Source organism: Pelmatolapia mariae, linkage group LG23 (genome assembly GCF_036321145.2).
Source record: "Pelmatolapia mariae isolate MD_Pm_ZW linkage group LG23, Pm_UMD_F_2, whole genome shotgun sequence".
NCBI lineage: Eukaryota > Metazoa > Chordata > Actinopteri > Cichliformes > Cichlidae > Pelmatolapia > Pelmatolapia mariae.
The window spans coordinates 25,092,472-25,164,560 of NC_086246.1; the positions used below are offsets into that span (position 1 = coordinate 25,092,472).

Below are 72,089 nucleotides of genomic sequence, written 5' to 3' on the forward strand. Positions count from 1 at the left end.
ATTAAGACTCGACTGTACACTGTGTTCGTGTTTTCCTCTGAAACAATAAGTTCTGTTGAAGCAGCCTTTCAACGCCTCTCTCTGTCTCTCGCTAGCAAAGTTGACCCAGACAACAAAGTAAAGCTAGTTTTCAGCTACGAGCCCGACATGGAACCCGACGTATTAGCCAGAGGTCCCTTTACTACGGTTCGGAGCTGCGGACCTGTTTTATATACGCGCAAAATAGTTTTCTATACGAGATTGCTGCAAAAAGTGCAGCCTTACCTAATGTCCACCCTACTGTTACTCATGTTATATTAAGATTTAAAAATCTAGTTGATATTGGTATAGTAAGTAACCTTCAGTAATAGTAATAAATCACACAGCAATAGTACATTCATGTAGTTGTAAGCAGCATGATAATATATTAAGTAATCCAAAGTATTCAGAATACGTTACTCTCATTGAGTAACGTAACGGAATACGTTACAAAATACATTTTGGGGCATGTATTCTGTAATCTGTAGTGGAATACATTTTAAAAGTAACCTTCCCAACCCTGAATATACATTAGACACTGCCTCCAACTTCAGCTGATCTGTGGGTTACTCTTGTTCATGCTGTTGTTGGTTCATCAGTCAGCAAAGCCAGAGAAGAGCTGAAGTGAAACACTGTTAGAGAGTGAAAAGTGTTATATTTTTTCACCATTCTTCCATTCCTGTTGAACGCCGCTTTTGCTCACGAGTCAACCAATTGACAGCAAGTCTACGTACTTGCTGTTGGGCTTTTGTATGCCAGCATGGGAGTGTGCTTGCATATATTAAAAACCATTCTCAGTAGGCTCTCTGCAGGCTAAATACCTACGTAAATGGATATAACCCCATTACAATAAAATGATAAAAATGGTAAATGGCCTGTGTTTGTATAGCGCTTTACTTAGTCCCTAAGGACCCCAAAGCGCTTTACACTACATTCAGTCATCCACCCATTCACACACACATTCACACACTGGTGATGGCAAGCTACATTGTAGCCACTAGTGGCGGTTGATCACGGTTGATCCGAAATCCGAACCGACCCCACTCCACGGTTCGGTACGCACGTGATCCGAAGATTCGAAAAAGAAAAAAAAGTATGTGTATGGTGCGCGTGGTCAGTCTGTCAAGCGGTAGTTATGACCCGCGCTAGCGGTCCAAGTGGAGGAGCAGAGGAGTTTGCGGCATTTAAGCAGCCTTTTGCTGCCCAGTCCGACCAGGCTAAAGCTATTACAAAAGCTATTGGGGTGTTCAGCTGCAGACGTGAGGCCGTATTCCCTTGTGCAAAACAAGGGGTTTAAACTGTGATGAACGTGCTTGAGCCACGCTATGATATTTCGTTGCGCGTCCACTTCAGTGTGACAAGATCATTCCAAGCATGTATGAGCAGGAAAAGTTTAAAGTTATGCCTGAACTGTCCCAGGCATCTGCTGTTGCCCTAAGTACTACAAATGGGTGGACCTCCAGGGCAACGGAAAGCTACGTGACCATGACCGCTCGTTATATCACAGCGGAGTGGTAGATACAAAGCCCTGCACTGCCCTATAGATTACATTAGATTAGATGAAACTTTATTTATCCCTCGGGTGGGTTCCTCCGGGAAATTCGGTTTCCAGTAGCACAGCACCGACAGAAGTTGCAGAATGTGAGCAGAAATATACCATATTTACACATATATGAATACAGAGAATACAAAAGGGATAAATAGAATAAATAGGAATAAGAATACAAGGGAACGGCACATTTCAAGTATTGTGAGTCTATTACACTGTTGGATATTAACAAAAACTATTGCACAGTGAAAAGGCACTGCAGCTTACTTGTTCCCCCCTCCTTTGTCCCCGTTTCCCCTCCCTCTCCCCTCCAGCGAGGAGTTAAACAGTTTGATGGCGTGTGGGACAAAGGACTTTTTAAGTCTGCTGGTCCTTGACTTTGGGAGAAGCAACCTGTCACTGAACAGACTCCTCTGGTTGTTTATGGCCGTGTGCAGAGGATGCAGAGGATGCCCAGCATGGTCCATAATGTCCATATTGCACCTTAATTTGTTTTTATATAAGTGTGTGGAATGAGTCTTCAGTTGAATGTTTTTTAATAGGCAAAAAATTCTTAAATAAGTAAATGGCGAGTCGAATTTTTGTCTTTTTTTTCTATTTTTGCTGATCCGAAAATTTATCCGATCTGTGACTTAAAACCGTGATCCGATCCGAACCGTGAGATTTTTGATCCGTTGCACCATTACTTGCCACAGCTGCTTAAGAAAAGCTTAAGTGCCATAAACATGTGTTTCTTCTAATGTCCTCTTTGGATTACTAAACGTCCATGAGAAAATGACCCCTCTTGCTTGATTTTTGAACTCAGTAAACACTTTTCTGCAGAGGTTGTGATATCACTAGTCTTTCTAATTACAATGTACCACATTAATTTAGCAAATTGTGACACCGTCAGAGTGAAACAGAAAATAAGGCAGGCTATGCTTTAGGGAAACCCCACCTTGTGACTGACATGTCTCTTGTCTTTGTCTGTGTCAGTCAAATTTAGTTTAAGGTTTCAAGATGAAATTTTACCAAACACTGCATGCAGTCTTGGTGGATATGTACAGCTTTTACATGCTGGAAAGAGTTTTTCCCTTACGACACAACCTTGGGCTCTGTGGATCATTGAAAATTAGTTACAGCAGTTGTATCCCCCAGTACAAGTAAATCTGAAAACCCCAGCAGAAAAGAGATTTTACCTCCATCTAATCAAAACTGTAAAGTGAATGGTACAATGAGTCTGTGAGAACAATGTTTTTGAATCTATTCTATAAACTCATAACTTCAAATATATCAAATTTCATGCAAAAGAAGCAAAGCACAACAATGCTGCATCCATTTTAGTCACAGCAGCGTAATGTGCCACGCTCTGAAGCTTCCCCAAAGCAGAACTATATCAGATACAGCCTTGTCCCAGTACAGGGATCTGTTTCATTATATTGATGTTTTCAGGGAAGTTTGAATAAAAACCTAAGAATTTAGAGAATAGCTAAAGGTCGAGAAGGTAGAAAACACTCATTAGAGAAATAACCACATGAGTTTCATGAGGTTGTTCTTTTTGACACAGTTGTCTGGGGTCAGAAACCTTGTCTGGAACTGAGACGGGAAAACCAGGCCGGGGAGGGCGAAGCTTTTCTCCAGACTGCGGCAGGACTTCCACCAGCTGTGTGATCTGATTCTGTTAATTAACTAACGAGCTAAAAATGGCTCTGATGACCCCGCCAGGGTTCGACAGAAATTCTTTTCTTTTACATCAGTTAAACCCATATCCTTCATCAGTTTGTTTATTTAAATGATATTCTTTTATTTGTCTTTGTAAAAAGGAAAGGTTTTCCAAAAATGCAAAACAAATTGTAGAACGTGCACGGTGCTTTTAAGTGGGGTGGGACTGGGGCCTGTGTGGCAACATTTTGCCCCCGGTCCTCAAAGTATGTTAGTCCAGCCATGTATCATTTTCTAAACAACAAATGACCAGTGATGAAAGAAAAAAATATCAACAGGACAGATTTAAAAAACAATCTTTGGCATCATTTTGTGCCTTTTTTTTTTTTGAAGGGTTGTGGGATGACTGGACTTCTTGGAGTTGGAGTTCTTGGAGCCATAGAATAAGTTACTAAAGACTGACTGGAGCCTACTAAGCAAAATGAAACAACACTTCATAAAATGTAGCTTAATTAACAAAAGTATTCAAGAAAAAAAGCCAGCGTTTAATTTAATTTAATTTAACAGCCTGACATCTCCATCTGTTCATCTATAGCCTTGAGCTCTGGCAAACTATTCTAGTTGAAGTAAACCAATTATATCAATCCTCCCCCTAAATAACTCTGATATACTATGATATATAGAGGTTTACCTGGCAATATAAGCATTAAAATTAAGGGGAGATTTAGCTTTAAATTAATGTCTATTTACCATGATGTCACCAACTGGTTTATTATTACCCGTTTGGAGGTTCATTGTTAGCATTTTGGCCACTGCTGTGTAAAGAAGAAGTTACGTTATACGAATCAAGTGGAGTGCAAATTATCACTTAATGCTAGCAACCCTGGTTAGCAAACTTAGTTCGTAAACTCTACAGGTACAATGCACAGATATAGAGAGCGGTGATTTAGTACAAAGTAATGGACTAATAAATAATCTGACGCCTGTTTGATTGCTCAGGGACTGCAGATAGAAATTAGCTAGTACCTAAATCTGGTACAGTGGATCTCCGCTCTTAGGAGATTAATGTTCTTGTACAGGTGATAAATAAATATGATAAAGTACAACAATGCCAAAGTCTGTAAGAAACTCCAAAATACCTCCTTATATGTGATTTAGCGTCAGATATTTAGTACAAACAAATTGAACAGCACTCATTCGAAATATATTAGACGCTCCACGCTTGCAATGCAAGGCATCTGTTGTGTTTCTACACCTATTTTATCTAATTAAAAATTCAAATTGCAATAAAAAGTAACCACAATTTCTCTGAAATGTTCTACATTTTTAAACCAGAACACTTTATGTTACACTATCAGGCTTTTTTTAAGCTTTTTTGGACTTAGTAATGAAGATATGATCTTGGGGATGATGACAGTGCTTCCTTTCGTCAGATTTTCTGAGAAAAATACGATTTAACGGATCAGTGTGAGACTAAACAGCTTACAATGGATGTGCTGCTGCTCCCAACTGCACTTCTATTCAGTCCACAGTCTGCCATGTTCGGCTTGGAAGCCTGTTTATTGTTGTCAACTGCTCAATTATCCCAAACGGGAAGGAAGTAAATATGTAGGCCATCAGGTAGGTGTGTGTGTGTGTGTGTGTGTGTGTGTGTGTGTGTGTGTGTGTGTGTGTGTGTGTGTGTGTGTGTGTGTGTTGGATACACCACTCTGATCCAGGAGCCTCTAATCCGATCGGGGTTTGGGGGGGGAGGGGATTATGGGATTAGAGAGGAGAAGATGCGACATGAGATGGCCACTCTGCAGCTGCACCCCAGCAGGCTGGCACGTTTGAAGTCACCATGGTGGCAAAAAGGTCCTGCATATTGTCTCCCAGCAAAGAAAAAAATGACCTTCAGTCAGCTGAGGTGATTCTAATGAACTACAAATGTGTGTTTTTCACTTATGTGTAATATAATCAATTGTGGCGATCATGGCTCAAGAGTTGGCAGTTTGTCTTGTAATCAAAAGGTTGCCGGTTGGAGCCCCGGCTCCGACAGTCTCGGTCGTTGTGTCCTTGGGCAACACACTTCACCCGTTGCCTACTGGTGGTGGTCAGAGGGCGCCAGTGTCCGGCAGCCTCGCCTCGGTCAGTGCGCCCAGGGCAGCTGTGGCTAAAATGTAGCTTGCCATCACCAGTGTGTGAATGTGTGGATGACTGAATGTAGTGTAAAGCGCTTTGGGGTCCATAGGGACTAAGTAAAGCGCTATACAAATACAGGCCTTTTACCATAATGTCATCTGTAAAGCCTTTTACATCCTTTTCATAATCTCACACAAGCAAATACATGTAATAAAAAAACAGTACATCCATACTTTATTAGAAAAAAAAAGATGGACAATGAGAATAATTCACCCAGTTTGCTTTTAACAGTTTGGGATCTGAAAGATGAAGCTACTGCCAGTCAAATTCTTTCTAGATTATATAGCATGGTGGAAACTTGTCCAGTTTCCTCAAAGCTAGCTGTACACCATTATAATATCTGACAAGTTCTTTCCGAATCACCTTGTTGGTGCAAAAATACAATTTTTTGTCTCTAAAATGGTGTTATCTTTGGTATTTTTCATAGATTCAAGTAAAGATACAGGAACAAATAATGTGTTTTTGTGGCAGGCTGCTAGTAACAAAGTACCTAAAGATACAATTAAAATTTGGTTCTTTGCTAAATTGTCTGTTATGTGTTGTTGTCTGGCTCATTCTTTGAGGAAAGGAGAAAGGAGAGTTCGGCTGCTAGTCGAACCTCGGATACAGGAGGAACAATGCGGTTTTTGTCCTGGTCGTGGAACACTGGACCAGCTCTTTATCCTCTCAAGGATACTTGAGGGCGCATGGGAGTTTGCCCAACCAGTCTACATGTGTTTTGTGGACTTGGAGAAGGCATTCGACCGTGTCCCTCGCGGTGTCCTGTGGGAGGTGCTGCGGGAGTATGGGGTGTCTGGCCCATTGCTACGGGCCATTCGATCCCTGTACAACCGTTGCAAGAGCTTGGTTCGCATTGCCGGCAATAAGTCGGACTCATTCCTGGTGGGTGGTGGGCTCCACCAGGGCTGCCCTTTGTCACCGATTCTGTTCATAATTTTTATGGACAGGATTTCTAGGCGCAGCCAAGTGGCGGAGGGCTTTCACTTCGGTGGCCTCAGAATCTCATCTCTGCTTTTCGCGGATGATGTGGTTCTGTTGGCTTCATTGGGTGTTGGCTTCAGAGTCCTTCTTCACACTGATTCAAATGATTAACTGACATTTAAAGTAGCTCAGCATTAAGTGATTATAATTGCGCACATGAGCAAAATATTATTAAATTTCCATAATAAAAATGGTTTGATAGGCATGACTTCCACAGCTTCTGTATTAGTTAAATGACAGGTGTTTTTTTTATGAGTGGAAGTTTACATCATATAGGTCTGCACTAAAAGCATAGATGGATTACTAAATAAGTCAACCAGGGACGGCCACAGGAAGAATTAGGCAGAATTAGGGAGCCTCTGGAGAAAGTGAAGTAAATCCTTGTGTTTCTAAGGGAGAGCTCAGTTGAAATAAACATCATAACAGTGCCTTTAAGAACTTTGGTCCTAAAGACAAATATTTGTCTGGCATTACGAGCCATGTGAAAAGTTAAGTTTTCATAGGAATCTTTGCTTTGGATTGCAGGCATGATCACCTCAGTTTAGAGGACCCTGATCTTACTGTTATAATGTCTGGAGCCTGAAAAGGTCGGCCTTTATATGTTACTAAATGTTTTTAAATGAATTATGAATTTCACCAGAAGCCAGTGAAGTGGAATTATGAATAGGCATGACGTGTCAGCACTGCCACTAGAAGCCTAGCTTCTGCATTCTGCCAAGCAAATTTGCAAACTGCCACTGAAAGCTCCGAACTATTAAACAACAATAAAGGTTTAACCTCTGCAGAGAAACAAGACTGGATGTGCTTTGAGATGAGAGATTCGAACTTCAAATGCTGCTCAGTTATAATTTCATTTTGCTGTGGAGGGTGCTGATGTAATGACTGACTTAAGTAGAGAGGTTTTCAGGGTGGAACACCAGAATTTCACTTTTGCCAGCGCTAAGAGGAAGAAAACTGGAAGACAACCAATCAGTTATTGTTGGTAGTGAATCATTAACTCAGGTAGAAGAGGCGGATGTTTTTAGTAGATGAAACAGAGCGGCATGTATAATGAAAACTGAAGAGGACCAAGGAATGAGGCCTGAGAAACTCCACATACGAGGGGTATGTAAATTATATACAATGATTATCTATAATTGGTTGAATTGAATTCTTCTGGAAATCAGATTAAACAAAGACAAACAGAAGTGGATGAGAGACTTGGTCAGGTTGAAAGAACCTGATAAAATTGCCTGCAAAGGGTGTGTGGACAGAAAGAAGAGGAGCCATGGGACAAGCTTACTGGCAGATTTAGTTTGCTATCCACCACCAGTTGAACCCAGGTGCCACATTATCTAGTGGGCCTCAACAATAACTCTCAGCAACAACCACGAAGGGACTCGAACCCTCAATCTTCTGATCCGAAGTCAGACGCCTTATCCGTTAGGCCACGTGGTCTCACACCTGAAGAGCTTTCACTGCAGCTGACTGAATATCCAAAATCAACCCACCAACAACAACTTCACAACAACTAATCAGAGGTAAATTAGTCTTTACCTCATCCACCTGGGTACTGGTGGCTTTGTCTAACAGGTGTCCCCACTTAGCCTCACTTCCACTAATATGAGTCATAAAAATTAACTTCTCCGCTGTGTATTTGTGCTGTTGGTGCCTTTTGGAGCCAATTTAATGACTAAAATTACAGCTTGCTGTATGGTACAGAGGATCCAAGTTGTTTGTGCTGCGCTTTCACTGAGTGAAATTCTATTAACCTTGTTTTGTAGCTAATTAGACAATATACATGAAGTTTTGGTTTCAGCTAAAAACTCAGGTGTTTAGTTTGTGTTTTTCATGTGAGTTAACTTAAAGGCGCAAGGAGATGCAGAAGTTGACTTTGAATATGAAAACTGGCAGTTTACATAAAGATATCTAGTTAGCACAATGTTAATTCATCTGCTGTTTTCCAGCCAGTAGAAGCAATCCTATAGCTGCTACATATGGACTAGAATTTTTTTTAATAACAGTTTATTCAAGTAGTTTATTCAAATGTTACGGCTGTATCTCTAACTCTGACTTTGACGTAAAACATTTGCCATATTTGAATTGTAAGTGACTGAAAGAAAACCGGATGAGGCCAAAATGTGTCTGCTATCTTGAAATTGGTGCAATAGACCTCAAGGTGATGTATAGCTTGCACACAGAGTCAGAAAAATTACTACAAAGAGAAAAATGGCTACGGTAAGACTTGAAGTGTCTTTAATATGGATGGTGCTTGTTATAACAACATTTTTCAGATGTAGAAACTGGATGTAAAGCTGACTTGTTTTTGTGAAATGTCATTTTGTAGCTACAGAGTGTTGCAGAGACATGAAGGAAAAATCATTTCCTCTGCGCTCCAGGCGACCTTCACAAATCACCTGAGTGGCTTGATTGCAGCCATAACTCAGCGTAATGCCCAGCACTGTAACGCTCGCAGCAGCCCTGACCCTCACAAAACATTTTCCTCCCGGCCTTATCTGTGTTTATGACACTTTGCCCGCCGCTGTGTGAACAACAAAATGAGCCAGATGGGACTGACTGAGGATCTGTCCAGATTAGCACGCCACCTCAACACAGCGGCAGCCAGAAAACAGGATCAGCACGGACAGGATGGCTTTCCATGAAGAGCTGGACAAACCTCAGCGTGCAACAAGCTGTCTCTATAGCTTATTATAGATACACGATGATACACGTTTGATACACAATGTGTTTGTTTGATACACAGTGTGTCTATTCCACCAGTTTTTGTAGTTTATTTAAATCATCTCTTGGTGTTTTTGCTACTACAAATCCATCAGTGCATGTCATGTTAAAGCTTTAAACCTCCTATCAGCGATTTATAAACAAAATGTTCACAAGAAAGACATTTTCATGAGGACGTATGATGAATGACTGTCTTCTAGCACCACCTTGAGGCCACAACTTTTACCTGTTCTACCGTCACAAGCTTCTTCACTTCCAATTTCATAGCCAGAGATCCATAAAAAAACCACAAAACAAAAACAGACAAATGCACACCAAGAAGGCGAACAACAGCCAGGGAAAATTATACGTGACCGATGGTGCACAATGACCTCCACAAGAATCTAAAAACTCCGCAAAAAAAGATTAGTAACAAACCTCAAATGTGTATAATGATCCTTCAACAACGCAAAATGACTCCACAAAGGGCCAAACTAATGACAGCTTGCTACAAAATGATTTCTAAATGATATAAAACAACCACAAAAACATAGCAATCATGCTTAAGATTTACAAAAAAGACACACAATGACCACAAAGAGATGCAAAACAATTACAGAGGACTAAAACAGCCATGAAAAGACCCGAAAACACACAGTGGCACAAGCAAATCCCCAAAGGACATAAAATAACTCAAAAAGATACAACAAAGGGATAAAGAACAACAACAAACGCTACACTAAAGAACAAAAACAGACTGAAAATGATCCAGAAGAATTACAAAAAGAAAGATGACAACCACAAAGAGAAGATTATGCCAAAATTATCAAAAATTATGCAAACACACCACAAAGAGAAAAAACAAGTCCATCACAAAAGCCACAAAAAGCTCAAAAAAAAAATCTCAAGAAAAACTGAAAAAATGATGGCAAAGATTTACAATGTGAAAGAACAGATACAAAATCACTTCAAAGGATCAAACTGATGGTAAAATGATAGAAAAAGAAACCAGAATTACATCAAAAAGATGGAAAAGGATCACAATCTGCAAAGATATCAAAAGGTAACATAAAAACATACCATAAAAAAGAAATTGTAAAAAAAATTGTTACACCACAGTTACAAAAAAATCCCCACAAAAAGACAAAAAAAGACTCAGACAAAAATAAAACTAGCCACAAAAAGGTGCAAAATAACCCAGAAAAAAAGAGAGATGCCAAACAACTGCTGAAAGACCCTAAATGGTAGAAAATGACTACAGCAAGTTATTAAATAATCACAAAGAATGAAACAGTCAACCCAGAGAAATAGAAAACAATTGCCAAAAGGAGACACAATCAATCCCAAAGACACAAAATGACCACAAAAAGTGCAAAACGACAGCCATATATTCTAAAATAAATCTTTTAATGACCATAAAAAGACGTAAAACAGTCACAAGGAGATGGAGAAAAGATGCAGATTCCCGACAAACAAAAATAAAATAAAAGAATACCAGGGGCACAAAAAACAAACCCAAGAAAGAGTAAGTAAGTAAAAGTAACATTTATTTAAACAGCACGTTTTAAGACAGGAATCTGTTACAAAGTGCTTTACAGGAATAATATAAAAACATAAAGACACAAAACAATCTGAAATGAATTTTAAATGGAAAAAAGAGACGTAACTACAAAGAGAAATACAACAGCAAAAAAAATCAAAATAAAAAGACAAAGGGACACAAGTCAGCTGCAAAAACACAGAAAAACACAGAGGAAAGTAAAAAGTAAAACTGCTTTTAAGAAACTGTAATGTAACTGTAGTGTCAGAAAACATCTCTGAACTGATGCAAAAAAGCCACATAGTGACTTATAAATGATGCAGAGTTTACTGAAACCAAGTGAAAAACATTAGGGTTTTTTTTAACTTCCTTACTTATTAACTCATTTATTTATTTTTAGGAAAAACTTTCAACATAAAGAAAGTCATCTAAAAGTGTGGGGAAAACTACATACAGCTGACAGACTGAGAGCTGACTGCCTGCTGCTTGGATTGCTCATCAAAGAAACTGATGTTTGTGGCTCACACTGCCCTCCAGAGGTGACAACTGGGAATTACAGCCTTTACTTTAAGTTTGTACTAGAGCAAAATATGTCATTTACTGAGCACTATAATCAGATGCATTTCACTTTAAAAGATAAGCTAATGCCTCAAAACCACTTAAAGTGAGATCATTTTAATGAGCTGGTGGATTTATGGTGACTCTACAGTTCATTATGAAGCCTTTTAGTCTGATTTGAGTGTAACTATCAGTGACCAGCATTCTTTAAGGTTTTATTCTTTTAGGCTCGAGCGTATCTCAGATTGTTCTTTGCAGGCGTTTGAGCTCAGATGTCAGACGCTGTCTGCTGTAAACATATCAGACCCCAGAAAGTAAAAACTAATTTAAAAACTACAAATAACTGATATCCTTCAGGGAAAAACTTAAACCTTTAGCTTAATTGTGTGTTAATCCCGTATTCTGGTTGGCTGCCAGGCTGTGACTCAGCGGCCTGATGAAGCCCGGCGGGAGGTGCTGACCATAGACTCCTCAGCTTTTTACATAACGCCGTCTCCTGGGAGGAAAAATGCTACTAAACACCGGAGAGAGACAGAGAGAAAGAGGCTGATCTGCTGAGGGTTTGCTCTTATTCTATAGATCAGACACTGGGATAAAAACAGTGTCAGCAGCCAAAGAATGCATTACAGTATCTGACATACTTTCACCTGGTCGTGCACATGTGTAAATCATCATAGGGACACACTGAGGACGTTTAACGGCTTCATTCCTGGATTTAATGTCTTAGATCGTAAATAAATGTAGAACAAAATATATAAAGCTACCAAAGGACGGATTATCTGGGCACACATATGACTGAATAAAGGCTAACTCTTTGCTTTAACTCTAGTGGGCGAGGACCCGTACATGAGAACCTACATGGACATCTAAATTGGCCTCCCCATGCCTCACTGTGATGTTGTAGATTTAAGGTCATAAAACTGATTAGTAGTTTTTATAATACTTAAATTGCATATACTGCACATATAAAATTGTAAAATGATTTAGCAGAGGCAGGGACGAGTAGACAAGAGAAACTATTTGCAAGGAGGTTAAAGGATGTTAAAGCTGCCAGGCAGAAGGAAAAGAGGAAGATTCATGAATGTAATGAAGGAGGACATGGAGAAGACAAGAGGAAGAAAAATACAATTTTTTCCAAAGTTTAATAATAAAATTTTATTTTATTAGTGTTGAATTATATATTTTTTCTTTCCAATTTACAAAACCTTTGTTTGGTCCTCATTTAACTCCATGCAAGTCAAGGTAAGTATCAACAACATTCATCCCAGACTGCTTTTACAGACTGTTGTTAAAAGAAGAGGCGATGCTACACAGTGGGGAACATGACCTCGACATGTTGCTGTCATTACCTTTAATATGAGCTAATATTAGTTTTAAAACAGTACATTTTCTCAGTTTAAAAATGATAGTTTTCATATTTTCTTGTGAATAAAATATGAATTTGTGAGATTTAAATATTGTTTCATTCAGTTTTTATTGAAAATTTACACAAGGGTTGTAAATAAAAGCAATGACATCAACACTGTGGCTTGAAAAACTATGAGTCTGTTAGTAGCCTATTACTAATACAGAGGATTATTGATTTTTTTTTTCTCCCCTTGTGAAAGTGGATGATCCTACAGTTTCTAGCCAATGCTCTAACCAGCTGAGCTAACTCGCCTACAAAAGCAAGCAAATAGCAACACTTTCAACAAATAACTGACCCATCGTGGATGGGTGTAGGGTAAGGTGTTGTTTAACTCGTAGCTAAATTGGGAAACCTTGGGCTGACTTATCGAGTTCCACCTTCTTGTGGATTATTGATGATATTGTATGTAAAGCTAGAAGAGTGAACAATAGCTGATCTTGCTTAGTAGTTGTTCCCAAGACATGACTGGAAAGGTAATCATTGTTCAGGAAGTGAACCACACTCATGCTCAGCTGCTTCTCCTCAAACACAAAGACACACTTAGCATCTGAATGATGAATGCTAAAAGTCAGACACTGAACCCCAAAGTCAGACACCTTATATATTAGTTTACTTACTAGCACCTTTAGACTAACCAACAAAACCAGACAAGGCTTCAGAAGTTGGCTGTTGTTGGTGCACGACTACTCGCTACACCCTATACCTGGGACGCTCCATGAAGAAGCCTCTTGGATGAGACGTGAAACGTCATCAGCAAAGTCCAGTTGCTTTCTTTCCAAGCTAATGAACCTACCATGACTTCAAGTACTGTGAATCTGCATAGACATTATCTTCTACTCCCTGAAATAACTGAGCCCAAGTATTTCAGAAAAATCTCCAGTGAGTGGGATGAAAACAGGCTTGCATTTTGATTTTCTTGATCTAAAGTATGAGTCAAAACCACAGATTGCTCAACATTATGACTTGGTAGGTCTCAGGAGGACGTCTCACTCTGACAGCAAAAGGCAGACAGATTTAAAAAAAAATGAAGACAGAGAGAGACATGATTGATGGTGCTCCCTCGCCAGACCCTGTGAGTCCGGTTTCCAGCATGTTTGGCCGATTCTCGGCTAGCTTCTTTGCACAGAGTTTCAGTGTTTGAAGCGAACAATGAAACAGTCTGTAGACGTCCGCGTGAGGAGTGTATTTATCATCAAACAAAGACACGGTTTATCATGTAATAAACGGCTCTGTTCTCCAACACTGGAAACACAAAGAGTGAAGGGAGGTCAGAGGTCAGATCGGGCGCTGGAGGAAGTCATCTGGGGAATTCAGCACATTGTAGAGATGACTGCCTCATAATATCATCTGCACAAATCACACCTGTTTTTTCATGGTGATTACAAATGCCTGTGTGAAGGTTTGTTTTACAGCTAAAAGGAGAAAAATGTGACTCAGCCTACTCCATCCAGTGACTTTGAATATTACGCCGTAATCTCACAGGACTAATCAAACAATCCATTAAAAGTTTGAACTGAAGGATGTTACATATTTTATTTTGTTGCTTTTCTTTACAATTTCTGAATCTTGTTTTCTTTAAATTGAGGAAATATTCTTGTAGGAGCAATTTTTTGGTTTGAATTCAAGGACCACCCTTTAATAGTTAATCCTGACTCTAAAGCAAGAGCTCCAGATGTGATTGACCATGTGCTCTAATGTAGAAGGATTCTAACTTTGGTTGAACAGACAAAAGCCCCCATTACACATGGCTGCAGACACAGAAATGGACAGCTGGAGACCCCCCACCTGTGGTGCATGTGTAGTTGTTGCTTTGTAATCTACGTCTGCATGGTGATAAAAAACAAAACAAAACATCAGCTACATGGAAGTCTGCACTTGTGAAAGCGGAAGTGCTTAACTGACTTACAGGGGGCACAAAACAATGTTTGTACTTAGGCAGTGTAGCCCACACGAGCAGAAACTACAAGATCTTAGTTAGTTAAATGCTAGCACTTCTTGTTTAATTATCTATGCAATCATTTTGTGGATAGTTTACCAGCCTGCTTATTTTTATACTAGAGCCATCGGAGCTAACTGGCCTCATGGGTCCAGGTAAAAATGTAACTTTTTCCAGCATTAACCACCAAAATCACTGTACAAGCTTTGATTTAATGCGGGTAAACTACCTGTTTAGGGATCAAAAACAGGACTGAAGTGCTGGAATACATCTTTGAAGAACTGCTGCTGGCTTTGAACCCAAAGTGAGATATTAAAAAGGTTATTTCACACTTTAATCCACATAACCAGAAACAAGAGATTGCAACTTATTTCACATTTAATCCTGGCTAAAAGAAAATACCAACAGTCAAAACTATCCTTTTGTCAAGCAACTGTCAAAAACATACATTTCTGTAGCAGATAGTAATTTAATTTTTTATCTATTACTTTTGGCCATTGGTGAGGTCTTCAGGAGAAAAGCTTCAACACTTAAAATATAACTAAATGAGAGTTAATCTAGAACATCACCTGACCTGAGGCAGGTTAGCTCTATAGCACAAGGTACCATAGCAATATACCCCAGTAAGAAGGAAAACATCTTGATAGTACTGAAAACCTTGGTTGACCTTGAATTGACCTGGACAGGATAAGATGAAAGCCTGCTTTGCTTTACAGGTATTAGAGGCTTTCATAGTTTGGTGCTGTAATCTGTCTGGTTTGTCTGAGCTTTGGTTCCTTGTAGCACCAATAATCTGTTGTTGCTGGGAGATCATTGTAGGAATGTAACCTTAGAAATGGTTACCCATTGTTTGGAGCTGATGGCCTAACTGGCAGAACACAAAACTACTATCAGTTACACATCTAATGTTCAGACATGCTGGACTGTTTTGCACTTCTGACATATCTTCATATAAAGATATGTAGGCATGGTGCAAGTTTTGTTGGTACTATAAGCTTTCTGTTTTAAGCTTGCTATCCAAGTGCTATCCAACTAGTCATGCTTGGTTGGATGCAGGTAAGCAATTTCTGCAGAGATCATTGCTGGAAGATAATGAAATTATGACCTTGATATGAAGATATGAAGGCATGGGACAAGCCTGTTGGTACCATAAGCTTTGTGGTTTTCACTTGTAGTCTGAGTGCTATGGACCAATCACAGTTGGTTGCATGCAAGAAATCAAGTAATGTTCAAGAACAAAATTCTTAACAGAAGATTTATATATTGCTGAGCAAAAGAGATGTTTTTAGCAAACAGCTTCTCTCAAGAGGCAATCCCACAGTTTAACCCGGAGACCAAGACTAGTTGCACGTGATGGGACTTAAACCCTCAACCACCAGATCCAAACGCAGACGCCTAGACAACTTGGAGCCATTTAGAGGTTTTAGATTTCTAGTCTAGATGACTGAACTGGTCTTTTAACTAGTTACTATAAAAAGATGTTGCAGCAGGAATATGCACCACAAGGCAAGGTTTTCAGTACTAAAAGGTTGGTTACCTTCATCCAGCAGTATAATCGCCATAGTAATGTGTGCTGCAGACCTAACCTGCTCAAGACTATGGTTTGCTGTTGAAGCTTCTGCTCAGTGTACCATGTGTAACCTCTTTGTGCATTTCTAATATTATAGTTTTATGCTGCAAACACACGTATTCATAGTTGTAACTGCTCAGACACCATCAGCACCACCTCTTTCATCTGAACACAGTCATAGCTAGATTGGGAGACCACGGGCAACTTGCAGTCACAAGTGCAATGGTGGGAAAATTAATCTACTTTAATGCATGTGCTTCTGTGGGCCAGTTAGCTCACATGGTTAGAGCATGGTACTGATGATGCCAAGGTCATGTGGTCAACCCCCATACTGGCAACAACTTAACTACCTTAGCCGTAAGGCAGTTAAGTTAGCATTAAATTAATAACAAGTAGTTTCTTATCAGCTTAGAATAAAAATGATAGTGTTTATATTTCTAACACTGCAACTCTGTGGACAGTTTTCCCTGCACTGCAGACATTTACTGTATGTTACTGAAACAATCACCATTTTAATAAGAATTAGCTTTTGACACAGAACACTGACCAATGATCGATTATTGACTGTGCTGTAAATCTGAAAAATGTCTGTCGCAGCTGGATCTCGGAGAAAATGTGAATACTTAAATGAATATGAGGCTGAAATAACTTTAAGAATCTGAAACTTAACTAAAAATATTTTAAAGCGAGTTTTTATATGCAGCTTCAGATTCCCTTACCCTGACATTGGCAATCAGGACAGGTGGTCACACGAAGGTGGTTATCAAATCAATAAGTTAACCCAGGGTTTCCCAATCTACCTTTGAGCACAATCACAGCAGCTGATTTTGCAAAGTAAGATAACAGTATAATATTAGACAATATAAAATGGTTATTTACAGGGTATATAGCCAAAACAGCGGTGCGAGTGGAGAGTGTTGAGAAGGAAGAAGCGCCAGTGGATGTGTGAGAAGATACCAACGAGATCTGTTGTTGAAACGAGATCTGGATGAAACAGCATAGCATAATAAGGAGGAGAGTTCAGCCCTTATCATCTCGACCGGAACTTACTTCTCCTTACAGCCAGGATGGGGTTTGAACCCATGACGGTGATGTGATTAGCACCAAGCCTTAACCATCTCAGCCAACTGGCTTACAACAAGACCACTTAAAATATGAATTTTTGTAGCCATTCTAAAACATGCGTGAGAAAAGGCACTAAAACATCAAAATGCAATTGATTGTTGAAACTGAGAAATCATGTTTGTCCTTGAAGAAATTTATATGGGAGTCAATTTAAAAACCAGCAATTGCTTCAGCCTGATGCTCAGCTCGACGTCCTTCCAGCTGCACACCTTGTTCTTGACTGCCTCCCTATTTTCCTTAATCGAGCACACCACACCCAGGGACATCACTATTTAGCACTTAGGCACCATTCACACAGGCCTAGAGACCGGTTGTCAACCTTGGTGAAAACCTTGTGATTGCTTGCTTTGCTGGTAGGTTGCCAAGGTCACAAATTAGCTGATTGGTAAAGAAGGATGCTGATCCGAAAAACTGCTTTGGTTATTAGAATCGTGACCTGATACAATTAATGAAATTTGTCACAGCTATCAGAAGCATTTCATGATGGCAGGGCAATGAAAGCAGACTGAGCAGGACTAGTAAAGCAGTCAACTTAATAAAATTGAGCTATCTTATGATTAAAGCAATTACCACCAACAGCTGTAATTATAAGTGGATAATATGAGGGTTGAACCAATGACCTTAGTGCTAGCAGCACCATGCTCTAAGCATTTGAGCTAACCAGCCACTACACCGAGTGGGAATACTTTTTTTTCCACATTACACTCAGCAGGTATGTAGCCTCGAGAATTTTGTTTTTGTTATTTTGTTTGTAAACCAATTAAATAACCAAAAGGTCTTCATGCATTCTCAGTCATCCTGGTAAGGAGAAGAGAGGAATGAATGTCAATACAAGCAAGAAAGAATACATCTTTGTGAATGAGAGAGAGGTGGAAAGGTGAAAGTAGATCAATTTAAATACCTTGCATCAACTATCTAAAACAACTTGTAGAAGAGACAAGAGGAAGAGCTGAAGGTGACGGAGTTGAAGAGATGGACAAGATCGGAAATTCTTCACAGTGTTCGGAAGACATGGCAGGGAAAAGCAGAGTGAGCACAACAGGTACAGCTAACTTAAGCCATCATCAATATGGTTAATTTCATGCTAACTTAACTGCTTTATCACTAAGGCAGTTAAGTTATTGCCAGTAATTGAGGTGAACCCATGAACTTAGTCTTTTGGGCACCATTTGCTAACCATCTGAGCTAACTGGCCTGAAAACCTGCAGGCGCGCCAGCCAATTGATAAAAGGCAGCACTTTTACTTCAAAGGAAAGAGTCAAAACTTATCATGTAGAGAAATAAAATGATTGAGGTCATTACAGTTAACCAAGTGGGTTGTAGACTCTGTTATAAGTTAATTTTAACTTAAGGCAATTAAGTTAGTGGTAACTTAATTACCTTATTGCCAGTATGGGGGTTGATCCCATGACCTTGGTCTTTTAGCACCATGCTCTAACCACCTGAGCTAACTGGCCCAGTGACACACAGCAAAAATTCAGATTTAGATAAGCTTTATTGTGTCTTTGCAATGTTTTTGTGAGTGTATGCGTGAGGTCAAAGATTGGCTCTCAGGTACCTCTCTTATCTTAAATGACAGGAAAACTGAAATCCTCGTGTTAGACAGTAATATCCCTCGTGGCCAACTCCGTGACGCCTTTGGTTCCTTTGCCAGTTTCCTGTTAGTGACCTGGGTGTGTTACTGGACAGCTCTTTTAAATTCGACAAACAAGTGTCTACTGTTGTCAAATCTTGCTTTCATCAATTGCGTCTTATTTGCAAGGCCAGACATTATGTCCCGCACAGGGACCTGGAAAAGCTTATCCACACCTTTGTGACATCTAGGTTGGATTATTGCAACTCCGTTTACTTTGGTCTTAACTCTACTCTTCTCCATAGACTGCAAATTCTTCAGAACGCAGCGGCTCGTCTCCTTACTGGTACCGGGCGGCGTGCCTCTATTACCCCTGTCCTTGCTGACCTGCATTGTCTTCCTGTTAAGTATCGTATTCAATTCAAAATCTTGCTGCTCACCTTTAGAATTATTAACAATTTAGCACCAAGTTGCCTCATTGAACTACTTAGATTATACACCCCTGCTAGAGCACTAAGATCATCTTCCCAGTCACTTTTGGTACAGCCGAGATCCCGGCTGAAGACTAGAGGTGACCGCGCGTTTGCCTTGGCTGCACCTGATCTGTGGAATAACCTCCCTATTGCCATCCGTGAGTCCAATTCCATTCATTCCTTCAAATCGCAGTTAAAAACCTATTTATTTAACCTCGCCTTCTCTACCAGTTAATGCTTGTTAGTTAGTTAGTTTAATGCTTGTTGCTACCTTCGTTCTATTCATAACCTCTTTTAATTATTTTAAAAATTTTTTGACTCTTTTGTCTTTTACACATAATGTTCTATTATGCTTTTATATGTATTTCTGTTGTTTCTGTGTTTTTAATGCCATTAACCTGCTAGCATGTTTGGTACTTTGCCATGGCCTTCATCTTTCTCTTTTACTTATATCTGACCCTTTCCTATGTTAAGCACTTTGGTATACCACTGGTTTTTAAATGTGCTATATAAATAAAGTTTGTTGTTGTTGTTGTTGTTTATTAATCCCAGAAAAAGGGCAAGTTGTTCACCGCTACTCCCACACAACGTACTCCCACAGTCAAACACTAATCACAAACACTGTTGCATGTCAAGGCCGAGTTCATCAACAATGAGGTTAAAGAATAAATAAAAACAAAGTAAGATAAAACATAGAATAACAAAGATAAATGTCTAAAAATGAACAACCGCAGAAAGATTAAGCTAACTGAGCCCTGTGAGCATTAAGTGATCAAATAAACAAGGTAATGAAGCATAATCTGTTTGTTCTACACTGATGCAAAGAGGAAAGGATACCTGTTTGCCATAAAAAGTAAAAAACAAAACAAAACACACATTTAAAAAAAATATTAAGTAAGAGTATATTAAATAAGTATACATGTTACAGCACAGTCAAACATATGGTTTTACATTTAACCCAACATTTCTGGGATGAATTTTAATGAAAAGCTAGCATATACAAACAAGTTGTTTCAAACAAACAATTGATTCAGCCATCCTGATAGGCTGAAGCAAATTGTTCAAAAGTTTGGGTGCTGAAGTTGGCATGGTTTGGACATGGACAGAGGAATAGTGGATATGGAGCTGTCAGTCACCTGAAAAAAGCAGAAGAACCATAGAGGGCTTGTCAAGTACCATCAGGAGAACAAAGAAGCAGCAGACCCACCAATAACAAGACAAACACAAGGACATAACAGCAGGCAAGACAGCAGCTCCTCAGGGAGGAATAGTCACAAATGTAGTGGGCACCGGTGGAGTGTAACCACAATGGTGACCCCCAATGGACACACCACCATGACAGCAAAGCCCAAAGGGAAAAAGGGATGCTGTTTTCAATTGCAGGTGATCAGATACGTGCCCTCACTACAAAGTAACCACTGTAAATGCCAATTAAAACCATGAGCCCTAACCCTACTGTGGCTTCTAACCAACCTGAACATCTTTATCTTAAATGAAAGCAACTAATGCATCCATGGAGGGACTCGAACCCTCAATCTTCTGAACCGAAGTAACACGCCTTGGCCATTAGGCCACATGGTCACACACAGGCATAGCCACAATTATCCCATTAAACTGAACCTGTGCACTGTATAGTTATGCTATTGGTGCCTTTCAAGCCAATTAAATAACCAAAAAGTCTTCATGCATTCTCAGTGATCCTGGTAAGGAAATCCCAGAAAGCTGATGGAGTTCATGTAAACACAATGTTTCGTCACTGATGCAAATGACTTCTTCAGTCTTAGCTGACTGCAGGTTTCCCCAACCTTATAAACAGTACATTGGCATAATGGCCAAAACTAGTACCACTGACAGACAATGGGCTGTGAGTTCAGTTTCATTATCCTTAATATGCAAAATGGCACTACCATTGGTCAATGGTTATAAGTAGCATTCACAAAGAGTGGGGAATGGCTGCACTCACAGCATTGTAAGATGGTGAAAGATGTACCCTTTTTCCTTTGCATGTACATTCCCTCCTTGAATCCCCGCTCAAACCAGCATTACGCCATGTCCAGGATGTGCACATCCTCATCACTGAAAGAGTAAGTTTGACTAGTTTTCTACAACTGCAATGAAAAAATATGCAAGAGTCAAGATTCAAATGCTAACTTTATTGTCATATGTAGGCTCTGGACAAAGTTGCTGCTACTGTAAGCTTTCTGGTTTCTGCTTAGGAATCAAAAGCCAAAGTGCTAGTGATTGCTGATACTGACCGGTCATGTTTGGTTGTATGCAAATAAAGAATCTGCCGAGAGATACAAGTCAATCTCGAAACCAATGGCCATTACTCGAGAACTATTTAGATTTGTGTTGTTTTATTTGTAAACCTTAATCGAACGGTCGAGGTCAAGTTATGCTCTGGAGAGGAGAAGATGTTGGGGCTGTAAACTGAGCAGGAGTGGTAAGGTAGTCAACCTAATAAGACTAATAAAATAAGACTTAATAAGATAACTATGTTATCATTAAGGCAATTATGTTATCTCTAACAGCCTTAATCATAAGTGGCCAGTATGTGGCTTGAGCACATGCCCATTACGTTGGGATTAGTAGCACCAGGCTCTAACCATCTGAATTATCCAGCCCAAACACGCAGTGAGAAAAACAGATTTTTTTCTAACTTGACCAAATATGGAAGATGCCAGAATCACCAGGTCATTTTGAAACACTTGGGTACCACAAAGGGCGTCAAAAGTTGACTTTAAAGTCCCCTGGCCAGACACCTTCTCCATTAAGACATATGCTCATACAGTTCAGCTCCACCTTATTTATAATGGGGCATAGTCCTACCTGACAACATCCAAAATCAATCTGCCATCCCTTGCTCAGCATAGACAGTTTCCCCTTCAAAAAAAACTGTATGAGAGGTTTGGGGTTTTTTTGTTTTTGTTTTATGTTTTAGCTGAACCACCTGGAAAGTGGTGGGTTTGTCTAGCGTTTGTCCCCACTTGAACTGAAGTCATCATTAAAAAACAGATTAGTTTTTGGTTATTTTATTTGTAAAGAAAACAGGAATCTCAACCTTGAATATAGCTAACGGCTTCCCAACCCCAGCACCCTCTGCCTAGAGACAAACTGATCTGTATGCCTGTGTGAACAGAATCATTTTGCATCAACCACAAAGGGACATAAACCATCAGACTTTTGAGCTGAAGTCAAATGCCCTGTCCATTAGGCCACATGGAGATACTCTAAGCTGTGGTATTAAACCTTATTTATTACCAGGCAAGGTCCCACCTGGCTGAACATCCAAAATCAATGCACTGAAAGTGTAGATGCTGACTAATTATTTGTTTTCTGTACACCCCTGAAATGTTTGTTTATAGCATTTAGGGGTAAAATGTTGGCACCGAGACTTCAGCGTCAACTTCAGCTTATTTGGCTGGAGCAGATGTGCTGTTTGTGAGCCCTCATTGGGCTGCAGAGGGCACACGTCTGGCCAACTTAAGCAGTGAAAAGAGCGTCTTCATTAACATGCACAGCCAGCCGCTTCCTGTGAAACAGGCCTTTGTCACCCAGCAGATGCCCAAACACAGCGAAAAGAGGCAGAAAGAAGAACATAGATGGATGCTATACGAGCCATTATGAACAGAGAGAGGGCCACAGAGGGAGAGGTTTGGCACTTTGTCTGTTTATCTCAGTTAATCTTAATTAGTCCTGAGGTGTTTGGTAAATACATTTCAGTTTTATGCTCTTTAACCAACATGTCATATTAATAACTCAAATAATTAAAAGTTTTTGTGTGTTTAACCATTTAACCACATATAAATACCAGGACTGGACCAGGTCACAGAGATGTCACCTGTTGGTTTCTGTCATTCTGAGGCTTTAACATTTTTCTAGCCACCGCCATGCTGTTTTGTTTGGAGCCAGAGTTGCCATGTTTAGAAGATAGAGTCCTACATTATCAGCAAACTCTAGCAAGCTTAGCTAGCTAAGTAATTAACAAATTAGTGCTAAGAGATGGGCTACTTTCACTCACCAAAACTGAAGCACAAATTTCTTGGATGTACACTTAACCGCACAATACCACACGTTCTTCCTTCTCACTAGCCAGTATGAGGTTTGGACCTTGGAGTTAACCAGCTGAGCTAACTGGCTGCCGTGTACAAAGCTTGAAGCAGTTTTATTCTCCACCAAACAATATTCAGTGACTGAGTTTCATGACAAGTTTATGAGAGGTGAATTAATTTTTATTACTTATTCATTTGAATTCTGTCAAGGCTTAAAGTTGACTGTTGAGCCATAAAAGTGGGCGTAGCTGCTAGCTGTCAGCCAGTCTTCATCGCAGCTAGAGTCACTGAAACTCTCCACCACATCTGTGCTGGTGGTGAAGTCATTATCTGACAATCCCAAAAAGTTGATTCTGTTCATCTGGATGTAGCATTTTCAGTGGGAGAAACATTCCTTCGCCAGTTGACTTTTTTAGTCAACTAAAGACGTCACTCGGATGAAAAGGCTACGTCCAGATGAACAGAAACAACTTTTTGGGATTTAGTTACCTGGATGATTGAGAATGCATCAAGATATCTGACAATGAATATGCAAAACCTAAGTATAATGACTGTTGCGTTAAGTATGATACAGGCTTTGCAATTATCCATTTTATGGCCAGCATAAGAATTGAACCTACGACCTTGGCGTTATTAACACCACACTATATTCCTGTGATAACGCTAAGGTCACGGGGAAAAGGCAATGCATTTTGCATCTTCAATCAGGTGGGAATACTTTATAAATGGCATATGCGTTGATGTTTACAGATGACACTGCAATCTGTAATCAAAGGGTCGAAGCAGGTCGAAGTGATCTTGGAGAGGTGAAGGTATGCTCTGAAGAGAAGATCAATAAAAAGTTTAATCATGCCGAAAGGAGCAGAGGTAGTGCACATGGATGAGTTTAAATACCTCAACCATCCAAAACAACAGACAGTGCAGAAGAGAGTGCGGGCAGGTTGGAGTGGGTGGCGGCAGGTGTCAGCAATGATTTGAGACAGAAGGTCTGCAGCGAGAGTGAAAGGCAAAGTTTACAAGATGGTAGTGAGACCAGCTATGATGCATGGCTATGAGATAGTGGCACTGGAAAAAAACAGGAAATGTTAATATTTAATTGGAAGTGACCAGGATGGACAGGATTAGAAATGAGTACATCAGAGGGACAGCTCAGGTTGAGAAGTTTGGACACAAAGTTAGAGAGACAAGGCTGCGATGGTTTGGACATGTTAGAGGAGGGATAGTGGATGTACTGGACAAAGGAAGTTGAAGGTAAAGTATGAAAAAAAGAGGAAGACCTCAGACAAGGAGGACATATAGAAGGGCAGTGTGGAGATTACTGAGTGACGACATCAGAAGTCATGAAAATAGGCCACGAAATTAATCTGCTCTCTTATTTCAAAGTTTGCAGAGTCAGTGCTGGTTACTGCAGGGCTGCAGTGGAGTGAGGAGAGGTGGACACTTGGGATTGGTCAGCACTTTGAATGACAGGCTGGCTGACCTCAGACCTGCACCTCCTCACACCCCCACCCACATACTGGTCCAGTATAAAGACTGCAGCCCATCCTCAGCCTCTGCTCTCTGGACTTCTGCCTGCACTCGCACAACAGTAAGTCTTTGTTTTTTTGTATTTTATGTTGTAGCAAAGAGACAAAAGCTATTTCTAGTAAGTTTCATGACTTTTTTCAAGGACTTGTTAAACACAAAAAGAAAATCTGCATTTAAAGCAGAAAAATTAAGAAGGATTCATTACCGTATCAATACTACCTGGCATTTAAGGCTAAAGCGGGGCATTTTTTGCTCTGTAATGCTGGTAAAACTAATTAAAGTCACTCTGTTAATTATGGAGTCAGATTTTTTTATAACTGCAAAGAAAAATCATCAGCACGTGAGTAAAAAAAGGGGTTTTGTTAAGTGTGGTTGAGTTAAGTGCTTAAAATGAAGGCAAGTTGACTTCTTTTTGATTTGCCAAGACATTTCACCCCTCATCCACAATCCTAAAATGAAGATCATCTGCCTTCATTTCAAGCACTTAAGGCTACCATGAACCTGCACAACTGAGGACCTACACAGGCTTTAACTGTGGTCCATTTACTCAAGCATAATGGCCACCTTTCTTTGCTAAATGGTCAGAAAAAAAAGATGTCAAATAAAGTCATACAGAGCCAATCCTTGTACTTTCCACATGTTAATAAATGTGGTCCACTCCCAAATTCTAGAAATGCTAAAAAGAACAACCCTGGGTATTATGTGGATTAGTGTTATTTAAGTACTTTTACTTATGTTTTTTTCAGGAATCATAAATCAATACTTTTAAGTTCATCAGAATATATCAGAAAATAATTCAGCGACTTCATATTTTGATTGAATTTTAAAAATATATATACATAATTTCAAAAATAAATAAATAAAAGTGATTTAACTTTCTTTGAATCTCCCAAAATGATCTTAAGATTAACGCTTTTATTTACTTTACTTTTCAAGGTTTAACAGACAGGTGACGATGACTGACCTGGAGACCTCGATGGCCACCATCCTCGCTGTGTTTCAGAAGTATTCGGAGAGAGAAGGAGACAAACATAAACTGAAGAAGAGCGAGCTGAAGGACCTGCTTCATGACGAGCTCCCAGATCTGATGGCGGTGAGATGGGAAATTTAAAAAAATATATGTATATATGTTGTGAGATTTAAAAACATATGATATAAACTGTTAAGCACTAGTTTGGAGTTTTGTTGTCCCGAGCTGAACCCATCCTCCCTCCCTGCAGCATGTGAACGACCAGGCTGCGCTGGACAGCCTGATGGACAGCCTGGACACCGACGGCGACGCCGAGTGCAACTTTCAGGAGTTCATGACATTCATCTCCGTAGTTACCGTCTGTTGCCACGAGTTCTTCAAGGACGAGCACGACTAAGGAGGTGGCAGCGGGTGGGAAGACAAAGGGGAGCCACAGTACATTATAAAGAAGCAGAAGCCTAGCAACGCACAAACTGTCGATGCCCTCACAGCAGCGCAGGGTGGAGGAAACACAATCCAGCCACCAGCCACCATTACGTGGCTGGTGGCTGGTAAAAAGCTCCAGTCTAGCGTCTGAAATCAGCCTTGTTTGTGTTTTAATTTCTAGATGGCATGTAAAGTCTTCAAAATGGCGGCAAAGATTGGTACAAAAGCAGGAACTAAAGTAGCTCAAGCAGAACAAATCTTAAAAGTGTTTCACTATATGTTTGGCCACTAAAGCCAACCATTTATCAATCAATACATGTTACACCTTTATTCCCGTACTCTTTATCATTTCCCATCACTTTGTATAAGTAAAGGCTTTGTATATGTTACAGGTTTTGGAGAATGGCTGCTACATTTGGCTGCCGTTCTAGCAGTGAAATTATAAAAGTTGTTTATATACTACATCATGGACTACTAAATCAATCTTACAGCCACAAACCGTCAGTTTGGGACTTTGCATGTAAAACCCTGAATGACCATATCAAGTTAACCGCTTTAGGAGTCAAATAACTAACTAAAGAGCCCCCTTTAGGCAGTTATTTGACTAAATGAAATATTGACTATCAAATATTGAAAGCAACTTTAAGGTTTGATGTCATATAATAAATTAACTAACTGGCTAGTAAAAGTTTTAAAATGACTTGTGGGTCCTTTGATAAACCGAAATTGATCATTAGGGGCATTAAATAAGTAGCAGTATTTGGTTGCTTTAGTAGTAGTATAAGTAGTATGTCAGACAAATGATGACAAACACAAAGTTCTTCAATATGGCTTTTAAAAGAATGTTTTTCAAACTACAAACTGTCTGAAGGGCTTCATTTTGATAGTGGCTTGCAGCTCAGTACTTCACAGTATCATATTTTGGAAATATATATTGTAAGCTGAGCTTTATATTAAAAGCACCTGAATAGCTAGTGAATAGGTTTGTTCGGACAGCGATGAATCTTAAAAAATCTTTAGAGAATACTAAACTAAGAAAGTAACTAATAAGTTAGTTCAGTCTAGCAGCCACAAGAATGCATCCATGGTTTAAAAAAATCTATCTGAATATCACATTTTGAAAATATTTGCAGTTTGCATTGTGGGCTAGTCAGTTACTAAGACACTAACAGTCATTTAAGATTTTGCATGTGAGATTCTGGACAGTCAGTAAGTTGAGAAAGTTGACTTAAAGTTAGCTAACTCAGCTATTTTAGGAGTCAAATAATTGTGTAAAGGGGGGAAATACTGCGGATATTGAAACTTTAAAAGTGGGAAGTGAGGCATGAGGGGGGGAAAGTTAGCTAGTAAAAGTTTCAAAAATGGCTTGTGAGTATGAGCTATTCTAACACCTCGTTTGTTAACTTTAACTGTATAGCAGTTGGGAAAAAAGTACCTGGTAAGTTGGGCTTCATTTTAAAAGCACTTAAACAGCAGATAGGTTTGGGATTTGTTTGCCGAGTTCAATCCATTCCTGAAAATTGAAAAAAGCGCTGAAACTGAAAAGGTTTCGTAGCTTTAGGAATCAATCAACAATCTGAAGAACACTACTGGTTTGTTTTTAATCTTACATACTATCATATTTTGTAATTGGTTTGTGGGCTTGTTAAAATTCACAACATAGTGATTTGGAGATAAATATAAAATATCAAATACTGAATGTGACAATTTAGGCACACAAAAAAATATTACGTTGGCTTGTAAAAGGTTCAGTTTGGCTAGAGAGTTTAAAGTGTTCTAGCTCCTCCGTTGTTAAACTCAAATTAATTAGAGACTTCACAGGTGTTGAAAAGCACCTAAAAAGGATTTTATAGTCTAGTTCTTTTAATATTTGTCAAATTTGACAAAGCCACTAAACTGATAAAGTGGCTGGCAAGTTAAAATGAATTAAAAAATCAGTATCAAATTTTAAAAGTAAATTTTAGGTTTGTCTAAAGTTGCTATAGTCATCTTTTGGAGACCCTTTAATGAGTTTATTCGGTCAAAAGTCATCAATGGCCACTAAATCTTGAGAAAGTGTCTGAAATGCTAATCAACATTAAGTATATTCTTAAAACGATTTCATTTGTGAAACTGTGTATACCATCAAACATGCTCACAAAGACAGTAGGAGCCTTAAATCTTATTTGATTGGCAATGCAAAGATTTTTTTTTTTTTTTGGTGCTTTGTGCTACTGTAGCTGCTACTTTGCTAAACCCCTGATATTGTCAATTTGTTTTTTCTTGTTAGAAAAAAAAATGCTGGTAGTTTTCTGTCAAATTATTCTTTTTTTCATTTGCTCTCAAAATCTCTAAATCTAAAAAAATGGCTATTGAGATAATCAAATTCAAACAATCTATCCTTCTTAAAGGTCTAAACGGCTATCAAATTTTAAAACTCAACTTTTAATTGGCTCATAAAGACATTAAAAAAGGGCTTGTGAGTTTTAATTTAGACGTCACATTGGAAGCCTCTTTCAATAGTTTGAAGTCAAAGTGTTTAATAAAACTGTAGATTTTCCATGTTTTCCATGTTATTTACATTTACGTTTATTTGATGTTTTGGCAAAAATTACATCGAGGTCAAAATGGTTAAAATGACTAATACGTATCTTAAAATAGTTGCTGGTAGGCAAGTAATTAAAATTACTTATAACTGACTTTAAATGTTAGCTTGTAGTTGCTGTAGCTCTTTGTAGGTTTACATGTATTCAGCATAAGAAGCAAATCTAAATCATTATAGATGTAGAAATGATCAGTTAAACAGTGCAACAGAAGAGTTTGTCTGATGTGCATCATGAAATGTTGAATGTTGGGTTGTTTGGACGCTGGTGATACGAATTTAATTAAATGGTCAGTTTGTGACTGAATCAGTCAATATTTCTGTAGCAAGGGGACAAAGAAGGCTGTTTATTCTTATCTTGGGTGGCTGTCAGAAGAATTCAGAGACGCACTGCAATAATATTTACATAGCAGTTCTGCAGAGTTGCTCAACCATTAAAGGTCTCATATGTTGTTTTTCTCTGTGGTTTTACTCCTAGAATATCTGTGTTATGCCAAAGTGAGCACGGTGACAATAACAAAAAAGTATTCGGAGAGCCCTGACAACGAAATACTTGTAGCCGTTTAGTTTAACAGTGCTCTTTTAGTGTTTCAAATGTCACTGGCCTGCAGGTCTGTCCTGTTTAGCAAAGAGGCTATTCAGGAAAAACTGAAGTTCAGTTTGTCCTTTTAGCACATTTTTTTAGAAGATGTATTTAAGGAAAAGTGAGAAGCTTTTTTAAGACTTATTGAGACCAATACTGAACTAAAACATAGTGAAATTTAAATAAATACACTAAATGGTCCAGTGGTTAGTCTTTTCTGAGGCACAGGAATGCTTAGTATTTTATTCCTGTAACTTCACATTTGCAGCACAAATATGACTCAGCGTGAGTCATAAAAATTAAGTGGCATCAGCGGATAGTTCTCTTTAGAGTGCACCTTAATCAGCATGTTTTATCTTTATGACAGTTTTTTAAAGCATCCATTCATTCTCTTAACTGCTCATTTATTTACGGACTCTTAGGTGATGGAGTCTATTCATGTTGATTTTGGGAGACAGATGAGGTACATGACAGGACATCAGGTCATCATGAATGGATCGCTAAACAACTCCAACATTTCTTAAAGTTTAATGGAAATACTTCAAATAATAAAATAAGATACAAATATGAAGGAGAGTCAGGTGAAGTCCACAACCTCTTTTGATCAGCAGTTCACAGTTATAACAGTCCAAGAAATTCTGGTGATCTGTACGTGCTCCTTCAAGAACAGCCATCAAAACTCATTCATCACAAGTGTGAGCTTAAAAGAAAAATACATCAAACTAATCATTCCCTTTATTATCCTCTAGACATCGACTGATGCTGTTTTGTCTTACTAGAGTAAAAATCGGATAGCAACATCCTTGGTACCAAGAAAAACACGGTGGATTTGGTTGCCAGCTGGTTGTATTCTGGGTATATTCAAATAAAAAAAAATTAGAATTGTGAATGCCTATGTCATGTTGCAGTTGAATAACTGTCCTGCAGAAACTATGCAAGAATTTCTGTTTCAGATTTTTGAGGTTGTGGCTGGACTGTAGATGTAAGTAGTTAATTTCTGTATATGCAGACAGCGACAGAGTTCAGATTTGACGAGTTTATCACAGTTAATCGTTGTATTACCACAAACCGATTGGCAACTTGACCCCATTCAATCACAAACTGACAACAGACTGACTTCACGTTATTGCCGTTTCATCACAGTGTTGGCACACCAAAGTCTCTTTGAAGATGGCAACTAACTGTGAGTGGTTGTCTTTAAAGCAACCACTTCAAAAGCAACAAGTTCCCAAATTCATTGTGTTCAGTGATAATATTGGTCATGCTATCCCAGCAACTGTTTTCCCAAGTGTGACTGTAGCATAACAGCCACTATTGGGTCTCATTTTTGATGTTGGGTTGTGGCATTAGCAAGATGGCAAGATTTCTGTCCAAGATTAATGGTCTAATGGTGTATTTTAATACCAAACAGACCTAACCAAGTACTTTTTAGTGTCTAAACCTAACCAACAAGTGAACATAAATGAAGGTCAGAAGTACTAATGGCTGAAATGCCTTTTAACTCCACCACTCCTTCAACCTCCTAACAAAGATTTTTTTGATGGTCAATATTGACAGGGATAGTTATACACCTTGAATAGCATTGGTGGCATTATGTGACACAGCAGGATGAAAGTGTGCTGTGCAAGTCTATTACAGTGCAGATGGAGACAACCATCAATTCCTGCTCTGAATCCATAATTAATTCAATATGCATGTATTTGGACTATGGGAGGAAGTCCATGCAGGCACAGGGAAAACATGCAAACTCCACAAAAGAAAAATGTAATGAAACATACAACAAAAAAGTGCTAGATATATAGCTTAGTATAAGAACTGAAGGCAACCAAGAAAGACAAACTCCAAAAGTACAAAACAAGACCACAAGTAAAGAACACAGGAAGGCAACAAAACAATCTGACATACACAAAGGAGGGAAAAGAACAAAAGCAGGAAGTCAAACCAAAGCAAGACTAACTTTCAAAGTAAAACAGGAAGGCAAAAAACTAACATGAGAGATGAAGACAAACCATGAAAATTTTAAATATGAGAAGCTAAGAAACAGTGTAACCAGGACCATCAAGGAATCATTTTCTTATCCTAGTTTTTGATGCATGTGGATTTAGGATAATCTTTCTGTGATGTTGAAATCTTACCTCGGGTTGCTAAGGAAGAGTAAAATGAATACCCCATTTCTTCTTTTATCTGGCTGAATACAAATATTCACCCTTGTATTGGAGATTTAGAACATACAGGTACCTTTTTTCACATTTGAAAAGGTAAATGTACCTTTAGGTCCATTAATTAGCTATAAGGAGGACATTCCACGTAGATTGTACATGGACTTTTACTCTAGCCCCGTTTCTGAGACTGTGCACCCTTTTCTTGTTAAGAAACCATCTTTATTTGTCTAAAAGAAGACGGTTCACATTAATAACCAGGCTGAAGGTAAGGATTATTCAGCACAGGACGTGCACAAGGGCCAAACAACAAAAACACACATACACACACACACTTAAGTGCTCCTCTGTGTGTTAACAGATGATGCAAGAGGCGTTGTCAGCTGCATGCACTCAGACATCTGCAGGCTGTTTAGGATCAGAGAGGTGGAGTCAGCTCTGCTATTGGCCAGAGGGGGAACAGATCTTGACCCTGGGGACTGACACCACACCCATCCGTGTGTGTGTTTGTGTGTTTTTGAGTGTGTTTTGAATTGTGTGTGTTGTCCAACGTACACTCTGTCGGTGTAAGAAGAGTTGCCTGCTGACTCTCAGAAACTGGTGAGCTTCTTTTTCTCTTTATATCAAAATCCTTGTTGTGGTTTTGTGTTGCTTTGAGCAGAACGAGCTGCTCTGCAAACAAACTGTTGGGCACTTTGTTTTCAGGTTATAGTCAGTGGTCAACAATCTGTTCTCACTTATTTTAAAAGTTGCATGTGTGAAACTAAAGTTCTGCTTTAGTGGAAACAAATAAAAACCTTAGTCACCTCAGTTAGGGATGTTTAAAGAGCATTAAACTCAAATAACCTGGTGATTAAAGTGTCATATTTGTGCATTACACTTTAATGCTCTGCAGCTGTTTACCCGAAGCATGACTCTTGTTACGGAGGCAAACGTCGATGCTTTGGATGCATTTTAGTGCGACACCTCGAGTTCATGAGTCAGAAAAAACTGGATTTTCCTTGAAAGGCTCTATTGTGTGGTGAAATGTGCTAAAATGGAGCATTTTGCAAATGAAATGTTCACGGGGTCAGAAAAACCCTGACACAATTGGAGATGCTGACTGGATTTCTCGCTTGCAGACACAAACTTAGTTCACTGCTGTCAGAACATCTGGCAGAGAATTCAAATCTGGCTCTGAGAAAAAAGTTCCTGAGGGGATCACGATACAATAAGTTAACACTAATCACTTTAAAAGGAAGGGTTATACAACTGTTGGTTTGGGTTTCCAGCTAATTTCCTGGATATGCTCCTCATAACAATTTCTTTAAAATTTGCTGATCGTAAGCCTCAAGGATTCACATGAGGTAATGGGATAAAATGAAAACTGAACATTATTTCAGGCACCTTTGTGTATTGAGTTTCTAATATGTTAGGATCCAAGTTAGGGTGTTGTTTGTGGTGGGAAAAGCTTAATGTGTGCACTGATAAGACTGTAAAGATGTCAGGCTAGAAAATGAAAGTCTGACCTGGTACCAATGTTGCTTTTTTGGTGTCAGGGAAACAAACAAGCACAAGGTAAATTGAACAAAAACAGATGAACACTGGTCATTGGCTTTGCAGTCAACAAAATCAATACCCATGTTCAGAGGATGCTGAGGCATCTCTAAACCTGAACTCTTGATTCAACAACCTGAGTCACTTTTTTTAATAGACAGAAATTTGTTGATCAGCATCATTATACCAAACTCATCAAGGTTGAGGAGGCAGCTATGGTAGAGTGGGCCATCCATCCATCAGGTAGTCAGTGATTGGATACCAAGCCCCTACAGCATGTGTGTCAACGTGTCCTTAAGCAAGACACCGAACCCCCGGTTCCTCCCAATGCATATATCAGAGTGTTTGAGTACCCATGATAGTTAGAAAAGCACAGAATAAATTACTGGATGAAGGTGTTTGGATGGTGAATGGGGTTGGTAGTAAAACACTCCTTTCCATAAGTATCAGTCCGTTAAGCAGCCGCTACGTCCATCGTCATCACAAAGTTCTGGCCAATGATTACTCAACTTACAAAAATTCCCAGACTGCACTGCATCTTCAAACTTGATCTTGATTACAAGTGCACATTGTAAAGTGTCATTAGAGGCAGACTCAATGGGTGGAAGCAAAACAAAGTATTATGTAAGGCCTGTAGCCATTTCTCTCATGCTCGTCTCAACAATTTCTAGTTTATATTTGCTGGAAACACACATCTATGTCAATGTTCAGAAGGACAGAGCATTTAAATCCCTGACAACACATTAAAATGCACAAATATAGGAAGCGGTAAATGCATTAGCGTCTATTATCGCTAATATGACTGGTTGATACACTAGTCATTAAAACCAGCTTACCATCATTAAACTTGGGATTTTACCAGCTGTGGCTGCATAAACTTAAGTCCCTGATCACAGCAAGGATTGACCAGGGATTAGCCACGGGCCTGCCAGAATCCAGGGGGCCATATAAACTGTATCCATGATGTTTACCCATGTTTATGTCCTTTTTTTTTCTTGACAGTCAGCAAAACTTTAAAACTACTTCTTACCTCCTGAACAAGTAGTTTTTAACGCCTAAGCCTAACAGAATAGTTTCTGTGGCCTTTATTGCTTAAAGCTAAATAAATAGATTTTAATGAGAATTAATAACACAATAAAAGTGTAAAAACATATCACCAATCATCACGAGCTGTGGGTTGTGACCTAAAGAATGAGATCCCACATACAAGCAGCTGAAATGAGATTCCTCCAAAGTGTGGCTGGGATCAACTTTAGAGGGACGGTGAGGAGCTCGGTCTTTAATAAAGGGCTCAGAGTAGAGTGGGAACGTCCTACATGAGGAGGCCCCAGGCCAGAGCCAGGACATGCTGGAGAGATTACATCAGCAGATGGTCCAGCATAAAATAACTAAAATATTACAGAGACAATGCAGCTAATTAAGAGGAAACTTTGTACGAAATTAGCTGCACTAGCTGTAAATTAAATTATCATCAGTTTAACTGCAAGAAGAATTTTATTCATAAATCATGCTGTTTCTTCACAGGTGACTTCAGTATGAACGCTCACGCAACAGTGCCCCCTTTGTCAGGAACAAGCCCCTCTCCTTTTTCAGACCTTGTGACCAAGATAGGACCCAAGGGTATGTGCCTGGAAAATGTGTGAATTGTCTTTTATTTTATTTCACCATAACATTTGTTCATTAAACATGAATATAGCATAAGTAGACCACAGGGAAACTCATCTATCTGCTGTCTGTTGTTGCTGCTTAAATATTTTTGTACACTTTTATTGAAATTCTTTTAATTTGTTTGATAAGTTTGTATATGTGTTTATTCAAAATCTTAACAGTGTTCATAAAGAGATTAGTTGATTTATATTTTATATTAACCTAATTCTGCTACACAGGATTACAGTTATAATAAAATATTCGCATTTGTGTAGTTATTTTCTTATGAATAAATCAAAAACAAATACAAAAGAGTTGATGCGCTACACATCAGTCTTGAGGATTTGTTGACATCTTGAAAGAGCAATTTGCCGGTTTAGCTACAGCTGTTATTTCTCCTGTGCACTGGTGGGTGTATTGATTTATTGCGGTTGACAAAGATGACCTACAGGAGGATCCAGAGTGTTATGACAAAGTGCTGATTTTTTTTATTTTCAGTTTAATATCAGGTACTGTAGAGATTATCGTGTATTTGTAAATGTGATGGTTACATTTCACACAGTGCATTCCATAATGATTCAAGACTATTCTGTATATGAGCACTGTACATGTCTGTGTCCAATGTCTGATTATCGAAGAAGACCACTAAAATCACGGTGATTAATGCCTATCAAAGATTTTTTTCATTAGGATCTGTATTGGTCATGATCTCAGCACAGACTACCATCTGGAGCTGGAGTCCATGTGCAGAACTCAATGGGACACTGGAAAAGCAGCTGATTGCCCCAGTAGTCACAAAATAATTGCCTTATAAATTGTATAATTGCACCATTATTTTTGCTTGAATGACAAATTTAAACCAGCACCAAAAATCTTATCACATGCATAAGCATTTTTTTTAACAGATTTAGATTATAGGATACTAAAATTCAACATCCAGTTTGTGGGACAAACACCCTGCAAACACAGTGAACCAGCCGAGGTGTTTGTGTGTGTTAGCAGGGAGTGTCTTATCAGCCCGATGTCAGAGTGGAGCATGGGAAGGAGCGAGCGTGACGCCTCGGGGGTCTGTCGCTGTGGAGATAAGGGCCTAAAACGCTCATACCGGTCCTCGTTTCCACAGCAGGGCCTGGCAGGACCAACGCAGCCTAGAAATAACTTTTATATTGAACTGCAACAGCCAAAGGCTCTTTTCTTAAGTGTTGTTAAACGCTTAGTGTTCTCTGCTTCGTTTTAGATGATGCTAGAATGCTTGATTAATATTAGACACATCAGATATACAGATTTAACACATATGAACAACAAATTGGTGTATTCTGCTGTTAATAAGTCTATGTCATCATGTACACAGGTATCTTTCAAAAAACTGTGGTTTTTCAATTTCAGTTTGAAAGGTCTATTAACGTGAAATGCAAAAAATGATGTTAAGCACTGTCAAGATGCCATAGCAACAGGTGGCGATACAGAAACACTGGCCAATCAGAAGCCTACAAATAGAAACAAACTGTAACATGCCATTGCAAAATAACCTGCAGTGCAAAAGTCTTGAGAAACATTTCTTTATATTTTTCCTTCCAAGGAGCCAGAATTTCCAGTAATGCTATTAAGTCCTCTTGAGCAATAGATCTTTAGGCCTTCTGAAGTTTTTTCTGTAGATATTGGCTGCTTTTTCACTGATTTTCAGCCCAGTCCTTGCACCATTTTCAGAGGAATGATTGCTTGTTTGAGCCACTTAACACTGACCTATGAACCATTCAAGCACAAAAAAAGGCACTTAACTCAAGGGATGATCCAGTGTTGTGTCTACAAATATCAGACAACTTAGCAAACAATGAATTTCAAATAGCATCTTTAGGCACTTTGTTACTAGAAGCCTGTCACAAAAATACATCATTTGTTCAAATTTCTTTAATTTAATTTATTAAATACCAAAGTTAACACAGTTACAGACATAAAATAATATTTTTGCACCAACAAGGTGATTCCCAAAGAGCTTTAGTTGAAAACTTGGCATATCTCAGCATGGTGTGCAGTGTGTCCTTAAAAAATTTGAGGAACTAAACAAGTGGAGGACAAAAGAAAAGATGCATCAGCTCTTAAAACTATCTATAGCAGATCAACAGTATCTGAAAGTTATGTTCTTAAGATATTGGCTTGTGTTTCTGAACAGTAATTTTACTTTTTATTAGGTTCCTCAAAAGCATTATTGTTAATCGATTAAAGGTTAGTTTTTGAAGCGGATACTGTTACCTGTTGAAATATGTTACAAATTTATGCATAGTGACAAGAAAAAAAAGTGGCTATTTGTGTACATGAACAGCAAAAAATAGTTATTTCTGAACAAACACACCTATACACAACAGTTGTATTGGTATTAATGAGTTAAAATGCTTTTCTAGGAACTTACAGCAAGCTTTTTTTCTTGGTAAATCTTTGGAAAGTTAAAAGTGAAAGAGTAGCTCTGTTTGCATAAACAGTCATTTTTATTATCACCAAACTTAAAACAACTTCTCATCAAATTTCATCATTATTATCCTTTAAATTTGGCTTTGGTTTTCTTAAACTATGAAACTTTTAGGTACCATAAACCTCATAAACAGTGATATATATATATATATATATATATATATATATATATATATATATATATATATATATATATATATATATATATATATATATATATATGTATATATATATTTCTTGATTTTGCTAATTTTCTAAAATATGGTGTGTAACGTTTCTTTTTGGCCTTGCAGTCATGTTGCTTCTACACACACTGAGGCTCTAAAATAGATGGCCGTTGTTTGAATGCCACGCATGGCTGGACTCTGAGCTGAGGGAAAATGTAAACACAAACAGCTGTTTGTGTCCCCCAGACAACTTAATATTGTGAGCTGCTGCTTGTGACAGTACATGAGCGAGGAGGCTGTAGATTGAGAGAATGATTCAAAATTTCACTTTGCCTTTGTCACTGACTTTTATCTGGACCTCTGTAGCTTTTCTACAAGATGAATCTGACACAGAAGTTTGTATTTTAACCTCTACTGTATTTCATTTCATTTAGATATCAAACTTCACCCAAGTTTGACTTAATTTTCATGTCTTTACAGAAACCTATGACACTGGAGATTTTGCCGCTTTGATTGGTGGTGAGAAGTGACTTCTTTTCTTATGATGTTCAACAATGAGTGTGAATCTGCTGAATTTTATTTCAGTTAACATGAATGAAAAAGATGTTCTGTTTAATAACTTGTTCTGTACGGATTAATGATTTTCAAATCTTATTTCCAACGACCAAATCATATGTAGTCTGGAATGTAATAAAATAATCATCGACCAATATAATAATACTAATAGCTTTAAATATAAAATGAAAATTTTAAAGACTAAACTGTAGATGTAGATTTATTTAAATTAAATTCTTAAATCTAAGGGATAAATAAGGAAATAGAAGAACATATTTGAAAATGTAATTACCTCTTTAATCTATCATTTTAGTAATTAATTAAATTTGGTTCTAATTTGTTAAAAGAAAATTTTTTACAGGTCTCGTATTCTCCAGAAATTTTTGTTTCAGTTAATGAAGTTTTTACTAACAGTGGGATATAAAATTGAAGTATTCTTTAATGTGTTAAAGTTTCTAAATTTGGATTTTTAAAAGAAGTTTTTATGTTATTAGTTTTTCTTTCTTGTTATAATTGTTACTCTAGCAGAAATGTTCACTAAATGCAAATGTCAGTTAATAATATATATCAGGTTTTTATGTCAGTTCATTAGAGATATCAGTTCATGAAATACATGAACTTCGCTTTATAAGTGAAAAGTAAAAATAGAGACACAGCAGACTCCATAGGCAGGATATTGAATTCTATGTTGAATTGCAATGAAAGTGATGCTTTAAATGCATAGTTGGGGGCTCTGTGATGATATTTCCCTCTGCCTTCACAGGAATCGTAAGTGTAGTTTTGTTGTTAATGATCTGCGTCATCGGCGTGCTGATGTGGTGCCTGTCCAGACATAAAGGCGAATACGTGACCAACGAGATGGAGGACAAAGACGAGGACGCCGACAGTGGTGACGGCGACTCCGTTGGCTCTGATGAAGCGCTCCAATCTGAGGAACCTCTGACAGCCAAAGAGGAGGAATAAAGGGGGGGGGGGGGAATGGAAAATAGTGACAAAAGTGTCACTCACGTTGCAGACTTGAGAGCTTTGTAGCTTTGTTGCACTCATCAAACAACAAAGATGTGAGAAGGGAAGTTTAACATTTTTAGAAGTAGCCGGTTTTAAAAATTGCACTGAGCACCTTTGCACGTTGGCACCACTAAATGTGAGCAAAGCACAACTGTCTGAAATGTGAGCCCTTCTCAGGAATGTGAACAACCAAAAGAAACTAAGATGTGGTTTGTGTTCGGTAGACCTGTGTTTACATTGTTCCCTCGTTAAAAGCTCCACTTTAATGCAGCGACGTTGCATAAATTACAAGCAGGCATTTCCATGACTATGACTGACTGTGGTATCCTGAAGCTATGGTGGCCCCAAGGTGCCAAACAGAAAAATAAAGCAGAAAACACAAAACTTAAAGTAATGAAAGAAAAAACAAGATGAGCTCAACTACAATAAAAAAGAGAGAAAAGATGAAACAGAAAGAACAGAAAAAACTGCAAAAAGAACAAAAACAGTTTTAAAAGCAGCAGAAAACATAAACTAAAAAAACTAAAAAGTTATTCAAAAGCAATAAATGTTTTCTAAAATATTGTTTTTCCATTTTTTACTGTTGTTTTTCATTTGTTTTTTGATTTCCTCATTTGTTTTTTTCATATGAGTATATGTTTTGTTGATGATGTTTTATATATTACCTATAATATATCTTTTAATGCCCTAACAAAAAGAGTCACACACTCTGATGTTTTGTTGCTCTACCTTTAGCTTTGATGCTGGCATGCAATCGCTGTGGCATCATTTTTGATAAGCTTGTGCATTGTTACACTTATTTCCCTCCAGATTTGCCTTCATTTTTCTCCATGACTGTGTATTGATCGTGAGTGCGGTCAGATGGCTGCATAAAGGGTTCTTCAGCACATCTCAAAGATGGGGTTAAGGTCTGGACCAATCCTGTTGTGACCAATCCATGTGTGAAAATGATGCCTCATGCTCTTTAAACCACTCTTTCACCATTTGAGCCCAATGAATGCTGTCATTGTCATCTGGGAAGATGCCTGCACCATCAGGGCAGGCAGAACCTGGTCATTCAGCACATTCAGGCAGCCAGCTGGCCTCACCGTTTGAGCATAAATCATTGATAAACGTAGACCTGACCAACTGAACTGAACCTCACATCATAAGACTCCCCTCACAGGTCTCTACTATTGGCACTAGGCATGCTTCTTCATCCCAGTGATGATTGATACAACCTCAAAATTTAATTTTTAAAGGACATTTGTGATAATGATATTTGTGTCTGAATAACATTTGATCTCAGACAGCAGCATTTATGAGTGCAAACAAAACAAAGGGCATTTTCCTTCTTTTCCATTGAGCTACTGTTACTGATGGTTGATTAGCTAATGTGCCAGCACCAAGCTACAGTGGCATTATAGTCCAATAGTAGCCTTACATACTGTGCCACAACCTTAGTTAGATCTAGGTACAAAAGTAGCCCAGGCAGGGAAATAGCTTGGAAATAGCTTAAATAATTAGCTTAACAGTGCTAACATAACTGAACCTTGTAAATCTTCAGGAGCTGAACAATAAAACAAAACTGAAAAATAATTTAAACCTGGCCCTGCTTTTCCATCGTGTGACAACATTAGAAATTTCCATCTGCTTCTTGCTCTTTAAATCTTATAGAGTGGAGCTAGCTCCAGCCATGCTAGGTTGACTTTGCTTCCTTTTGATTGCTAGCATCTGCTCCTCACGTGCCTTCAACCATGTATTTTTTGCCTCAACTTTTCCTCCATATTTTGCAGCGTACTGTATTTTGTTGGTGGTTGTTGAAGTAGCTTTCTGTTTTACTCAGAGGCCTCTCTCACTGTGAGAAGTGCCTGTGTTGTGCCTCTAGTGTGAATATGGCACAGCCCTAGCACCCATCCCTCTGGAGCTAAATATGCGCTCGCCAGATAACATGACCTTTTCCTTAAGGTGGTTTCCTTAAGGCTGTACAGCCTTTTAATGCCAATCCCCTGATTTTCTCTTCGCACTGCCTGTGGAAGCACTCTTAACTTTGTTATTAAACTTTGCCATGAGCTCTACTATCATTTTTTTTAATGATTTGATTTCACTAAATATTTACGTGATCATTAATGATTTTTCTCTGGTTACATTTCATGATTTTTATCATTGTCCACTTTTTGCAGTTTCAGAAATGGTCTTCGTTGTTAAAAAAAAAGTGTAACATCTTCTCCACATCCCTTCGATACATCCTCCAACATGGTTGTTTAACAAAAGAAAGAAGTTCTCACAGCATCTGTTAGCGTTAAATAAGCTTTTGCCAGCAGAAATATATTAATGACTGCAGTAGTAATCCAGTGGAAAGCTTTTAAATCCAGGCAGACTTTTCTTTCTTGGCAGAGCAGTGTACATCTTGTGTTTTCCATTTTCTCGCTGTGTTGTGCACCTTGGGGCCAGCATAAAGATTCTCTTGCAGAAACAACTCGCTGAGTCCATATTATTAATAATTCTCGTGATTGACGCACAAAATAAATGGCAACACATTTAAATAACCTTTATTTTAACGTTGGTAACATTTTGTTCCTGAGTACTAAGTCGTTTTTCTCAGCGTTTCAAGAATTTGGCCTCAGATCTCACATTCTTCACAAGCTTCTTATTTCTAAAACTTTTACAGCTGTTGCGAGTCTCTATGCTGTCAGGCAGTTTTTGCATCATCCTGCCAAAGAAGCTGAAAGGTCAAATGAGCCTAGCAGACGAAGATAAACATCTACCGGAGTGCTTACTGCTGGTGATTTTCCATTGTGTTTGTTGTCATATTTTAAGCTCAAAGTAATAAACAACTAACTACAGGTTGGAGTCTGACTAACACGTGACAGTTATGAATCAGCAGGGAGGAAAAAATCTTTGTAAATTTCCAGCCCAGAGTGGTGCATTTCTGTCTGTTTTCCCATCATCAAAGCTCCAGTTTTCTGCTCCAGCAGACTTTATTGATTTTATCCTGTTTTAGTAAAATCTCTTTTATTTGCTGATGTTTTTCTAAAAGTACATTAATAAACTTGATACTTTGTGACACTGTCGCTTTCTGGTGCGTCAATGTGCTGAAGATAAACTCCCTCTGGTGGCTGAAATGTGAAACTGCACCCCTGACCTTCAGCCCATTTTCTTTCTTTCTTTTTAAAGATAAAGAAATTACAAATCAAGACCGAGTACACTCACACAAAGTGCTGTACTGGAGTACTGTGTTGGGGCTTATGCGTGACTGCAACCTGTCAACAGTTTCTTCTAAAAATGTGCTTTTTTCCAAACAAAACATAGGAAACATTTTCCACACATTAACTAAACTGTGTTTATGTTTAACCCAAACCTTAAGGATGCAGTCTTTTCACTGAAGAAATCTACACACGTTATTGATAATAAATAAAAGCTTACATATAGTTATATTTAAAAGATATAATTTAGAGAAAACAGCATTTGAGGGCCTGTTTTTTTTTTTGATGAACCTCAGATTAATTTAAAACACAAAATTAAAGATTTTTCATCCCGTTTGCAACATAAATATCAGTTTAATGATCACCACATGAAACGGCGTGACAGTAGCATGGCAAAGATATCCTGCAAGAAGAAATCAGCTCCCTGGCGGGCATGAGGCCCTAAAAGAAGCTTGAGCCCAACAGCCACCGAAGCCTTGATGTGGCAAAGCTGCTGTTTTGTGTCTGACCAGCAGCAGCAGGATGCGTCAGAGTGGAAGAACTTCAGTATGTTTGTTTTTACTTCGATCTGTCGTCCCCGATGACTCATGCTTTCGGGTAACAGCCATCAGCTCCATCCAAAGCTTGACTTGGACTCACTGCAGGAAGGAGCTGAGGGTGTGTGTGTGTGGTCCGGCCGGTTTCACTTTCAGCTCCGACCCACAATGCCAGATTATTGTTGTTATTCCTCTAAGCTCCTGATGGTTTGAATACAAATGTCTGGCCTTCGTTTTTAGATTTGAGTCACCACGGACTTCTGGTAACTTCTGGTAACTTCTGGTAACCGGGTGGACGTTTTGGTGAGTTGAAACATGAGGAAAATAAAATAAACAAAAAACCCAAATCCAAACAAGTTCTTACCACATGTACAGCGACCTGGTTTCTTCAGGTTTGCAGCATCCTACTTGTAAACAACAGCAATAAAGGTTCATAAATGATCAAAACTACAACAACTCAGAATAAATATCTAATTTTTAATTATATGATCTGTGATAGACTGGCACAGGGTCCAGGGTGACTCTGCCTCCTGCCTCTCAGCTGGGATAATCATATCACTTCACTTAATTTCTTCGGTTTTCTCCCCCAGTAACTCTTTTTTCTCAACATCACTTGCTCCTGAATCAAACACCTGTTAAATATGAAATGTCTAAAACATAATATTTGAATTTAAATGACGCTTTTAAAGGCCTGACAGCAAGAAAACTGACAGAAAATGAACCCTTTTGGGGTGTAATGCCAACACTGGCCTGCAGTGTGTGCTGCTGCACTGAAACAGACTCGAAGTGCGCGATCACATTCAAGTCAGTTTAGTTATGATCAATAACACTGAATTTAAAGAAGAGGGGGGAATGCAGAGGGAGAGGGCGGAAGAAAAAGCAAAAGATCAGAGATAAAGAAAGAGATGCGAGCAGTCAAATGAGGGAATTTCAATACAGGAAAAGTAATCTGATCTTATTATCTTCATAGAAACAGGAGTGTGCTCATGTTACACTGTTAAATATCTAAACACACACACACACACACACACACACACACACACACAGAGCCTGAGTGTCAGAGTAAATTTATCACATCTGCGTGTTTATCAGCCAATAAAAGCTGCAAATTGAAACCATGTGACCCTTGTTAACTGAAATGAACTGCCTTCAGACAAAACACACAGACAAGCACACCTAAGCCACCTTGTAACAGAAACACTGAATGTGTCTTATTAAGTCATTAAATTACTGCTAATTTGATTAATACTTTGCTTTGAATTTCCATCCATCCATCGGGTCACATGGACAATCTAAGCACAGAACCTCAGACCCTCCTCTAGTTCTCAAGTCAAACCAACAGATGTTATTCCTCCTGTTTGTCCTGGGTATGCTCCATCTCTTCCTCCCAGATTGACATCCCTGGAACACCTGAAGTAGGAGTCATCCCGGAGGCATCCTGACCAGATGCTTAGACCACCTCCATTCTGAGCTCATCTTGAATGACCACTCCCTTTCTCCAATTTAGAACCAAGACCCTCTTCAGAGAAGGCTCATTTAAACTGCTTGTATCCCCAATCCCAGTGTTTCAGTCAGTACTGAGAGTATCTGACCAGAGGTGAGGGTAGGGTAGAAAGCTTTGCTTTCACGCTCAGGACCCTCTTCACTACTTGATCATCCATATTGCTGCTATCTGCTAATCACCTGCTGGCATCTTCCCTCACTTAAAAATAATAACCAGAGATAATCAAACTCCTTCTCCTGGAAACGGAGCTCATCTCTGACCCAGAGTGGGCACTCCGCCCTTTTCCTGCTGAAAACCAGGGCCTCAGACTTGGAGGTGCGACTTCTCGTTCCCAAGTGTGAGCTAAAGGTCACCAACTGATAAAACCAGAATAACCACATTGTCCACAAAAAGCAGAGGTGATGCTGAGGTCACCAAAAAGGTGTGCCGAGAAATTCTGAAAGTTATGAACAGAACTGGTGATAAAGGGCAGTCCTGGCAGAGTCACCCACGGGGAACAGGTCTGACTACTGCCGGCAATGCAAACCAAACTCTGACTGCAGCTGTTCAGCGACCGAATGGTCATTTTTACTGACGGCTGCTTTGAAACTGACGAGGCCTGAAGCCAAACTCTCATCTGAAAATCATCTTTAAAGCATTTTTTAGAATCACAACATAAAAATCACAGACATGCAGAGTCAGGGTTTATTCAGAAGAGGACACAAATGTATACAGAGAAACAAAAATAAAACCCCTCGAAAATGCTACCAAATAAGTCTATGTTGATAATGAAATGTTAAATCAATAGACAGATGAAAGTAAATAAAAAATAATAATTTGAAAACATTAAATATCAGTAAAAACAACAAAAGGCAACCTTAAATAGGACAGTAGTCCATGCATAAAAACTAATGAAAGCAGTAAAAGTATAATGAAAAGATAATTAATTCTTACAGTAGTCCAGTAAAATTAATCAAACCTACAAACTGATATCCACTAACAAACTCAGAAGTAAGGTAAAAAGGATCCTAAAGATCAGGAATTCAACTGCTGAAAGGCTAAACAGGAATCTTTTCAGTTGGTTTTAAACTCTGATCGAGACAGTATGTTCTTTGGAGCATAAAAGGTGGAGGTGGAGATGGAGTCGAAGATAAGCTAGTTCATTGTTGACTAGTATGTCCCCAGTATGTAACATTAAAATCAGTTCTAGTGTAACAACCTCAGCACAGTCAGATTCTTTATCCATGTGGCATTTTTAGGACAGTTTAGAGTTTTTCCAGACTTTCAGTTTTAGCTCCAACGATCAGGAGTTCCATCTTATCAGGATGTGACTGCAGAAAGGCATTAGCCATCCAGTTATCACATGTCATCGGCATACTTATCATAACAGTCATTCTGCTTCTGATAACAGCTGACCTTGTGGTAACTTGTTGAAGTTAATCAGTAAACAGTAATGGTTCTAAAATGGATCCCTGTGGAACACCACGTAAGACAAACTATATCTAGAAGCTAAAATTATCAAGGTAACATTCATTCAAGATTAACCAGGAAGCACAGTAACAAAGGGTGATGGATAGAGGAGGCAAAACAGACGTTTTGACAAAGACAAAGAGAAAGAGAAAGACATGGCTAGATACACAGCACACTGAGGGCTGCGTGGGAAAAGTGACACAAGTGGGAACAAAAAGGAATGGCAGTTAATGCAGAAAGGAGGGAATGGGCACAATAAGACACATGAAAAAACTTATGTCAAAGGTAACTAAATGACAACTGAAAGAGTCAGAAAAACATGGAAACAGGAACATGAAGAAGCACAACAAAACAAACAAATATAACAGATTATACTGCCATCTTCTGCTGGGAAATGCTGTGAATCTGGATGGCTTTTTGACACCCAGCAAAACTTATTACATAGTTCTTTGCATGCTGCTAATTAAGTGATCTGTAGTGAGAGTAGGGAGCAGGTGAAGGAGAGCCTAGAGAGGTAGAAGTATCCTCTGGAGAGAAGAGGAATAAAAGTCAGTAGAGGCAAAACAGAATACATTTGTGTGAATGAGAGAGAGAGAGGGGTGTAACAGTGAAGGTGGATGAGTTTAAATACCTGGGGTCAACCATCCAAAGCCACGGACAGTGCACAAGAGAGGTGAAGAAGAAAGCGCAGGCAGGGTGGAGTGGGCGGAGACGAGTGTCAGGGGTGATTTGTGACAGCAGAAAGGGTAAAGGGAAGATTTACAAGACATTAGCAAGACCTGCTATGTTGCACGGTTTGGAGACGGCAGCACTGACAAAAAGATAGGAGACTGAGTTGAAAATGATCAGATTTTCACTGGGAGAATAGGCAAAATTAGAAATGAGTACATCAGAGGGACAGCTCAGCCTGGGATGGTGTGGACATGTGCGGAAGAGGGATAGTGGATGCATTGGAAAAAAAGGCTGATATGCACAAAAATGCCAGGCAGGGGGGAAAGAGGAAGACCACAGGGGAGGTTCATGTATGTAGTGATGGAGGACATGCAAAAGGTTGGTGTGACACATGAGGATGCTGGGATAGGGTGAAATGGAGGTAGATGATCAGCTGTGGCGACCCCCTAAAGGAAGCAGCTGAAAAAAAGAAGAAGAAGATGCTCATAATAAAAGCTTCATGCAGGACAGCTTCCTGATGGTTTACTTCCTGGTTCACACTGAGGAAATCGATCATTGTTGTTGTTTTCAGCGCACAGGCTAATCAGAAAGTCAAATGTTTATTCTTTAAGACTTAACCTGATAATTTTACATCATTAGTTTATAATTTGTAAGGATCTAGATATTTTATGTACTGATACAGGTAGTTATCCATCTCCTTGTACTGGTTTTAAAATTGCACGCAATATTCAAATAGTTAAATTCTGCGTGAGGTTCTTTGAATGAATAGTTGAACTGGAGGACGTGTTGTTTATTTCGTTCGCGCCTGCTCAAATATCCACCTCCGCAGGCACCCATTTGAATAACTGAAAACAAACCTGAGCAGGTGTTTGCATAGTTTTCATACACTGATCCGAATGTATTTTTTTAACAGTTTTTTAGATTAAAAAATGTCTCAGGCATCTCTAATCTCTTTGCTCTCTTATTCCCCTGAAGGAAGCTTCCACCTGCATCATACAATTGTGACACTAAGCAGCTGCCGATGCTTGTTTTAGCTAAAACTAACAGACCTGACTCACACCAACAGAGGAGGAGAGAGTTCACAGGGCAGCTTTGAACTGCACAATGTGATGGTTCATTAACTCTTAGCTTTATGAGCCTGTGATGAGACAGCATCTGCATAATTCTCCTGTACACGCTAAGAATCAAGCAGGTGAGGACGTAACAAAAAGGTCTGGACTTTGTCAGGTTTTTCCCTCTACAAAAAAACACCATTAAGGCCCAAACTGTTGAGTGACTGGAGCTCCGCCAAAGTGGGAAATTTTATGTATGATTCACTAGCTCATTGTTCATCAGATGATTTTGAGCTAGCAGAGCTCTCTGTAACAACAGCGGTGAGGCAGCCAAGGAAAGAATGAGCTGGAACTGCTTTTTTTGTTGTTTTTGTTAGCAGGGAAAGGAATAAAAAAGATAAAAGACAATATGAATTTCCCCAGAAAGACGGCTAATTTCTCAGCACTCACGCTGCCTTTTTCAGAGAAGTAGAGAGGAAGTTTGGCAGAGTCCCACCCACCAGTCCCACAAAGATCATTACAGAAATGTGACACATATATCATATTTAACAAGACAGATTTTTTTGACCTGGTGCTGAGTGTCAAAGTTGGTTGGTCGGAGCTTGTAGAAATGCTGAGCCGCTCTCTCTTTAGGACCAAATCCTTTAACCCCTGAAAGTTGACTAGGAGTAACCCTTGAAATCCTCTCTAAGCTGAGAGGTTTCTTTCATATTTCAGGCCAGCTTATAGAACAAAATGACTGGGTTTGCATCAGAAGTTAGTGAGGGTGAGCTCTGCCTATGCAGCTACCATTGGAAAACCCCAGAATCTATTCTTATCATCATCAAACCACAACTTTGTTGACACGTACCAAGGTGTGAAAAATTGTCGTTATTGAGGGAACAGGGGAGGTCATTAAGGGCAAAAGACAGAAACAATTTGATCTATTTAAAAGCATCTTCTGTTTCATTCCTTGCATTTGTTTCTACTAGAACTGTTGAAATGTGTTGTTTGGTTAATATCCACCAGGATATCTTGGAAGAAACAATGTTGTGCACAACAGTTGATGCATTTGTCACTTTAACTGATTGAAATGACATTGTTAGTATCTGTAGTTCTTCTACGGCTTGTTAGAGGTTTCAGATTACTAAATATTCTTAAATTGCAGTTTAACAAGCCACACCTGGAAAGTCCTGAAAAGGTTTTGGCCTCCAAAAAAGCAAGAAAACAAGAGACAGAGTCCCAAAGCCAGCTTTTATTTTGAAGGGGTGATCGAGTTCATGGGATGCCGCTGTCACATGACTCTTTGTTTGGTGTGTGTGTGCACATATGTGTGTGTTATGTGTGTATATCCCAACCCAATTTATTCAGTAACAGACCACAACTCATGTTTCTGTGAGTGTGTGTGTGTGTGGGGGGGGTAACGTTAATCAATGCCAGATGAGCGAAGAGGCTAGACGAGCCGAGTCACTGTGTGTGTGTGTGTGTGTGTGTGTGTGTGTGTGTGTGTGTGTGTGTGTGTGTGTGTGTGTGTGTGTGTAATAACAGTCTGGACTGTCGGCCCCCCAAAACTCGAGGGGCGGCCGCACACACGCCCACACGCTCGCTCTGAATTCACCACCTGAGAATGTCGGGACGAGGGGGCCGGAGCGGCACCTTCGCGTGCGAAAGAAGCTCTCTGAGGGTTTTTCGGATGGGGAGGGTTTGTTTGAGTGCGTCCTTCACTGACAGGCCCCGGTTACCAAACTCTTCTCCATTCACTTCGGCTGTGAGTCAGGCTGCATTAAGGGTCAAAGCGGGACAGTGTTGTTTTGAATCTGTAGCCAGGGTTTGTGGACTCTTTTCCAACACAAGAAAGCCAGCATATTTACGCATTCTTTGCATATTTATGACATGATAATATAACAACTTATAGAGCTGTAACGTCAGAGGAGTTGGGTTTTTTTAATTGCAAAACAATAGGGCTTTATCCCAGAAGGTTTTCCTAAAAACATGCATGTGCGCAAGGGGGAGGGTGACTGACTGGGAGTTTGACCTGATCCCAGGCCTCTGAGGCTAAACCTGTGTGTTATTTCCAATTATTTAGAAATGAAAACAACAAAAAACTGTTATGTTTTGGCCATTTTGCAGGGTAACCCAAAGTAATGTAACAAGCAGTACAACAACTTAAACACTGGACCCAAATGAAACAGTTTATTTATGCTGGATTCCCGAATAAGTTGGAAGTCAGAATTTCCAAGTTCCCAGCTGGAGTTTGAATCTGGAACGCACACTCAACTCAAATTTGCCACTGGCAAAGTGGTTAACACTCCAAGATGGCGGTACTGAACATAAACAGTAGTGAAACTGTAAAACTAATCTGTAATCTGTACTGCCACTGTTGCATATTTGTGACTCACTAAATAAACCACACACAGAGCACTGATCAGGCTCTATCCATGAATGTGCTACAGTGGTGGTTTTAAGCTCTAAAAGCAAGTATTGTGCTGTATTGCTGGTGATACCTGAATGGCTTTACCCTGTTAAGTGCAAAACAAATCCTTTTTTTCCTTGCTTTTTCCAGAACACCCTAACTCGTTTCCACATCTGAGCTCCAAGGTATCTGGAATGCAGCATTACAAAAGGGCTCAAGTGGGGAAACGAGAAATTCTGAGGTCCAAATTTCTTCAGAAGACAGATCAGCTAATCTGTTTTTTGCAACAGAGGGTAATCCAGAGAAAGGGAGGAGATCTGGATGTGAGGATAGAAAGCAGGGAACTCCTACAAAGAGAACTATTGAAACAAAGGGACTAGACAGAGAGAGCATATTTCTCCTATACTGGCTTCCCTTCATTGGCTCCCTGTTAAATCCAGAATTGAATTCAAAACCCTGCTCCTCACATACAAGGTCTTGAATATCCCATCTTATCTTAATGACATTATATTACCATATCACCTCATTAGAGCACTTCGCTCTCGCACTGCAGGCTTACTTGTTGTTCCTAAAAGTAGAATGGGAGGGAGAGCCTTCAGTTTTCAGGCCCCTCTTCTGTGGAACCAGCTTCCAGTTTGGATTTGGGAGACAGTCACTATCTCTACTTTTAAGTTTAGGCTTAAAACTTTTCTTTTTGCTAAAGCATATAGTTAGGGCAGGATCAAGTGACCCTGAATCCTCCCTTAGTTATGTTGAAATAGACGTAGGCTGCCGGGGGATTCCCATGATGCATTGAGTATTTCTTCTTCAGTCACCGTTCTCAGTCATGTGTTAATAGACCTCTCTGCACTGAAACATACTTGTTATTAATCTCTGTCTCTCTTCCACAGCATGTCTTCTACCCTGTCTTCCTTCTCTCACCACAACCGGTCGCAGCAGATGGCCGCCCCTCCCTGAGCCTGGTTCTGCCGGAGGTTTCTTCCTGTTAAAAGGGAGTTTTTCCTTCCTACTGTCTCTTGCTCATAGGGGTCATATGATTTGGGGGGTTTTCTCTGTATGTATTATTGTAGGGTCTACCTTACAACATAAAGTGCCTTAAGGCAACTATTTTTGTGATTTGGCACTGTATAAATAAAACTGAATTGAATTGAACTAAAGGCAACTAGAAAAAAAAACCCCACTAGCATATCTAAGGGAATCTACCAATTTGCCGGTGAGTAACTGCCAATGAATGGCGAATAGACTGGTTTACTGCTGTTTTGCTCTGAGGTCTTAAAAGACTTTATTTGACTTTCCTCATTCACAAAAACACTTTTTTTGTGTAAGTTCTTTCAATGTAACATTCAGTGGATGCATTGGAGAGCAACTTGGGGTTAGTATCTAAGGATATTTGGCATGCAGCCGAGAGCAGTCAGGGATTGATGCACCAACCTTCTGATTAGTAAGTGACCTGCTCTACTTCCCGAGCTACAGCAACAATGAGCCACAAATCAGCCAGCAGGGGAAAGACCTGGGAGAGGTGGATAGAAACAGCACGTCAGCACTGGAGGTCAAGGGAACCTTGACACAAATTACTCTGTAATTTACAGGGAGCACTACTTTTTTTTTTCAAAAGTATTGTGTAATACAGTACTTTAAACAAAAGTAACAACCCTGACAGGTTTATGCAAAAATATACAAAGGTTGCAAGAAACCCTTTCCTGCATATGGAGTATCTTAGTGTTTGGCCTGATTTAGGGCAGCTGTGGCTCAGAAGGTGGAGCAAATCTATTAACTGCAAGGTTAGTAGTTTGAATGGTGGCTCCTCCAGTCAACGGGTTCTTGAGTAAGCTATTGAAACCTGATTTGTAATGATGCATCCACTGGAGATGTGAATGTTAGATTAAAAGCACTTGTATGAATGAATGAATGAGTAATAAAATGCACTTTGAGTGCTCAAATATAGTACAGAAGCTTTATATACAGTAAGCACAGTAGTGCCAGTCCATTAAGTACATCAGATCAGTTCCCAGTTCTGTTCATGATTTTTATGGACAATGTTTTAAGGTCTCAGGTCTCAGGATCACATTTTTAGCAGATGATGCTGTACTTTTAAATTCAATTGCTAAATTGCCCCAGGCAGTTTGCAGCCTATTGGTGCCTAAAAGTCTGAAAGGTGGAGTGGAGGAATTTAAGTATCTCAGGGTCATGAGACACAGAGACTGAAAGGCACTTCTGCAGTCGTCTGTTGTGTTGAAGAAATGTTTGAAGGTGGCTCAATCCCCTCACCTGGGGACAGGTCTTCTATGAATGGTAAATGGATTGGTTCTTACATACCACTTTACTACTCTGTCTGGACTAAAAGCACCTTCACCCATTCCATCAAGCACTTTTTTCTGTGCTTAAAAGGAACCCTGAGTATTATGACAAGTTACTCTAAATATGCTACAAATTATCTCCACTACATAAAAACATACTTGTGAATAACTACAATTTTTTTGTTATTCATTAAATCTTTGTTGTTAAAACTATTTTGGAGCCGTGGGAGCGGCCATGTTTTTTCGCACACAATGCATTCTGGGACGATGACATGTACTGGTGTAGCAACGGTATTAATTAACTTGCCTATTAGTGACCTGGTTACGACTTGGTAGACCAGCACTATCCGGTCTTTGAGTCTGCCGTTATTAGCCATGTTATTAGCCATCGCTAGCTTCCATCTAAATATAATATACCATGTTCTGACTGAGGGATTTATGAAACAAATTAAAACGTACAGCTCTGCTATCACTTCCAATATAAATGAAGACAGAAAAGTAAACAGCAGCAACGTTTGTAGGGTTACTGAAGTTGGGCTAGCTGGTAAATGGTAAATGGCCTGTATTTGTATAGCGCTTTACTAGTCCCTAAGGACCCCAAAGCGCTTTACACATTCAGTCATCCACCCATTCACACACACATTCACACACTGGTGATGGCAAGCTACATTGTAGCCACAGCCGCCCTGGGGCGCACTGACAGAGTATGTTAGTGTGCCTTTGTGTGACAAAGCTATGTTAGCATAATATAAACAGTAAAGCTGGAGGATGAACGCTAACGAACGGAGGACTTTTTTCCACTCAATAAAAGTTAATGTGAGGGTTCCCAATGTTTAGGGGCAAATGCAGTTGCATGGCAGGATGCTGTAAATGGACCAAACATCAGTCCGGAGAACCACCAAGATAATCCATCCACAATATAAGGTTAGTCATTAATATACTGCTGCATGAGCTGGGCTGTAGTTACATCGTAAGGGATTAAAAACTGAGCTTTAAAATGATTAGCGGTAATAAAAACCGAGAGAGGTCGACAGTGATCACTGACTGTTTTTAGGGGCTTGTTGAGATTAAATAGAACAAGATTCAAACCATTAAAACAATGCAGACTACTTTGGGCCCGGAAGCAGGATTCATCACATTATCACTTAAAGACCGGATACCGGTCATGGAGGCTAACAAGGGCTGCCCAAAGAACATCTGGATTAAGACATATGGCTTCAAAGTTTTGGTGCTTTACAACAAACGCTCTCAGTCTCCGTTGCCATTGGCAAGCAGTAGCCGCATAGACACCAGTGGTTTTCCCTCGCTCTGGCGTCTTTGTGTGTCGGATTGTTTTCATCTTCGTCTAAACTAAGTGCTGGTTGACTATTTTCATCCTCTCTCTCTCGGTTTGCTCTGGTTCAAACTGGAAAGGTTGAACAGAAGCCATTTCCAGTGCGCTGCTAACTGTGAACTGGATGCAGTGCAACCGTATGAAGTCACTACCCAGAGTGCATTGAGATGTAAATAACAATGGCGGCCTACTGGTAAATTGGTTTTATATAAAATGTGCTTAAAAGGAAAACATTTGGCGTATTTTAATACCACATATGTGTTATTGAAAGCACAGTACATATTTTAGCGGAAACATGTCTTAATAGCGGGGGTTCCCTTTAAGTCTTTTTTACATACACCAGTGGCTGTATCGGAGAGCAACTCAGGGACTGTATCTTGCCCAAGCACATTTGGCATACAGACTGGAGCAGCCAGGGATGAAACTTTCAGCCATCCAACTAATAGATGACCTGCTCTACTTCCTGAGCTAAAGACACCCATACTCACCTGTGACCATAGGTGAGCAGGGCCACAGGTTCTCCAAGGGTGAGGAGTTTGGTCACTTTGGAGGAACTCAGAGTTGAGGTGCTAACCCTCCCGGAGGTGGTTGAGGCAACTTATTAGGATGGCTCCAGGTGAGGAGTTTCAAGCATGTCCTTCTGGGAGGAGACTCTCATGCAGACCCAGGAGACAATTTCCATCTCTCGGCGGGCCTGGGAAAGCCTCGCTGTGTCCGGGAAGAGTTAGAAGAGATGGTTGGTAAGAGGGAGGCATCTGGGCATCTTTTCTTAGACTGCTGCCCTCATGACCCAGACCCGGATAAACAGCAGAAAATGGATGGGTGGATGAATGGATGGATATACAAATACTTTTGGTATTACTACCATAATTCCAAACAAGGTTTTTCTTGCAACTGCATTCAGAAACTAAAACAAATGCGGGAGGTTGTGTAACCACACAAGTGTCCCAGTGTTTTGGAAAGTGTCACATTAAAAGTCTTATTTGTATGAACTTTCTCACAGGAAACAAGAAAAATAATGATGCACTGGTGGCTGCAACGTGAGCTTTGTTTACACCCTATATTTCTCTACACTTTGGAAAATATTGGATGGACTGACAACTTTCGGCAAAATGCTTTGATAGTGAAGACGTATGATTACAGGCAAATTGCTGCTCTACTAGTCTGTTTTACTTTGGATGCGCTGCTCTTCTGTAACATTTATAATTTATTTTAAAAGCATCAGATGTCACATTCGGATCGCCCTGACAGTAAACCTAACCGCTCCAGAAACAATTGCTTCTTTGTGACCAAGACGTCTTAACGAATAGAGCATTAATCTCAATTTGAAATCAGGGGAAATTTACCCCTGTTTTTCCTGGATACACTAACAAAACTTTGTTTAAATCCTGCAAGTGATTTCAACAATGACGTTAGTGAGTCATTTATCAAAACCAACAGGAATGATAACCAAAACTACCAAAACAGTGTAGGTTTCCATGTTGGATGCGTCATTTCCCACCGTCGCAAATAAATAGTTATAGCTTTCATATCCGTTAGTCACTGCTGTAAAATCTCTGACGTTTTCACTGTGCGCTGACAGGAGACAAAAAAAAAAAAGTTGAACCTGACGAGGTTTAGGCCTGCAGCACTGAAAGTGACGTTGGTTTTACTGTGCCCAGTCTAATAAAATCCAAGTCTGACAGACACAAAGGAGCAGAGTTCAGTGGAAATGGAATTTCTGGAGCGGAGCAGCACCTTGGTGTGTTTTCATTCTGTCCTCTGAAGTCATAAAAAGACACTCATTTCATCGCTTACCAAAAAACTCTGGATTCATTTTCCAGATGGTTTTATGTTGGCCGGGAATGAGTCATCAAAACTTCAAGGTTTGGAAAGCAGTTGGAAAAGTAGACCTGCTGACGAAAACATTTCCCAGCATGCTCAGTTAGTCACACAAGAGGATGATGGACTGAAGCTCATCTGAATAAATACTTGAAAACAAATCTTCCACTTCCCTGGTCGGCGATGAGGTTTTTATCCAACCAGTTATTTATCCAGGGTACATTCACTCTCTCTCTCAACAATGCCGTGATTAAGTACCATAAAGCTGCGCACAATATCATCTGGGAGCTACCCAGCGCAACCACAGACTCCCACTGTCAGCTACTGGGAGCTGCCTGGTTTACAACCACAGCCTGCTGCAGCCTCAGAGCTAATTGGAAGTTAAGTACCTCATTCAAGGGCGCAACTGTGGCATCAGAGGCTGGGTCTAATTCTGACCTGCTTCTTCCTGTATACTTTGTGTGATAAATGTAGTGTAACGATTCTTTTTGGAATAATCTAAGGATGACAAAGTGCTTTGAATCTGATTTCCAAGAACTATTTTTCATGTCGAGGCCCAATTTTGTCCTGAACAGTCCTGAAAACCTTGTAAATTGATTGACAATGAGCTGGATAATTTATATATTCCATGGGAGATTATTTTTATTAGCACTATTAGTGTTTGTCCAACCAATAACAATATTAGACTTTATTGAAGAGCCCCAACTGCTTCCCAGTCCACAAAGCACCTTACCTCCTTTCCTTCGTATAGGGGTCCCACATGTAGCCCTTTTTAAACTCAGCCTACTCTCTAGGTGAGGGAAGAGAAACTACTCCACATCAAAATAAGCCAGTTCAGTTAGCCTGGACATCTTGGAAGCCTTGTGGATGTCTCTTAGGTGAGGTGTTTGAAGCAAGCTGTATGGAGAGGAGACCCCGATGTAGACCTAGGATACACTGGAGAGATTAGGGCTCTTGGATGGCTGGGAACAACACAGAGGTGTAAAATCTGAAAATCTATCATAAATAAATACATATAAATGGTGTAAAAAGGCTAAACAGCAGTCATTTATCTCTTTCCTGACAGATACGGGAAGTTATTCACATCATAAAATTACTTACACAGTAATTAGTTACTTAATGTAAATGCACTAAGTTACTAATTAAAATTACTTGCTGTGTAATTTCTTGAATTTTTCTTTAGTTCAATTATGCCTCTAGCTGTATTGCCAGACTTTAGGATTATCAACAATTGAGTTTTTACTTTGGGTCAGCTGGGACACTAATTGATGGGTGGAGGGAACTCTATCTCAGTTTCAGAAATCCTAAACAGGCAATGGGAATGTAACTACAAAGGATCACTGTCCAGCAAAAAATAAAAGACAATAAGGTTTCATTTCACAGGTAATATGGTCCTGTATCTTTAAAATGTGAATCTTTGTAATGAAGAGATTTATTTTATTGGTGCTTCTTGTTTAAATGCCTTATATGAGCGAAGATGTACATCTGCTGTAAGACAAAGCATCTAGCATAAGTGAGACTTTCTGAGCGCCATGCTGCTCTTTTCCTAAGTCCTTACTCATTGTCCTTCACACCTTTCCTTCACTTCATTATGTTTTCCAGTGAGGTCAAGGAAAAGTGGTTAGGAAAATTAGATAGGTGGTAATTGTTTGGACTGTTTGACCACACCCAAGTCTATTTATACACCGAGGGCTGACTGGGAACAAGACACAGAAGAAAGTAATCAAGACAATCAGAGAGCGAAGAATTTAAAACAGGAACAAGACACTAGAGAAAACATTTTATCAAAGTAAAAGAGGAAACAACCCCAAGAGACAAACGCAAAACATGAAGACAGAGGACAATGTCATAAGCACAGAAAGATGAGAAAGTGATGCTGGGACAGTGTGGTCATCCTGGCAGGCATTCAAAACTCATTATACATCAAATACAAAAGGATCTAATGCTCAAACATAATGAAAACAAAACAGGAATCAAAATCTCAGCCCAAATATAAGAAGAAACTTCAAAGAGACTTAACAATTATATCTCTGAGGTCACATTTTCTTTACAGTTTTATTCCACTGTGCACTCTTTGCGTTGTTTGTTTCTAACCACCTTGTTACTCATCCCTCTGACATTCCTTCTGGCTTTATTTCCACATACAGACAAACCCCGAAGAGTTACTCCCATGAATTGCTCAGCTCTGATGCTGATGGGCAGTGAAGCGTTAGATATCTGAGGAATGAAGTGGGAGAAGAAAAATAAGACGCTCTCCATCATATTACTCATAAATTTACTTCCTTCTTTTTGTCAGAGCTGGCTGGAGAAGAGACGCTCACAGACCGCTGGCTGTTTGATATCGCTGCATGAGCGTCCAACAGGCTTATGCAGAGATGGGCTTAGGTTGCTCGTGCCTGGTTTTATTCTCCGTCTTGAAACTGTGAACATTTTTTCTGGTAGTATCTCAAACATGGCATCAAAAATTCCACAAGTCCATCGGATGCCACGATCAGCAAACACAGATACAAGCGATTTTCTCACAGTAGTCTTGAAGAGCAATGCCGCTTATGGAATCCCAAATAGGAAGACTGCAGTCTTCCTATTTGGGATTCCGTGCATATGCCATGACACTGTATTATGGCTATTTTATGAATAAACAATTTAGAATTTGGAGCCCTTTGTGGAAGGCTCAGTTTCATATGAAACACTTGAGGGGAGGAAAGAAAACACAGATATCCTCTGAGTTTTAAAAAACATCTCTTTGCTGTATTTCCTTCCAGTTTACAGTCTGTCTTTTCAACTCTTTCAAAGCTTTTGATAATGGGCTAAAACCAGAAGTGCTTCCTGATTATTAAAGCTCATTGCAAGTCTAATTTGATTATGTGAAGTGGAAATTGCTATGATGTGATCAAGTTTATCCAACTTTGCAAAACAAGCCAATTCTCCCAGGTTTTGTTTGTTTGTTTGTTTGTTTGTTCGTTCGTTTTCAGGTTTACTTGTAAATGAACCACATTGATCTCGGATTATGTTGAAGGTTTTTGTAAATTTAAAGAATTCATTCTTTTAAACTCCAAAAATTCTGAGTGAATTTTTTCCCCCTCTGAGTAGTAACCTCTCTCAGGCCTCTGAAGAAATCTCTATATGCATGGGACAATGTCAGAAATCAGCAGTGAATGCTGGTGATCTTTATCGGGAAAACCACCGTCAGCGAGCACAGTTCACTGCTGCGTCAAGGAAAACTCAAACATCAAAGGACTGAACAGGTACAAACAAGATCCACACACAAGACAGACATAGGCAAAGTAGAAAACTGTCAAAAATTTAAACTGTTTTTGGAAAACCTGAAATGTTACCTCCAGGCTAAAAGAAGACGAGGGGGGACCATCCAGCATCAAAGCCAGCATCTCTGATGGTATTAGGGAGCACATGGCAAGTAACACATGAAGCCATCCTGGTAACATCTTTCATATAAATCCGCCTTCAGCACATACAGTAGATGTGAGCAGATACACAGCATGTCTCTGTAGTAGGAGTCCGGGTGCTAAACTGGCCAGTATACATGGGGGGTAAATTATCAGTGTTGTTTTCACACAGTTTCTGTTATAAATGTTAAACTTGTACTTGTGGTAACTGGTATAAATATAAATAATAATCTCATCTTCATTGGAACCATGATATATCTACAGCAGGGTTGGGCAACTCCAGCCCTCGAGGGCCGGTGTCCTGCAGGTTTTAGATCTCACCCTGGGTCAACACACCTGAATGACATGATTAGTTCGTTACCAGGCCTCTGGAGAACTTCAAGACATGTTGAGGAGGTACATTTCGCCATTTGAATCAGCTGTGTTGGATCAAGGACACATCTAAAACCTGTAGGACACCGGCCCTCGAGGCCTGGAGTTGCCCACCCCTGATCTACAGTGTAACATAAAAAGTATAAAATAGATATTCCACTTACACAACTGCAGATGAGTCATTCAGTTTCTTCTCCTCCGTGTCCTGTTCAGACGGTGCTGAATAATAAAGGTGGTCACACCAAATATTGATTTTCAAACTCAGCAATATTTCCATGTATGCTTGCCATTTTCCAAGCAACATAAAAAGGAATGTGGGGACTCAAAACCTTTATTCACTGCTCTATAATCCTTATTTGCTGAATTAGATGTTACTGTTGTGAAATGAAAAAAAATATAATGACTGACGGTATTGTTGCTCAAAAACTGGTCAAATTATTCTGTTGGTAGGTGGTTCTTTGGCAACTTGATGAGATCATAATATGTGATATGGAGGGAAACCTTCAGGGGCCTAAGATGTACTCGTGTGCCATGTTATTGAGTTATTCAGAACTACCTGAACAATAAAACCTACCTGATCGGACACTTCTGACTGGTTATTTTCACATCTTAGTAACACTTTAATCAAAATAGTATACTTTTTAAATTCTACATGATATAAATTAACATTAGCCTGATTTGGTGTCTTGGCAGTCATTTAATATTAACACAGCTTAAAAGGAGGATTAGTTACTGTGCTGTATCAAATGAAACACATTTTGGTGAATTTTTTCATAAAACAGCTTCTCTTGGTTGGACAGTTATTTCCCATTGCTAGTTTGGGAATTTCTTCCTTTAGAGCAGAAAAGCAGCACAAAAGGTTTGCGTTTTCTCAAGAAAAATGTTTGAACCCCTTGTCAGAGCCTCTGAGTATGATGGCAGCAGCAGAAATGCTTCCCACAAGTCCAGATGTGGCATCTACGTGTATATATCCATGTCAGTCCAGATCTGTCACCCACAAATATGAAAAAGAAATACAAAAATGGAGGCCACAAACTGCTGAGCAGATGAAATCTTATATCTTCTACGAAATTCTCTAACTCTTACAGAGATAATGCAACACACTCGTCCTTGAAATGTGTTGCTGGCATTAAAATCAAAATGAGCAGATCCTTTATTTTTTTTTAGTTTCATATAATTTAGAAATGATTGCTTTATTTTATTCAGATTTGCAAAACATCCCCAGTTTTGGGGGAACAGTATTATAGAATCATAAGAGTTAATACTCTATGTAATGAATAGTGACTGTTTTACATTTGAGGGGGGATTTTTTTTTCTCTATTTTGAGGCTGATATTATTATATTGCCTATGAATGTTAAAGATAAATGGCCTAATGTGTGTTTCTTGTTCTTCCAGACTATGCCAAAGCGATGACAGGCATCAAGCACAAGGCAGCATATGAACCACAATAACTGTTTTTATAACTATACAGTAAATTCTGCAAACAATAGAGATGTCCTAGAGTGGGAAACAGATGAGTTCCATGAGCTCAGTGGCAGGTCAGTTCCCCCTCCAACGCTGAGGGTTTGTGGATATTTTTACTGTGATGTTGCAGTTTGTTCAGCTGCAGAGTTGAGTAGTCGCTGTTGTTGATGAAACCTCAGAATTTTTGTGGACGAACTCAGCGAGCGTTCTTGTGGGTTGTAGTGAGCTAAAGGGCTTTTGTCTTTCTGCTGATGTTGTGGAAACATCAACAAAGATGGATTTCAAGAGTTTCTATGAATTTTTATGTGTATTAGAGAAAAAATGAATGGATACTGTGTTTTACTACACCAAATCTCTGCTTGCAAACTTGTCCTACATGATCAGAATCTGAGTAGCCAAACTTGGCATATAATTCAAAACAATAACATATAATTCAGCAAATAACGACTACAGAGTACTGAACAAAGGTTTTGAGTGCCCCCATTTCTTTTTATGTTGCTAGGAAAATGGCAAACATACATAGAAATACAGCATATGAAGCAAACAGAGTTTGTACAGTCTGAACTCTCTTAGGCAGCTTTCTTGTCATGTCTTTAAGTAGTCTTCAGGAATAGTTCTCCAGGCTTCTTGAAGGACGTTCAAAGCTCTTTTTTGGATGTTTCTGCCTTTTGTTCTGTTCTCTGTCAACATGATCCCACACTGCTTCAATAATGTTGAGGTCCGGAGTCTGGGGAGGCCGATCCATGACTGATAGTGTTCCACTGTGTGTTTTTCTATCGTGGTATGATTTTACTGCATTTGCAGTGTGTTTGGGATCATTGTCATGGTGAAAAATGAAGCTGTTGCCACCAAAGTGTGGCTCATTGGAAGAAAATATGAATTAATTTGTTTCAAAAGACAAGAAGTAAGAGGACACGGAGGAGAAGAAACTGAATGACTCATCTGCAGTTGTGTAAGTGGAATATCTATTTTATACTTTTTATGTTACACTGTAGAACAGGGGTGGGCAACTCCAGGCCTCGAGGGCCGGTGTCCTACAGGTTTCAGATGTGTTCTTGATCCAACACAGCTGATTCAAATAGCGAAATGACCTCCTCAACATGTCTTGAAGTTCTCCAGAGGCCTGGTAACGAACTAATCATGTCATTCAGGTCCAGGTATTATTTCACTGCACTGGCAGTAAAATAGAAGCCGTTCCCAATCAGATGTTTTCCAGATGTTATTCCACAGTGGATCAAAATCTGATCTCCATTCATAATTTATCAATTTTAACAAGATTTTCAACACCACTGACTCAATGCAGCCAAACCATGACTGAGCCTCTACCGTGTTTACAGGTGGCACTCTTGTACCTTTGTCCTTACCTCCTCCATATGTATCAATGATGATTTGAACCAGGTACAAGGACTGGACTGAAAATGATTGAAAAAATACTCAATGTCCAAAGAAATATTCTGAAAGACCTTCAGAAAGCCTGGAGAACTATTGCTCAAAATTGAAAGAACTGAGCAGGGGTTGAAGACTTTGCTTAGAATATCAATTACATTAAATCATTAGTTTAAGGGCTACATCAAAAGCTAAATATTAGAAAACTAAGTACATAAATGTTTTTTAATGCAAAATCAGCTTTTTTCCAGCATGTCATTGTACAGTCCACCATTAAAGCATCCACAGGAATTATGAAGGTGAGTAGCAGCCAGGTGCTGCTAATCAAACGCTCTTGATTAATTGATCATTAGTTTGAGCAAGTTTGAGCACCTCTATAAAAGCAGATGTTTTGGCAGTTTGCAGATCTGGAGTATTCATGTGTTTCTTGGAGGGGACGTCCCAACAAATTCCGCACAAGGTCAGACCATACAATGCTCAGAAAACTCCAAAAAATTAGATAAGTTTGTTTTTTTCAATTCACATTAATAAATACAGTTCACTTTTATACCGTGATAATCTCACTTACCTTCAAGATCTTCCACTTTAACAAACTTATTTCATCTCTGCTGCAGCTGAAGCTCATACAATGCGGAGGTTTTATTTATTTTTCCTTTGATTCGTGATCTCTCTAGGCATGCTGCCCCTTACGGGACAGCAGAAAAATGCTCCTATTTCAAATAGCTCGGAGGCTGTGTGGGCCACAAATCATTTCTCTAACCAGCCAGCATCCTTCCTTCCAGGAGTTTCATTCCAACCTGAGAAAAGTCCAACACCTGCTTTTCCTTAAATTAGACACTTTTATTTCAATCATTGGGGGAAATGGTTCTTAACTAACAAGCTAAGTAAGTGTCAGTATAATCGACGTACATGCTTTAAATAATTCTAACATATTGTGTGGTAACATGTCGTTATTTGGTTAGAGCTCTGATCTGCATCAGAATGAGCTGTTTTATTGGAAATCAGGTCAGTATTCATGAGATGCATGCTCAGATGCAAACAGTTAAAACGCTGATGCTTCAACACTGAGCTCTCTGTACTGTAAAGATCTTTCACAAGGATTTGAATATCTTCTGATTATGATTTACATGCAGCGAAGATCAAAAGGGCTTCCAAATTTATGTGCAGCTTGCAGCCTGATAACTCCTCCACCAAACAAATTGCTAACAAGCTGGCTGTGCACCACAGGAGTGCCTTTAACAAGCACTAATGTTCAGCTGTGTGAGCCGGCAGTATAAATAAGTGCAGAGGTTTTTCAGAGGCTGCTGGGTTAAAGTACAGGGTAGGAGGCTGTTAGGTCAGAGGTCCAGACGATTTCATGAGAAGCGTCTGGCAGTCTATTTGTCGGCTTTGTGGGAGGCCGAATGCAAAACTTCTCTTTATTTAGTCTGACGCAGACAAACAAATCTGTCAATAAGGTGTTTTTTCTGTTTCCATAAATTTAGGATCACATGACTTCTGGGAAATGGTTTCTGAACGGAGCTTTCCTGAACTGAGTAATATGAATGAAATTGTGGGGCTTTTTTAATCACTGGATCCTATTGAGTGTTAAATTCCACGATACAATCATGGGAATTTTTTTTCTATTACAAGTAGCAAGTTCTCCACAAAGACCACAATAAGACCGCAGGGAGAAATAAGCAAGCATGACCATGTCTTCCTAGAAATTTTATTTACGGGCTGCAGGTGTGGCAACATTCACATGCAGCACTCTTAGGGAGGGATTCTCGTAAGCCTCTTGCCTTTTTAAGAGGTCTCCAACCCAAATATTTGGTCTAATGTACAACCTCAGTTTCAGTAAACTTAGCATGCTGTGTAAAATGTAAAAATAAATACAGAATTCAATGATTTGTGAGAAAATGTACCAGTCTAAGAAAAATATGATCTCATACTGAATTTCAAAAGTTGGGACAAGGGTAACAAAAGGCTGGAAAAGTAAGTGGTACTTAACAGAAACAGCTGGAGGAACATTTTGTAGCTAGTTGGGCTAATTGGCAGCAGTAGTTTCTCATAAGTAGAGATGTAAAATTTCTCAGAAGTAAAATTGGGGAGGCTTTGAATATCTCATCTGGAGAAATCTGTGTGTAAGAGGCAAAGCTCAAAATCGGTATTTATCTTGACGTTTTCTTTCAAATTAGTGATGATTCTGTTGTGGAAATCAGTGCTAGGACTCAGGAACACTTCTATCAATCATTGTCTGTGAACACCCTTTGCCCTGCCATCCACAAAAACAGGTTAAAGCTCTATCATGCAAAGAAGCCATGTGCAAACATGATCCTGAAAGGCTGCTGTCCTCTCTGGGCCAAAGCTCATTTAAAAAGCACTGAGGCAAAGTGGAAAACTGTTCTGAGTCAGGTTAATACAGATACGAAATTGCCTTTGGAAAAAATGGACGCCACATCCTTTCTCCAGAGGAGAGGGACCACCCCTCTGAGGCTTGTCACAGCTCAGTTATTGTATGGGGGTGCATCAGTGCCTATCAAATGGAAAGCTTATACATCTGGAAGCTGCCTCGCCTCTGTCAGTGCGCCCCAGGGCAGCTGTGGCTACAATGTAGCTTGCCATCACCAGTGTGTGAATGTGTGTGTGTGAATGGGTGGATGACTGTAGTGTAAAGCGCTTCGGGGTCCATAGGGACTAAGTAAAGCGCTATACAAATACAGGCCATTTACCATTTTACCATTTAAAAGGTATAAACAGGTTTTGAAGCAACATATACTCTTATCCAGGCAACTTCTTTTTCAGGGAAGGCCTTGCATATTTCACCAGGACAATGTTAAACTGCATGCTGCATCTATTACAGCAGCATGGCTTCATAGTAGAAATGTCTGGGTGCTGAACTGTCACGCCTGCAGTCTAGACCTTTCACCAACGGAAATAATGTGGAGCAGCGTGAAATAAACAAAGACTCACCAGGAGCAGCTGGACTCCTATATCAGGCAAGAATGGACCAACATTCATCTGCCAAAAGTCTAGCAACTGGTCTCCTCAGTTCCCAGATGTTTACAAAATAATTATGAACTTCAACTAAAAAAGTTCAGAACTTAAGCATAAAACCACAGCATTTAAGAATACTGTGTGACATTACAACTTGTGCAATATTCTCAACCTCACTTTTTTTTCACTCTCTCTCTCTTCAGATACAGGTGATCCAGTCATGCATAACAATACAAACAGTTTAACATTTAAGTTCACCTTTCACTATGAAATAATATCAAATTTCATAATAATAATAACAATAATAATAATAATAATAATAATAATAATAATAATAAATGTCTGTCATAAATTTCCTAACTGCAGGATGTCACCAAGATCATTCCTGATGAAAAACTGTGATTTTACAAGTTGAAATAAGAAGTTGCAGATCTCACTTTGTGTAGGTGGGCTCAAAGGCACCAACAGCACAAACATGGTCAAAAGGTCCAGTTCAAGGACTATAGCTCCTTATTTTAGCACAAATCGAAGCAGCCATGCCCTCAATAAAGACAGATTGGTGCTATATTTAAAAAATGGACCATACATGCTACATTTATAATGAAGGGTTAAACTATTCATAGAGGCCAAAACGAACATTTACAGCAGGATGTAAACAGTTTAAACATTTTTACATGGGACTCTGTGGGGACTCACCCCCTTTTGGAGCCAGTTTTTGGCACTTTGACTTTTGCTTTTTTTCATCTGCTTGATAAAAAAGAAACTATTCCAAACTATTTCTTGAAAGAAATGAATAGTTTTGCTCAGTTAGACAATGGTGCCTGCCAAACTGCTTTTGTAGCAGTGGATGTTTTGATTGGAAAAATAAGCTACTGCCATATTAGAGTGTTGCTTTTTACAAAGGGTATTACCATCACAAATTATTGGAACACTTAATGGTCACGTGTTTGAGTGTTATAAGCACATTAAACAGGGTTATTCACTGAGGTTTTTCTACTTTCAAATATAAATTCTTGATATAACAAAGTTGTTATAGTGGTCATCTTACCAAGACTAGTTTGAGTCCCATATGGATATGGAACACAACTTCTTCTTCTTCTTCTTCTTCTTTTTTTTTACTGGTTTTCCTATTGTATATGGATTTCAACTTTTACTGGATGTTTGGATAGATGGGGCTTCCAGACCACAACACGACTCTGAAATTGGTTATTTCCAGTGGTTTGCACCAAACCATGACATCGTGTCAAAATACACAAGCTTTGGAACACCAACCATCCAAGTAGGCATATCATGTGTGTTTTAAAAGTCATGGCAATTGTTGTGGGTTGGCAATATGCATACATATGACTAAGGGATTATTATGTGCTCTCTCTCAATAGCCCAAATCAAGGTTCCTAATCGAGGTAATGCGGTAAAGAGGTTTCGTTTCCATGCAGAAAAATGTACTGTTGCTTGCAAGAAGTTTTGAAAAACTTTCCTGAAATCAGTATTGTCTAAAAACGCCACTAGGTTGGGTAAAGAAAAGATTGTGGCTGGTGTCCCAGGCAGGAATTTTAAGTTGGTGTGCTAATCAGTGAAAACTAGCTCATTGTATTACTTGTATTTTATTACTGGTCACAATTAATGATAACAGATTAGGCCTTCTAGTAAAATTGTGCAGTGATTACAGCAAACTAAATAAATTTAAAGTGGGCGGACATGATAAATCTTACTTAAAATATTAAGCAATTGTTATTGTATTAAGCAATTTTTAAACAATGAAATCTCCATTTCATTATTAATTCTTTCTATCTCCAGCTTACTTGAACGGTAAACTACTGTGCAAAAGTCTTGAGCCACCATTCATTTCTTTCTACGTTGCGTTCAAGGAGACAGACTTTCTCGTCATTGTCAGGGTCTTGAGCAATAGTTTTCCAGGCTTTCTGATGGTCTTTCAAAGTTATTTCTTTGACACTGACTGCTTTTTCACTCGTTTGTCAGTCCAGCTTCTTTAGTTGAGTCTATGAAAACTGCCAAAGATAACAGTTTGACAGACATAAAATTATATTCTTGTAACAACAACGTGATTCCCAAAGAGCTATTGGCTAGAAATTTGGCCAATTTCAACATGGGGTACAGTGTTTTCTTAAAAAGGTGAAGAAACTGAATATGTGGAGAACAAAGGAAGAAATGTCAGGCCTAGAAAAACATCTACATCAGATTAACAGTATCTAAAAGTAATAACCTTAAGAAACAGGGACATTTTTCAGCAAAAAAAAAAACGATACAGGACCTAAAAGATGCATCTGGAAATTCAACAGATCCATCATTAATCAAAAATGATCTCAGTGGAAGGGTGGCTGTCAAGAAGCCAATCTTAACAGGGAGAGGAAACAGAGAAAAGGCTGAGGTATGCCAATGGCAACAGGCCTGTTATCTCCTGACCTCTCTATACAGAGGAGGTCAGGACAGAGGTACAACAGTGAGTGTTTACAGGCATTTGTAAATCACGGTGGAGCCTCTGTCATGGTTTGGGGCTGTATTTCAACCTGTGGTGTTGGAAAACTTGGAAAGGTACCATCAGATTTTGATCCACAGTGTGAAACCTGGATAGAAAAACACACAGCAGAACACCATCAGTCATGGATTGGCCTCCCCAGAGCCCGGACCTCAACATTACTGAAGCAGTGTGGGATCATGTTGACAGAGAACAGAACAAAAGGCAGAAACATCCAAAGAAGAGCTTTGAATGTCCTTCAAGAAGCCTGGAGAACTATTCCTGAAGACTCGGTAGTATTGTACAAACTCAGTGTTTGCTTAATATGCTGTATTTCTATGTACGCTTGTACATATTTCAACAAATACTGCACATATCTTCCATTTTCCTTTCAAACATACTGTATGAGTGGTGTTTCAAGGCTTTGACACAGTACTATGTGTCAGAAAAACTGAAACCAAAATCCAACCCTTTCACTTTCAGACCCATTTGGCTGACTTTTCACAATCACCAGGTGTCTTGTTAGTGGCTTAGGGTTAAAGCAATGAAAGTGTTTTGGTTAATGTTAGAGGAAGGCTGTGGTTTTATCACTGTGAATATCGCCTTCTTTCTCCAACCTCACACAACAGCTGCCAATGAGTGAACATAACCAGTGAAACCAGATGACATGATGCAATCAGGTGTTTTACCAGAAAACAAATGAGACCAGACCATATCTGTGTCATAGCAAGCACTTATTTACTGGAAGGCTGCAAAGCCTTGCACAGATGAAGATTTCACCTGCTATATGGTGGATGACGAACTTGTTGGGCTGCGTTTCTGCTGCGTAAACATTTTGTGCATTAGAAAATGCTCAAAAATTCTCCAATTAATCATTTGGAAGTCTCAATCTGGACAGGTGGTGTGGACAATACTGATAATTTCCGTCAAGTGTCTCCAATCCAGAGAGCCCCAGGTTGTTCATTTTGTCATTGTGATTTTGCCTCTGTTGCTAAGATGTTTTTCAGTGGAAATTTCAAATTATAGCCTAGGGCTTAATGTCTCAGGTTTAGGTATGAGGTCTTTAGTAAACTGAAAGCTGTGGTTTTGTCATTAAAGTCTCTGTTAACCAGAATGTTTTTCCTCTAACCTCAACTAATAGCAGCCAATGTACAAATGGAACCATAAAAAATGGCTACGATCCTCCAAGATGGCCCATCTGGCAGGATCATATTCACTTCCCTTTGTACGCCTGAACACAAATCACTGGATATGAGACTGGTCTGATGAAATATTGTGGTCATGTAAATGAAAATGTCCATCAACGCAAGATACAATAGTAAACTTTGTGCCCAGAAACAAATAAGACTTCTTGTAGTCATTATTCTTGTGTTCATAATGTTCGTGAATCAGTGTATTTGTCATAGAACATTTGTTATATCTACATTCTCGTAGTCCCAGGCTATGTGCTGTCTCTGAGTTGTTGAAGTTGAATGACGTAAATCTCCCATTCCACTACATCACAAAGGTGCTGTACTGAATTGACGTCTGGTCACTGTTGAGGCCATTTGTGTACAGTGAACTCATTGTCACCTGTCGTGGTCTTCTGCCGCTGTAGCCCATCTGTTTCAAGGTTCAACGCGTTGTGTTCAGACATGCTTTTCTGCATACCTTGGTTATTAGCAGAAGTAGCCTGGCCTCCTCTGACCTCTGACATCAACAAGGCATTTTCACCCAGAGAAAAACACTCACTGGATATTTTCTCTTTTTCAGACCGTTCTTTGTAAACTCTGAAATACTCAGACCAACAATCGTGCCACATCTGTCTTCCTCAGTCAGATGCTCAGTTTGAACATAGGCAGGATTTCTATTTGGATTTCTATTTGTTCACATTTTGCATCCAATCTAATAAAGGTTTGTGTTTTGTTTGCTTACTTTCTGCACTTGGGTTCTTGTTTTTGTAACCCCGGCGATCTTGAGGCAATGCTTAGTCACCTTTAAAATGTACTTTAGTAAATTGTGAAAAAATAAAAATTTCAAGAGTTTCAGACACAAACACTGATCATGATTCACTTAGTTTTTACTATTCAGGAGTTGAGCAGCCTCGGGGATCATCATTCCTTCGGATAGCTCACTATTTAAAACAAGCGCATGTATTTATCTTCCCAGAGGGCATTTCCTCAATGACAATAGCTAAACTATTTTAACATCATGTCTGTTTTTAATACCTGATCTTGTCAATGTAATATACCTGCTTCTTTAAAACCGCTGGTATTCCTTCAAGGATTATCAGACTTTTTTTTCTTTTTTCCTCATGCAGCTGTCAACCTCTCATCCCGCAAAAACAATGACTAACAGCTTAGAGTGACTCATCAGCCCACAGATATCTGACACCGAGCTGCAAAATAAAACATATCAGACTGCATCATTAGAGTGCTGAAATATTGTTGTGTGAGTTTATTCTTCTAAACTCAAAACATTACTTCACCCGCGATGTAAATCCACTCTGTAATCTGTTAGAAATTCATTAAAGTCTTCTTGATTCAAATTCCCAGCACTGTTTCTGCAGGCAGGAGTTTCCAGTGGTAAAAGCATGTTATAAAGACAATAAAATCCGCAGTGAATGAGCTATAAAAGCACAATAAACAAGCCACAAACTACCAGACGACGCAGACATGGCTTGCAGACACCAGCTGATAAGAATAGGGAATCCAAAGACCACTTTCCAGAGAGAAAGACTCATAAAGGTGTGGGGTGCCTCTTCATTTTATGTGCAGATTATTCTGTCTAATTGCAGTAAATACAGTGAGAAAGAGCCTGTTTCCTGGCTCCTAATTATATTCTCTCTGGAGGTCAAATCAGGGCAACAAAAAGAGGTAATTTTCTCATTTGGTGAAGCACTGGAGACTAAACTGTTATGAATAAAGACAGAGCAGCTGTTATTTATGAAAAAATGCTGTCACTGTTGATTGAAAACCTCTTGACGCCAGTTCCAGTAATCTTCTCAACTTAAATTAAAGTAAAACGGTCAATGACGCACTCCTCTCAGGGTTCAGAACATTTTACCCCATTTGAAGTAACAGAGACATTTTTCGGGCCTGCTGCAGAAACAAACTGTCAGGGTCCCTGGTCTGGTTCCATGGCTTTTCTGTTGCTTCTGAGTTTTTTTGGTTCTTGTTTATTACTGAAGCATTTTTGATTCATTTTCACTGTTGTACCAGTGCTTTGAGTGATTTTGAGCATTACTTGTTGTAAGCAACCTTTAAGCAACCTTTTTCACATTTAGTTTTGGATGCCTCATTGCTGTTCTCACATAGGTTTAGCACCATGTTTTTTATTGTAAGTTTGTCATAGTTCCCTCTATGTTTCCTATGTGCTCCTTCCTCGGTCTCAACTTTAGGTGTTCCCCTTCCCAATCTACTTTCTGTCTGTTGATATTGACTATGTTCAGCTGTGCTCTGTCGCCTCTTCCTTGACCACACCACCCAGTCACTTTCCTTGTTCCTGTGCTCTTTCGGGCGTCTGCATTTTTTGTATTCCTGTTCCTCCTGACCTTAAATGTTCCATTTGTTGGTCTGCTTTTTGAACTGATTCATGAGAAAAACTCATTCAGAGGGGCGATTTCCACTTCAGACTTTTGGACCCTATTGAGCCTTCAGTCCTTATTTGTATTATATCCAAAGTTTCAAAGAATTAAGTCTAAAGCAAAATTTCAGACTTAATATTTCTTTAAAAACTAATTAGCATAAGTAATCACTGTATTGAATTAAATTTATTTATATGGTACTAAATCATAACAAGAGCACCTAAAGGCAATCTATATATTGTAAGGTAAAAATCCCACAATAAGAGAGAGAAAACCCCAACAATTAGATGATCAAGCTCTTGGCGAAAGTGGTACAGAAAAACTCCCTTTTAACAGGATGAAACCTCCGGCAGAACCAGGCTCAGGGAGGGGCAGCAATCCAGCTCAACTGGAGGGGAGGGGAGGAAGACAGGACAAATGACACACTATGATTACCAATGAAAAGCATATATTTCAGGTTTCTAACATAAAATATTTATTACTTACAAATTATTACCCCTTTACATGAGAAAATGTAAGAGTGAGTGCCCATGAGTACTGAAGGATGCATGGTTTTATTCTGTTTTTTGTGACTTTTTGTCATGACTAAGCTGTCTGTATATATTAGCCTATTGAGAGATAACTGGCACTCCCCAATGTTTAAAACTGAGCTAAAACAAAGCTGTATTAAATAATCAGGAAGGGATTATTATTATGTTGAAATGAGGCTTAAAGGTCAACAGAGGCTCTTTGGGATTTTAAATTATTCAGAATTGAAACTAAAATCATCCAAAAATGGCAGTCTGATTTACTTTTTCTCCAAAATAATTATATCCTCAGCAGGTATCTTCAAGATGGCTTCGGATGGCCTTGATTCTTCAAATATATATATATATATATATATATATATATACACATATATATATATGTGTGTGTGTGTAAAAGAGGCTGTTTCTCTTTTATCCAGACAAAGACCATAGTTCAACTTCATAGGCGGGTGTAAAAGTGAGGAAGAAAAAAAAAGCTGAGTCTTTGGCTCAAAGAATCTATGTTTCCATATGTTTGACTCATTATTTGAAATACTGGTGATGCTCATTGTTAACAGGCAACAATGTAACCTTATCAATGGCTAAATATGTTCCTCTCAAGATCCTGCAGTCAGAAGGAATGAGTTAAAGAGTTTAGTGGCTCTGAAATAGGTACAAGTGCAAACACAAAGAGCTTCTGCTGGTTTCCTGTAAATGAAAAGCTGTTTTAATTCCTCACTTCCATGATGGAAACCAACGCTGCATCCA

General features: G+C 39.2%; 2 protein-coding genes and 1 non-coding gene across 3 annotated transcripts; 2 read left to right on the forward strand and 1 right to left on the reverse strand.

The window, feature by feature from the left end:
• Positions 1 to 7,734: 7,734 nt before the first annotated feature.
• On the reverse strand, positions 7,735 to 7,807 carry trnar-ucg (transfer RNA arginine (anticodon UCG)). The gene has a single exon. It is a non-coding gene; the product is annotated as a tRNA-Arg (tRNA).
• Positions 7,808 to 24,791: 16,984 nt separating this feature from the next.
• s100b (S100 calcium binding protein, beta (neural)) lies at positions 24,792 to 29,264 on the forward strand. Its single transcript, XM_063467784.1, has 3 exons — positions 24,792 to 24,893; positions 25,769 to 25,925; positions 26,053 to 29,264. The coding sequence occupies exons 2-3, from the start codon at positions 25,788 to 25,790 to the stop codon at positions 26,197 to 26,199; spliced, it is 285 nt and encodes a 94-aa protein (XP_063323854.1). The 5' UTR covers positions 24,792 to 24,893; positions 25,769 to 25,787; the 3' UTR covers positions 26,200 to 29,264.
• Positions 29,265 to 29,384: 120 nt separating this feature from the next.
• On the forward strand, positions 29,385 to 41,978 carry LOC135932332 (cell adhesion molecule 4-like). Its single transcript, XM_065469778.1, has 4 exons — positions 29,385 to 32,151; positions 34,612 to 34,707; positions 37,848 to 37,886; positions 38,686 to 41,978. Exons 2-4 carry the CDS (start codon positions 34,623 to 34,625, stop codon positions 38,883 to 38,885), a joined length of 324 nt encoding a protein of 107 aa, XP_065325850.1. The 5' UTR covers positions 29,385 to 32,151; positions 34,612 to 34,622; the 3' UTR covers positions 38,886 to 41,978.
• The last annotated feature ends 30,111 nt before the right edge of the window (positions 41,979 to 72,089 follow it).

Excerpts from the sequence above, each read along its gene's own strand:
- s100b (XM_063467784.1), top strand. The coding sequence starts at position 25,788 with ATGACTGACCTGGAGACCTCGATGGCCACCATCCTCGCTGTGTTTCAG. Across the intron at positions 25,926-26,052 it reads AGCTCCCAGATCTGATGGCG|CATGTGAACGACCAGGCTGC; the intron begins GTGAGATGGGAA and ends CCCTCCCTGCAG.
- LOC135932332 (XM_065469778.1), top strand. The coding sequence starts at position 34,623 with ATGAACGCTCACGCAACAGTGCCCCCTTTGTCAGGAACAAGCCCCTCT. Across the intron at positions 34,708-37,847 it reads GACCAAGATAGGACCCAAGG|AAACCTATGACACTGGAGAT; the intron begins GTATGTGCCTGG and ends ATGTCTTTACAG. Across the intron at positions 37,887-38,685 it reads TTTTGCCGCTTTGATTGGTG|GAATCGTAAGTGTAGTTTTG; the intron begins GTGAGAAGTGAC and ends CTGCCTTCACAG.